Below are 70,893 nucleotides of genomic sequence, written 5' to 3'. Positions count from 1 at the left end.
AGCTGTCAGGACAGAGCCCGACGCGGGGCTAGAACTCACGGACCACGAGATCGTGACCTGAGGCGAAGTCGGCCACTTAACCGACTGAGCCACCCAGGCGCCCCTGAGAATTCTTTATATATTCTAGCTACTAATTCTGAGTCTGATATAAGTTTACAAATATTTCCTCTCAGTGTTTAGCTTGATTTTTTAGTTCTCTTCACCTACACAGAATGTAATTTTACATTTTGATAAAGTCCAGTGTATCAGTCTTTCCTTCGATGGCTCGCGCTTTAGTGTCAAATCCAAGAGCTCTTTGCTTGGCCCTAGAGCTGAGATTGTCTCCTAGGTTCTGGCATATTGTTAAATAACAAAGCGAGGCTAAATCAAAGTTACCAGAAGTTTAATGTTGACATTAAATACAACGTTAATACCAAAATACCCTCCAAATTAACAAAACTCCAATGTGATTGTGCGGACTGTAGGGATAGACCTCCAGGGCTCCAGGAGAGTGACTTTCTTCCATCCTGTCAGGTGACTGGGGAGTGAGGCACAGTCTCCTTTGGAGATGAGATCAAAAACCAGGGTGAGATCTGCCCCTTGAACACACTGCTGGGCTGGGAACCAGTGGGTGGCCTGGGCCCCCTACCCAGAACCCAGAAGGCTTTGATGAGCTGTGGGGCCCTGGACAGGCCCATCCCCACACATATCTTAAGGGTACTATGACAGGAAGGCTACAAGAAGCCTTTTGAGGACGTGGAAGTGCTCATCCAAGCTCACGTGTAGGAAACCCTTGGTCTGTGCCTAGCGTGGGCGGATCCCAACAGCGGTGCCTCGGTGAATCCTGATATCCCTGTGAGGTGGGACCACCGTGTGCCCATTTATAGATGTAGGAGCTGGGCACAGAGATGGGGAGCGAAGGAGGGCGGCAGCCGAGATTCAAAGCCAGCTCTGCCAGGCCCCTCTCCGCAGCCTGAAGCGTGCACCCAGCAGTCTGCAGCCATCACGTGCAGTCACCTGCACCAGGTTCCTTCTGGGAGCAGGAAGCGGAAACGCAGCTGAGACGTGGGCATGTCCATTGTCGCCCGGCCCTGTGGGGAAGCTGGAGCCCAGAACTCAGGTCGCGGTGAGAGCCGGCCAGGTGGGCAGTGAGCGTCGTGTCCTCTCTGTGCCCCAGGGAAGGCCGGTATCCTCTACCGTTGCTACCCCGAGCCTGCTGACAGCCTGGGTCAGCAATGTGCATTCCGTGGTTTCTGGGGAGATGACCCCTGTCCTCTATGCTCTCCTGGGGTCCCCATGTCCTTCTTGCCCTGTGGGCAGGTGGCACCAGTGTCTCTGCCCCTGGCCACTCGCAGCCTCGGTCCACGGGAGCTCTGTCCATCCAGGACAGGATCCTGAGATCTGCCCATACAGCACCAGCCCTGAGGCCCATGTTGCTAATTCTTTAATAAAAGAGCGTGTTTATGAAACCTGACAACATCAGGGGAGATTTTTAAACGCCGTACATTAGGCCTTTCACGGGGAATCGTTAATGACAGGCGGGCTCAGCGGAACAGAGATTTCATCTAATATCAGTTTCGGGAAAGTCAATTGCAGGGTTATTTCTGCAGATTAAATTAACTCTATTTGGAGGTCACCTCCTGTTGCTAGATTGGGAGAGACAGATACACAATAGCAAATGCTATCAATGCGGTATTAATTCCACTCCACAAACAAGCTTTGATGCCCCCCAATACTTTAAAAAGAAGGTTTTTCTTTTTCAACCCCTTTCCTTCTGTTGAAGGACAAAATGTACTGGCCAATTATCAGGAACGTGCACATCCACTCGAAGAACTTCTCGCTGGGATTGTTCAGAATGTGGCAAGGGAGGCGAGTGTCTCTGCTCGGGCCCCGTTCGCTCGCGGGGCATCGAGGATCGTGTTGGCGGTGAGGAAGCAGGGGGGTGCAGGTCAGGGTGGGGGGCCAGCGGGAGCCTGGGCAGGCGTGGGGGTGGGTGTCCCTCCCAGGGCGATGCCTTCGGGTGAGACCACGGGTTCCCAAGCCTGGCCGGGCTCAGAGTGCCCAGTGGAACTTCTAACGTGGCACCTGCTCGGGCTGCCAGGAGAACCGTGGCTGGGATTGCCCCTCTGCTCTGCCCTCTTGTTTTTGGTTTCATTCATTTTTCTTTCCTTGTTTCTTGTTTTCAGTGAATGGGAACTTGATTGGTTTGAGGAGGCGCGTGTGATGGTTCGGGCGATGCCAGGCTTCCCCGGCGAGAAGAGTGGCCGGGGGCAGCTGGGGAAGGAAGCTGGGGGTGGCCCCAAGCTGGAGGGGCTGCACCGGCCCAGGGCTCAGCCTGAAAGTTGCTTGAACCTCTCGCCCGGTTTCCCATTCATCCTGCAGAGTGGAGTCCCTGCCTCCGCTCCCCTGGGCCCCGACCCCGGGGACACCAGCCCTGCCCGGGCGTCGGGTCTCCATCAGCCAAACGGGGACTTCTCCTGCCGGCCGGGGCTTTGTCCATCTCTGTGCCCCAGCCGCCCTCCCCTGAGACCCGTCATCCACATTGCCACCTCACCCCTTCTTGCCCACGAGCTCCAAACTTCCAGAGCCCAGCTCTCCACTGCCCGAGTCCCTCCTGTGGCCAGAGCGCTGCTCACGTATAACCCTGTGGGAACCTGGGGCGCCTGGGGGGCTCAGTCGGTTAAGCATCGACTTCGGCTCAGGTCGTGATCTCGCGGTCCTTGAGTTCGAGCCCCGCGTCGGGCTCTGTGCTGACAGCTTGGAACCTGGAGCCTGCTTCGGATTCTGCGTCTCCCTCTCTCTCTGCCCCTCCCCCGCTCACACTCTGTGTGTGTCTCTCTCTCAAAAATAAACAGACATTAAAAGAAATGCATGAATAGCCCCGTGGGGACCAGCACATAGCAGCCCAGCCACCGCCCGGCCGTCTGTCTGCACACACCCACTGGTTCAGCTGTGCAGCAGGGCCTTGCTTTACTTAGGACGGCCTGGAAGAAGGGGGACCCTGCCCCAAAGCCTGCAGGGACAGGGCTCCCTGACATCCCCCCCACCCCCGGCCAGGTGATTGTCACAGCACCTTCTCCACTCGCTTCCCCACTGACTTACCCTGCCTTCCTGAGGGTGACCGTCCCTTCCCAGGACCACGCATGGCACGTGGCTGGGGTATGACGCTGGCTGGGTTCGTTGAACTAATAATGAACATCCCCTGTCCTCCCTGGGGCTCAGCCCTGCTGTCCTCTCCTCCTCCCCACACCTCAAGTCCCCCTTGGTTTGATGGCTTTGCCTGGTGGTCCCTCCCCTCACCCCCAGCCCCTGCCACACAGGCGCCCTCTGGCTGACATGAACTGGGCAGCAGCTGGCCCTGGACCCTGCTCAGATGACCTGTGTCAGTCTGGGAGGGCCGGCCCGGCCCAGCGCTGCCCGGCCTGTGGCACACCTGTCTCCTAAGTGCCACCACACACTTGCAGGTGACCAGCCTCAGCCGTGTGACAGACACACCCCTGCCCAGGAGTTCTGAGTTTGGCTCCTGGGGTGTGGCGCTGCCTAAACGGAGGCCCCCCACATTATGTGCACGTCCTGCCTTGAACTTGTGACATGGCCGTATTTGGAAAAAGAGCCTTTTGCAAGTGCAGTGATGTTGAGGGGGTCAAGGTGGGGTCGGCCTGGGTTAGGGTGGGCCCTAAATCCGATGCTGCGTGTCCTTCTGGGAGACAGAAGAAGGACTTGGGAGAAGATGAGGCACGTATAGACGGAGGCAGAGGGCGGGGGGACGGGGCCGCAGGGCAAGCATCATCTGGGGCCATCTGAGACCACGGGAGGCAACAGGGACCCCCAGACCCAGCAAGGAAGCGTGGCCCTGCTGACACTGACCTCTGGCTCCAGACCCTCAGAACTGGGGAGAGTACATGTCTGCTCTCGTAAGGCCCTGGTTTGTGCTCATGTGTTAGGGCAGCCCCAGGGGACACACGCAGGGTCACGCACAATGCAGATTCCTGGGTCCCTAGAGCAGACCCCAGGGTGGAGGCCCAGAAGTAAGACGCAGGGGTGGGGCCCGGGAGTCAGATGCAGGGCTGAGACCCGGGAGTAAGACGCAGGGGTGGGGCCCGGGAGTCAGATGCAGGGGTGAGACCCGGGAGTAAGATGCAGGGGTGGGGCCCGGGAGTCAGATGCAGGGGTGAGACCCGGGAGTAAGACGCAGGGGTGGGGCCTGGGAGTCAGATGCAGGGGTGAGACCCGGGAGTAAGACGCAGGGGTGGGGCCCGGGAGTCAGATGCAGGGATGAGACCCGGGAGTAAGACGCAGAGGTGAGACCCCGGAGTAAGACACAGGGGTGGGGCCCAGGAGTCAGATGCAGGGGTGAGACCCGGGAGTAAGACGCAGGGGTGGGGCCCAGGAGTCAGATGCAGGGATGAGACCCGGGAGTAAGATGCAGGGGTGAGACCCGGGAGTAAGACGCAGGGGTGGGGCCCGGGAGTCAGATGCAGGGATGAGACCCGGGAGTAAGACGCAGGGGTGGGGCCCGGGAGTCAGATGCAGGGGTGAGACCCGGGAGTAAGACGCAGGGGTGGGGCCCGGGAGTCATATGCAGGGGTGAGACCCGGGAGTAAGACGCAGGGGTGGGGCCCGGGAGTCAGATGCAGGGGTGAGACCCGGGAGTAAGACGCAGGGGTGGGGCCCGGGAGTCAGATGCAGGGATGAGACCCGGGAGTAAGACGCAGGGGTGGGGCCCGGGAGTCAGATGCAGGGATGAGACCCGGGAGTAAGATGCAGGGGTGGGGCCCGGGAGTCAGATGCAGGGGTGAGACCCCGGAGTAAGACGCAGGGGTGGGGCCCGGGAGTCAGATGCAGGGGTGAGACCCGGGAGTAAGACGCAGGGGTGGGGCCCGGGAGTCAGATGCAGGGGTGAGACCCGGGAGTAAGATGCAGGGGTGGGGCCCGGGAGTCAGATGCAGGGGTGAGACCCGGGAGTAAGACGCAGGGGTGGGGCCCGGGAGTCAGATGCAGGGATGAGACCTGGGAGTAAGACGCAGGGGTGGGGCCCAGGAGTCAGATGCAGGGATGAGACCCGGGAGTAAGACGCAGAGGTGAGACCCGGGAGTAAGACACAGGGGTGGGGCCCAGGAGTCAGATGCAGGGGTGAGACCCGGGAGTAAGACGCAGGGGTGGGGCCCGGGAGTCAGATGCAGGGGTGAGACCCGGGAGTAAGACGCAGGGGTGGGGCCCGGGAGTCAGATGCAGGGGTGAGACCCGGGAGTAAGACGCAGGGGTGGGGCCCGGGAGCCAGATGCAGGGATGAGACCCGGGAGTAAGACGCAGGGGTGGGGCCCGGAAGTCAGATGCAGGGATGAGACCTGGGAGTAAGACGCAGGGGTGGGGCCCAGGAGTCAGATGCAGAGGTGAGACCCGAGAGTCACGCAGGGGTGAGTCCCGGGAGTCAGATGCAGGGATGAGACCTGGGAGTAAGACGCAGGGGTGGGGCCCAGGAGTCAGATGCAGGGATGAGACCCGGGAGTAAGACGCAGAGGTGAGACCCCGGAGTAAGACACAGGGGTGGGGCCCAGGAGTCAGATGCAGGGGTGAGACCCGGGAGTAAGACACAGGGGTGGGGCCCAGGAGTCAGATGCAGGGATGAGACCCGGGAGTAAGACGCAGGGGTGGGGCCCGGGAGTCAGATGCAGGGGTGAGACCCGGGAGTAAGATGCAGGGGTGGGGCCCGGGAGTCAGATGCAGGGGTGAGGCCCAGGAGTCAGCGTCTTCACTGTGGCGCCCAGAGAGGCCTACTTCCCCCCTCCCTTCTGACCACCTCGTGAAGGCCGTGTGTCCTGCGATGCCGGGGGCCTGTCCCCCCTACAGGAGCCCCCTCACTTCCGCACGCCCGCCTCTTGCTGAGATTCTGTGTCTGCCTCCCAGGGAGTCTGTGTCGGCCCGCTGACCCCTGCCGGCCCACTGGTTGCTACCCCGGGAGGGACGCTCGGTGTCTCTCCCACCCAGCCTGAGGCCAGTGGAGCTGGAGCGCGTGCTCAGACCCTGCGCAGGGTGTGGCGGTGTTGGGGGGTCGTGGGGGGTCAGCATCCGACACCTGCTCCCAGGCTATTTGCTTCCTTCCTCTGCCCCCCACTCCTCCCCCATCCTGGGTGTCCTCCCCCCACTCCCCCCTCCCCCATCCTGCATGTCCTCCCCCACTCCCCCATCCTGGGTGCCCTCCCCTCCCCTGCCCCCTCCCCCAACCTGGGTGTCCTCCCCTCCTCCCCTGTCCTGGGTGTCCTCCCCCCTCCCCCATCCCCCATCCTGGGTGCCTCCCCTCCCCCTCCTCGCTCATTCTGGAAGCATCTCTGGGAGGCGTGCACTGCCCGCTGTAAGCACTGATTAACGGACCCGTCCTCGGCCTGCAGCGCTGCCCCTGCTGGGAAGAGAGATCATTTAGGGCAATTCCGCACTGACTGATGACTCTGGTTACACTTCAATTTAGTTGACACGAGCAGGAAAATAAATGTCGCGAGCAGGGCACGGGGGCCTTGTGTGGGCTCGGGAGCACCACCCCACCCCTGGAGGGCCTTCCCTTTGGGGCACCGGCTGCCCTCACACCGCACCTCTGCTTGACGGGTCGCCACCGCCAGGCCCCGTATCCCTTGTCCGTTAGCTGTCGAGGGGCAGGGTCTGCAGCAGGTGCTCCGGGCTCGAGGGCCGGAGGGCCGGGCGGGGCCTGGGTGGCCCTTCCGGGGACAAGTCAGCCGGCGGCTCAGCAAGACGCTGTCGACTGAGTGGCCTCAGTGGCTCAGACAGAAGCTCCACCCGGCGCCGGGTGCTCAGCTCCCACTATGTGCGTGCTGGGTGAGCAGGGATGCAGAGGGACACATAAGACCAAACACTGCACCATTTCCAGAAAGTTCTTCCCTGCAAAGCACCCGTACCCACAGGGCCGGGCCCTGGAGAGCAGCTGGGGCAGCCGGACTGTCCCTGGCCGCACGGGTTTGACACAGGGCACCTGACTTGGGTGGAACTGGGGGGCGGTGGGTCGTGCTCTACACGTCATTGCAGCGTGAACACAGTCTCGGGAGCTGGGGGACGGCCCCCATCCCTCTGGGGGCCTGAGGCCCGGATGCCGTGGACACGGTTGGCTGAATTGGGCAGGGTCGCCCACGAAAGGACTGAGATGAGGACAGAATTAGCCACTTTGACCGCAGAGGGAATGGGAACAGAGTGAGGGTCCGGCCCTCGGGAAGCCGGCTGTTGATGGCCCCTCCCCGGGCACCGGACAGCTCACAGCCGGCATCAGCAGGGCCATCAGAACGCAGGTGGAAGGCTGGGCCGAGGGGCAGCACCTCGCTGTCAGTGCCTGTGAGTTAACTTCGCAGAGCAAAGATCCCCGATGGCTGTGGCCCCCGGAAGACCCTTATCTGAACCCAGTGGCTCAAGGAAACATTAGGCACCCAGGCTGGGCCCCTCCCGCCCCCAACCCGGAGAGGATGTCACCTCCCACGAGGGGCCTGGGGTCCACCCACCAGAGAGACACACTCTCTCTCTCTCTCTCTGTCAGAGTGGAGAAGGGGCCTCAGAGACCTCTGTCTCTGCCTCTGGTCGTATCCATTAACTGACATCAGTGGGTTTTCTAGACCCGACAGCCAGCCCTCTTGGCTCCCGGATGCGAGGGGTGCTCCCGGGGGGAGGCCCGGCTTCCCGATGACCCTGTGCTCCCAAGACCAAAGGTAACGACGCAAAGTGATGATAGTGTCCTCATCTCGGCCACACAGAAGGGAAAGAGGAGCACTGTGCATCCTGCCGGGAGGGGTCCAGTCAAGGGACCCCCCCACCCCGTCAGTTACTCACGGTTCACGGAAGGCGTCCACACCCGTCAACTCCTTTAACCGCCATCTTGCACCGTCGATCAGACGCGGCCAGGGCGCTCCGCCCATGTTTGGATGAGCCTGCGGATCAGCACCCAGGGAGCCGGGACCCGGGCACACAGGTGGTGACGGGCTGCCCCGCCGCCAGCTCCCAGCCGCCGGATTCCTCGCATTTGCACACCCAGGCGTGCGTGCATTTCCCTCCACGCACGCCTGCACCTGCTGCACACGAGGCATCATCCCCGCTCCTCCCTGCAGACCACGGCACTGTCATAAAGGGCACGGAGCTGAGAAGTCCCTGCAGAAGCTCAGACCCCCATAGGAGCCGCAGGAAGCACGAACTGGTTCCTGCAGGTTTAAGGGGGCAGTTGAGCAAGTCCTATGGAAACAGCCTTGAACGGGGCATAATGTGACCTAGAACTGGTAGGATATTGTCCTGAGGTCTAGTAAAGACAGGCAGGGGGGCGGCGGTGTGTGCATTCACCTGTCTTGTTTGCAACAGTGACACGTTAACACGTCAAGTCACGTGGATCCAGAGGCATCTGTGGAACTAACCCTCTACAGTCGTAAAGGATCACTCTCAAAACTGACCTGGGACGTCAATAAAAATGGACAAATGCATCAGGGTGGTAGGGGTAAGAGTGTAATCACACCTGGAATGGATGAGAGAGAGAGAGAGAGAGAGAGAGAGAGAGAGAGAGAGGTGCTATATCCACACAGTGCAATATTTTCCAGCAAGGACACAACAGAAACATTGACATCTGCTGTGGATGAACCAAAAACATTGTGCAGGTGACCGAAGCCGGTTACCAAAGTTCACCCGTAGTGTTGTCCGGTGTAGATGAAATGCATAAAAACAGAATAATCCGTAGAGACAGATTGCAGGTCCCCGGGGCCCGGGGGTGAGGCAGCGGTCATGGCTATGGGGTTTCCTTTCGGGGTGATGGAGATGTTTCAGGACAGGTGCAGGTGACGGTGGCACAACCTTGTGAACACACGAAAAGCTACAGCTCTGTGCACTTGAAAAAGGTCCTGCTACGAGCAGCTGTGTGTGGCCCGAAGCCCCCGGTCCTCACGCTCCGGAAGTCCCTGCTGGCCTGATGGAGGTCCGACCGAGTGTGAGTGACGCCGTAGAGAATGTGAAGGAGGTGCCCGGACCAGCAGAAGCCCGTCTCCGCAGGCCGGCGGCTGGAGAAGGTGCGAGTGTTCTGATGTCAGCATCCAGAAGGAGTCGCCCCCGCACCTGCTCCTCCGTCTGAGGGGCGGCTGGCAGTTCTTTTCTGCATTCACAGAGCCCACGGGTCACTCTGTCCCCCAGCCATTTGCACTGATTTAGGTTTGGAAAATGGTGATGAAGTTTTGTTGCACGGAAACAGCGACAGGAAAAAGCTCATTGGCCTCTGGGTGCCTTTCCAGGACGGTGTGGGCTGCACTGACCGCCTGCCCAGCCCGGGGCCACCTCCTCCCCGGCGTCTGGACAGCAATCTGGGGGCCGCTGCAACCCGCATGGTGTGGTGCCCCGACCCCTCCAGCAGGTGCCATCCCACGGCTGAGCATCTCGCCACGATGGGGCAAAGACGGGGCTTTCCTGTCCGCACGGCAGGGCTCACGGGCCATCCACGGCCACACTGATGCTTGGGACAGCCGTGCAGCTGGGGAAGGAGAGAAGGGCAGTCATCTGCCGCAGGTCCGGGAGGCAGGGGTGCGACTGGCTGAAAGCCGGCCCTGGAGCTTTTTTCCTGAAGCTTCGTGCCTGGGAGTCTGTGGTGTTAGCCGTCCGCGTGTCTGCCCGGCCAGGCACAGGTACACGCTTGCTGGGGAGATGCGTCCATACCTCAAGTTCGAGGTGGGGGCCTGCCTTGCAGGGGCGAGGCTAGGCCGCATTCGGGGGAGGGCTTTCTGCCCACGGTCTCATTCAGGATCCCCCCCCCACCCCGCCCTTGGTCTGCGCGTCCATGGTGCTCCAGGACCCCAGCGATGGGAACCTTCCATGTCGGCCAGAGCGAGCCACTCCTGCTCTCCGCTTTCCCGGCCACTTCTGTTTTCATTTTTTCCGGGGAGTTTCAGTGGCCTTGACCGTTCCCAGAGAACGCAGCCCATTAGCATTTTCATTCCGATTGTGTTGAACTGACGCATCAACGGAGAATCGACCTCTTGGTGATGCTGACTGTCCCCGACCACGTGATCTTCCATCTACTCAAATTTACTTTTGTTTTTTTAATGAACGCCTTGAAGTCATCCTCCTCCAGGCCTCACGCGTCTCCTGTTCAATTTATTCATGGGTATCTTATCTCCTCTGTTGCTGGGAGCGGGACTTGCCCCGTTGTTCCTCCCGCTGGCCGGTGTGTTTCCTCACATCTTGCCCTGTGGCTGCTTCTTTCTTTATGCTTCATTCTGGCTTCGACATGAGATTTCTTCCAAAGCCTCCTTCCCCTTCAAGTCCGCCTGGTGCCTGGCCGAGAGCCGCGCCCTCAGCAGGAAAATGCTTCTGGACGTGGACGCGGAACTGAGCCGGCGGGCCGTGGACGGCAAGGGTCTGGAACCCGGGCACGTGGCTCGCACTTAGTGCTTACACGCAGGGGCGCACGTGGGGGCGGGGCGTGGGGCTCACAGTGTGCTGGCCCTCGGGCTCAGGGACGGCAGGGACAAGCCGAGAGACACGGTCACCACGGGGGTGAGGGCGTCAGCCGAGGAGGGTCCCGGGCTGGTGCTCTGTGACCAGCATTAGCACGTGCTCACACGCATGCCTGTACGTGTGCGTGCACACGTGTGCATATTCGTGCGTGCACACTCGAGCAGGAGTTATCGTGTGTATTCCTTGTGTGCTCATGTGCAGTGTGTGCATGTGGGCATACTTGTGAGATTCTCGGCTTCCCGGGCCCTATTCTCGCTGAGGGATGGCCCTGCCTTGCTCTCTTTGTTCGCCCCTCCCTTTCACCCGCGTGCCAACCGCTGCAGGCATAGACACAGGACAGGAGGGTCCCCACCGTCCTCCGTGGACCCAGAATCTGGACAGTGTTCTGTGTTGCAGGTGCCCAGGGGCCAGCCAGAAAGGAGGCCTGGTGCCTGTGGGAGGGGGGCGCCCCTCGTGGGGCAGGGGGTCCTTCTAGTCCACGCGGGGGAGACCTCTCCCCTGCTCCCCACGCTGAGGTGACCCCACCTCGCACACGGGCCAGGGTAACGGTCCAAAAGCAGGAGTGATTCATTTCATTTAACCGCGATGAGAGTCACCGCCTCCCCGTCGGTGCATCCCGTCCTGTTCTCAGCAGTTTGCTTCTTTGTCAAAAGTAAACACAACCAGAAAATCCAATTCCGGCCCATTTCCCTCGCAGCCCCCGCTCCCCGGGAGATTGATGGTGCTGTGTGTCCCCATCTATCACCCCCGTCCTGGCCTGGAGGCCACCGCGCTTTTCCATTTATTTTGGGCTTTGGAGAGACCTGAACATTTAGCTTTTTTTCCTGTGGGCTCCTCTGTGCTGCCCTTCCTCCCCTGCCAGCCATGTCCCCTGTCCCCTGTCCCCTTCTCCAGCCACCAAGGTCAGTCTGATGTTCCTGAGGAGCACTGGGAGCAGACGGGGACCTCCCTCCCTGGTGCAGAGGGGCCTGGTCCTTCGGAGGCTGGAACGGAGCCCGCGGGGAGGAGAGAATCCACTCTCCCTGCCTGATGGTTCTGAGCTGGGACGCTGGTCTGCCTCCAACTGGGACCCACAGCCCCGGCCTGGGTCCCCAGCCTGCAGACTACAGATCCCTAATCTTAGGGCTGATTCCTAGAGCACTCCCCACGTCCCACTGGACTGTTTCCCTGGAGAACAGACACACCCCACACCCACCTTCACTGCTGGCCTCCTCTGGCTCATCGAGGCACCAGCCCAAGCGTAACGCTAGCCTCTCAACGACCCGTGAATCCCCTCCCCGCCTCCCCCTGCAGCTGCAGATCGCCAGGATAGTACAGTGGGAGCCTGGCCCGTCCCCGCTCGCTCAGAAGGTTTGCTCCACAGGCTGTTCCGGCAAAGACCCAGGCTCACCCTGGACAGGACTGGGGCCTCAGAATCCCGCCTTCTCCGCTGAGACCCCGGGGCCCGTCCTCACAGCACCCCCAAGGACTGCAGGGCTGTCCCCCACCAGGGGCACAGGACCACCCGCTCGGGCTCCTTGCTCCCTGTCCTCACCCGGCAGGCTGTTCTTGTCTGTCTTTTGGTATCAGGTGAGACGAACCCCAGACCCACTAAAGGAAGGCATTAGGCAGGTGAGTCCAATTTTAAAAAGTCAGAAGTACAAGTCACTTCTGCCGGACACAGAAGGATTTGCTGGGAAAGAGTCTGGGGACAATCACAGTGATTCAGGGCAGCCTGACTCTGAGACTGCTCCTCGGAGGGGCGTGGGCTCCAGGGGGTCCGGGAGCATCTGGGCTCCGGGACTGAGTGGGCACGGCGGCTGCGGACAGCCCAAACTCATTTGAAATGATCTGGAAGCTCGTCCGCGTTCCTCCACCAACGGCCCTGTGTTCTCATGATGCACCCCTGGGATGGGCGGATTTTTACTGAGGACAAGTGGTTTCATAGAGAAGCTGGGCCAGTGTCAACCTCGACACCGTTATATCCTGGGTAAATAGTTTCGGGAGCGAATTGTAAAAAACTGTGATGCTGTTGAAACTTCCACTGTGGCAGCAAATCGTACGTGCTGGACACAGTGCCCTGCCCTTGGGCTCTGGGCGCCTGCCCTGGGCACCTGGGATTCAGCCTAGAGCTGTGTCCCCACCCCGAGCAGGAGCCCGAGTGGCGTCTGCTTGACCCGAGGACCTTGCGGGCCTGTGGGCAGCGCTCTGGGCGGGATGGGCCCTGATGGAGGCAGGTGCTGGCTCGTATCTGCGGGAGGGGGAGGCAGGCCGGCCTGCAGGTGCCGGGCAGGCGGGGCTGGGCTTGTCTGCTGGCATCTGTGCCCAGGCCTGCAGTCACATGGCGGGCAGGACCAGAGGGGAGTCCGCCTGGGGGGCTCGCAACAGCGGCACCCAGCCGCCTGGCCTCTTCGTCTCTGAACGTCCATCCGTCTGTGATTTTCCAAAATGCCGAATGCCCAGAGCCGGCTGCCCCGGTTCCCAGCGCTGGCCCTCCGTGGCTCTTGCTGTCTCGAATCCCTAGAAACACTCAGCCCTGCCAGAGGCCCCAGCTGTCTGCACTGCTCGGTGTCTGAGCACAGGCCCTGGGGCGGCCTCCGGGACAAAGCGAGGGCTGCCCGTGGTGGCCCCGGGCCCTTGGTTGTTTCAGAGAAGAGCAGCCCAGGGACGCCTCCTGCCCTGTGGGCTCCGGGAGGGCCCAGCTACCCGGCGGCTGAGAACGGCTTATGGCATATGGCCGGCACCGTGGCACCCCCACCCCCGTTCTTTGGTGGAAGAGTCTTTTGGCCTGAGGACCCTGGGCCGGCGCCTGTGTGCAGGGCCCAGGATTCTGCATTGAAAGTCGATGTAAATGTGTTTCTACTCCGGCCATCCTGGGCCCTGGCATTGGGCAAATAGCAACCTACAGCCCCGGGAAGGACCTGGCCGCCCAGAGACTTCCACCCCACGCCTGCTTTCTGCAGCCGTGGGGTGGGGTGGGGGCTGAGAGAGGTGAGTGGGGGGCTCTCCTCCCCCCCACCCTGGGGAACAGGACAGCAGGAGTGAGGAGGAAGCCCCCAGGGGACCCGTCAGCACACAAGGGCATCTCAAGGCCATTCTGTCCCGCAGGGTTTTAAAAACCTTGATTATGATTGTTTTTCTAGCTCTATTGAGGGGACATTAACAAACAACACCGTCCCTACTGTATTGGGAGCACAAGGCGGGATATTTTGATATCCGCGTCCATCTGAACGAGTCCCGCGATGCAGGAGGTGAACGCCCCTGTCCGCTTGCCTGGCCCCTTCTGTGCAAGGTGACCAGAATCTCCTCCCTTAGCAGCTTCCAAGGATGCGCTACCCCATCGTTAACTAGGGTTCCCGTGCTGCACGTTGGACCCCGGGACTTACTCACCTTACAGCGGGAGGTCTGTCCCCCCACCCACCCCTCCCTGCCTCCCCCCCGCCCCGCCCCAGCCCGGCTCCTCTCTGCCCCTCTGCACCTGCCGGGCTGGCCATCGGCCCACAGCGTGGACAACAGACTGAGCCACGGAGGCCGGGCGCCTGGCAGAGACCCGCAGACTGGCGGGTCCCTCCGGGACCCGCCTGGGCCGGGCCCAGCCCATGTGCAGGGAAGTTGGGGCGTGTCTCAGAGAGGACACGTTTGTCAACAGGTTTGCGTAAAAGCGACACTCCTAAGGAGAGTGTTTTCACAGATTATTCCTTTCCTGAAAACCGGCAGCCGATAAATACTGGCGTTCTTCACAAATACACCCGTTACATCCCGGAAAGCAGGCATTAGCGGGGCAGAGCCGCGTGTTACTAAATGTCACCAGGCCAATTGAACTTCTGGATTCACTGAAATATGCTCAGTTCTGAAATTCAGTCAGACAACGGCGGCGGGGGGGGGGGGGGGGTTTCCATGACTCCCCCCCTCCCCCCACCACCCAGGCTACAGTGGGAGGGGCTAGGGTCCCGAGGGGGGACGGGGCAGGGGCCGCAAACTCCGGGGACCCCAGCCATTCTGCAGCGGATCCCCCCTTCCGGCCTGCCCCCTTCCTCCCCAGGCCCCCCTGCCTCTCGGCCCCACGTGCCCACCCCCTGGGCCCCACTCTCAGGGAAACTGAGGTCACACACTAGTCTTCATCGCCCCTCCCCATCCGGGGCTCACACGCCCGACTCGCTTGCTGGAATGTACCTGCCAAGGTGGCCACTCACCTCCAGGCCGAGGTCCGTGGCTGGCTGCTCGTCCCTCCCCGTAACTGCTGGGGTGAGGCCCCTCCCTTCCCCAACCCCCAGCCCGGGCCGGGGCCCCACGACAGCTCATGGGAGACCTGGTAGGAGGCGTCAGGAAGACGGGAGGGGGGAGGTGGGTGAGAGCCAGCCCTCCGCGTGCTCACCTCCAGTGGGTGTTTGCCCCGTGAACCTCCCTCGGCCCGGCCCGTCTGGTCCGGTCCCTCTCCAGGGTGAGCCGACAAGGTCACCTGATACGCGGGGTGCAGGGGCAGAGAGAGACGCCCCTCTGCCTCCCGGGGCCACCCCCTGCCCTGGGTGTCCAGCCGAGGGTCCCTCCCCAGCCCCGGATCACCACAGGAGGGGCACTGCCGTCACAGCAGGCTTTTCACGAAGGGCCTGAGAGGCATCGGAGCGGCCGCCACGCTCACGGGGAGAGCAGTTATTAAAGTGTTACGGGGGACGTCTTCTCCACATCCACAGTCCACTTGTCATCGAGAAGTAGCTTTGCAGACGATCCAGCAGCGGAATGCAGCCTGTCTGGGGACGCGCACGCCTCGGGCACGCTGGAACGTTCCGGAGGTGCTGCTGGGTCAACACGTTCCAGAAGGGCGCCCACTCCCACCCGGCCGGGCCCAGGCTGTCTGCCCCGGGGGGGACCCTGCGCCCCGGCTCCCGTGTCCTCTCTGCCAGCCTGTCACCTAGCAGGAACATTAGGAAGTTTGGAGGAAAGGGTGGAGCGTGTGGGGTCCTTGGGGTCCGGAGTCCGTAAGGCCGACCGAAGACGCAACCAGGGGAAGAGAAGTGAGTGACGGAGTATAGACAACGGAGCAGGGGCAAAGGCAGAGAGGCCGCGGGATCCCGGGTCGTGAGGGCTGCTGAGGCCGGAGTGTGGCCTTGGTGGGGCTGGACACAGCGTATCTTGGCTCCCTCCTCAGGCCAGAGGCCAATGTACCCCAGGGGTCAGGGTCCAGCCGACCCTGCGAGTCAGCGGGACCCTCCGGGTCAATAAATCTGAATGTTCTTTCAACAGAAATCGCTGCTTCCCTTACTGCTGTTGTCTTGCCCGGGACGCCCCTTGGCGGTGTCCCCGTATCGTGGGTTTCCCAGCACTTCATCAGGCCCCCCGTCAAGATGACCAAGGACCCCTCAGACGGAAGCGGGGGCTCCCTGGCTTCTCACGGCCACCAAGGCCCACGCCTCGCCCGGCCCCAGCTTCCCCCAGCCCGGCACCAGCTTCCCCTTCGCCGCTGCCCACCCGGGAAGTGGTCCACTCAGACCCTCAGAAGGAAGCATCTCTTCTGGCCTACCGAGGGCAGAGTGTCTGTCCTGCGGACGCTGCTCGCTATAGAGAAGGGCCAGGTCAGCCCCGACGGAGAGCAGCCGGGCAGGAGGTGACACAGGTGGTGTTTGTGGTCCGGTTGCCGGGGCGGTGGGGATGGGGCGTGGCATCTGGTAGAGCACGTGGGAGCCCGCCCCCTCTGCCGCAGACACGCCCCTCGGACGCAGAGGCTTGTGTAGACTCGCACCGCGAGGGGCGGGGATGCAGGCCTCGCCTGGCCGGGTCGGGCTCGGGGGCTGAGGTGCAGCCTGGGGCTCCGCAGGCGTCTGTCCGGTGGCCCTGGGCGCTGGACGGGGCGGCCGTCCTGGCAGTGAGGGGGTGCGGCTCCTAATGGCAGTGACGGTCCCGAGGGCTCAGTGACTAGGACGCCATCCATTTGCGTGGAACCACCGCTGTGCCCGATGACACTGCGGGTTGTGCGCTCGTGATTTATGGAGACAGCAGTGGTCATTTTTGTAATAGGAGTCAAAGGAGTTTTTGGCAATGGGTCAACTTAAAGGAAATCGAAACACAATCTTTAAATGAGTGATTAGGCTGAAGGAAGGAACCAGTTCCATGTGTGTGGGTGTGCGTGTGCACGTGTGTGTGAGCATGCATGTGTACGTGTGTGTATGTGTGTGAGTGTGCACGTATACGTGTGTGAGTCTCCCTGTGCGAGTGTGTATACATGTGTGTGCATGTGTGCATGTATGAATGTGCGTGTAAATGTGTGAGTGTGTAATTTTGGGGGAGCCCGTGTGTGAAGGGGGTCCCCTGCCCGAAGCCTTGACCAAGAAGCAAGGACTGGAAACGGACACAGACTCTGAGCAGCCTGTTGTGTGAACTGACCCCAAGCCCTAAGGAGAACCAACCACTGCGATATTGAGGTCCAGCTATCAGGTCCCCAAATGTCCCCAAGGACTGCAGCATTCAAGAACTGCCAGACAAAGGACAACACAAACACAGGACAAAATTCTGCTCTGTGTGTGTGTGTGGCTGCCCTTCATAGAGGGAGTGCTGTATAGACGGCACAGTTTCCAGAAGGTTCCATCGCACGTGTTGGGAGGTGGCCCGTCGGATGCACGACCGTGTCTGTGGGGACGCGGCGAGGGCTTTGCTGCCTCCTCTCCCTCCAGCTTCGTGCCGTCCGTTTGGCCCTTTCTTGGCCGGGCCTTCCCATCCCTCTCTGCTACTGCATCCTGCTCCCATCCCCCCACCTATGACTCTCTCCAGATGGCCACCTAGGGCTTTGCGCCGTCTCTCTGGCCACACCTCCTCCCCTGGGTGTCCAGCCCGGGGCCGATGGGGCTCTTCAAGGATAACCACACCCTCTTCCTTCCCGTCTTGCCCTGTGCCTTCTCTCTGGGTGATGCCATCGAGAGCTGTAGCATCAGGTGTGGACCACAGACAGATGGCACCCACGTTCCCAATCCAGCTCCCTTCTGGCCCCGAGCTCCAGGGTTCTACCTGCGTCCATCCTCCTCCCCAGCACCTCTCCGTGGACTTCTCACGGCACCCAGATCAACATGCCCCAAACCAGCTCATGACCCTGCTCCCTCTCTCATGGGGTGGGACCAACACCACCCGTACCTGATGCCAGAGACCTGAGGGCCAGCTCTGTCTTCTTCTAACCCTGTCCATGCTCCATCGTCAGGCAAGTGCTCTGCCTGGTCAGTTCTGTGTCCTGAGCATCTCCGAAGCTTGGTCAACCGGCGCCTGGCTCTGTCTGCTCCAGCCGCCCTGGAATTTGGGACATGCCCAAACTAAGCCAGACATCTTTTCAGCTTAAGTCATTTTGTCATGGATGTCTTTTCTGGTCTCACAAACCAGGTCAAATCCCCTGGGACAGTACCTCCTAAAGTTGCACGGCTCTGCTGTTCAGCACATTTCACAGTTGCAAGTTTATATTTGTTTGTGTGGTTATTTGAATAATGCTTATTTATTGCACTATGTTGTAAATTCCATGAGGATGGGGGGTGTAAATATCAGTTTTTACACACCATGTTTTTTCTTATTGCCTGGCATGGAGACTGCCTATGGTAGGTGCCCACCCATCTGTCTCTCTCTCTCACTCTACCACCTCTCCTTTATTCCCCCTTTCCTTCCCTCCATCATCCATCCCTCCATGCATCATCCATCCATCCATTCATCCATCCATCATCATGCATCCCTCATCCATCCATCCATCCATCCATCCATCCATCGTCCATCCCTCCATCCATAATACATCCACCCATGCATCCATGCATCCATCCATCAGTCCACTATCTATCTATCCATCCATCCAACCATACATCCATCATCCATCCATCCATCCATCCATCCCTCCATCCATAATACATCCACCCATGCATCCATGCATCCATCAATCCATCATCTATCCATCCATCCAACCCTACGTCCATCATCCATCATTTATCATCCCTCCATCCATCCATCCATCCCTCCATCCATAATACATCCACCCATGCATCCATGCATCCATCCATCAATCCATCATCTATCCATCCATCCAACCATACGTCCACCATCCATCATTTATCGTCCATCCATCCATCCATCCACGTGACAGCTATTGAGCGCTGTGCACCATTCATAGGTGCCCTACACAGGTTTAAGTCAACTGATACACCCGAAACCTTAAAAGAGAGTGATAACTACTATTATTAAGCTCATATTACAGAAGAAAACACGGGGCTTAAGAAAGTTAAGAACTTGACTAACCAGCCAGTGTCAAAGCCCCCCCGTCAGGATGAACGACCTCCAAAGCCCACATCTTCCCATGAAGCCCTCTTTGGGTTGGTCGCCCACGCTAATTCCTCCTGACATCTCTCCCAGGAGAGGTCTCGCTCCCGAGTGTGACCTTAGAAGAGCTGCGGCAGCCTCACAGACTCCTGACCCCTGCTTCTATTTCTTCGAGCCCACGGAGACAGCTGGCTGTACGGTGGCCGAACTGCTGCGGTCAGGGACGCGTCGGCACCGTGACCTTGTGGTTGTCATCTGTGCGACTTGTGTGCATCACTTAGCCTCTCTGAGTCTCTGCTTGCCCGTGGCGGCGGAAGGATGGAGCCCCGCCAGGTGGGATTGCTGGGTTTTGTAGGTCGTGTATGAGGGGGGCCGGGAAGACGGGCGGTAAGTGGCGCTCCCACATGTTCTTTGTCTCTTGAGGCCCATCAGGTGCTGTGTTCCGGCTGAGACACCGTCCCCTCCTCCAGGGAGTTCCGCCCAATGGGATGAATAGCCTGGGGTGGGGGGTGAAACTGAGCAGCACAAGCGAGGATGGGGGTTGGGGAGACCCTGCAGCTCCAGACATGGGAGACACCTGCTCCTGATCCGGAAGAGGCGGGGAGTCTGCAGAGCGGGTGGGGCTGGCTTGTCTGAAGAGGAAAGGGGCGTGAAGCCTTTTATCACCTGCTGGGTGCCAGGTGTTGAAAGCCTATCATCCCATTTAACCCTCTAGGTGTCCTACCTGGAAGATGTTTTGCAACCTAGCAAATAGACCCAGGACACACAGCTCGTGGTTGCCGGGGCCCCTCCGCCCCTCCGCCAGCCTTCCGCCACATCGCGCTGGGTCATAGCAGGGGGGGAAAACAGTCCCAGGCACGAGAATGGGAACCTTAAAGAGATCGGCCTGAAAGTGAACTTACGCGGGAGGTCGGGTGGGAGAGACGGTTGTTGCTGGAGGAACAGACCTACATGTTGGGCCCGAGAATTTGAACTTCCAACTTCACAGCAGTGGGGAGCAGTGGGGGGGCGGGGCAGGCAGTGAGCGCTTTAGGAGCCTCTGTGGCCGCGTGGGGAGTGGGTTGTAGCAGGTGAGGCTGGAGGGGGAGCGGGGTAACAAAAGCAGTGATGTGTGGAATGTAATTATACACATAAAAATCCAGCACGTGCACCAGGAGGGAAGGGCACGTGACGTCAGCATATGAATTTTGAAAATCACTTCCCTCTCCGAGGAATCAGATCCTTCGAGAGGGCTCACTTAAAGACGTTGGGTAGAGGGACGACACCTGTATGTTTAGAAACTTCTAGAAGGAAGTTAGAGTCTGGGTTCCTCACAGAAGTGCAGGTGTCCACCCGGGGCCACTGTCCACGTGCCCTCGGCCCCGTGTTGGACGAACCTGCCTCAACCACGGGCCGCGGCCAGAGGCAGAGGGAAAGTGAGGAGCTTCGGGTCCCCCAAGGGGCTTGAGGAGTCCGCCCTCCCCCACCACGGAGTTGCCAAGCGGCCGCCAGGGAGCTCTCAAGGGGGTCTGGAGGACAGACAGACAGCGTGGCCACTCTGCAAATGTGTTGGCAAAGTGGAGGAGAGAGGGACGGTCGGTAAGAGGAGAAAGAAGCATCGAAGCATTGAAGGAAGAGGAGAAAGGAGCATCGAAGGAACAACCTGGAAGAAAATCTGGTGCGAATGTGCCAGAGGCTTACAGAGCGTGCGGCTCCAGCAAGACTGCGGAACCCTGAGCAGGGCCAACATCTGGGGCTCCGGGGACGAGCACCATGAAGGAGAGATCTGGGCAAAAATGAGGCTGCTGGCCCAGAAAATGGTGGAGACGTGCTCAGGGCGGGTGCGGAGGTCCAGGCGGGCAGGCAGGGGGCATTTCCGGAACCCAAATACCGGCGTGACAAAGCGGGATGGATGACATCCTGGAAGACGTAGCAGAAGAGAAGCCACCCCTCGAAGGGAGGGAACAGTGCCCACGTCAGAAACCAGCACGCCCGGCGGCCTCCCTGTACCCAGGGCACCCACAGGTGGCTCTCATCCCCGGGCAAGCACCTCCCATTCTCCCCACTGCGTCATTCCACCCAGGCCGACAGGGGACACGCGGCTACAGATTCTGGGGGGCGAGGCAGGGGTGTTAACGGTTTCCTGAGCGACGGTCGTTTCCTGAAAAGCAGCCGCAAACCCCATAAGATTCCCAGTTACCCTGCCCCCTGCATTAGGTTTATGAAGAGGCCCCTCCAAGCGGAGGGTGGCCGCTGAAGATTTGATGACGCACGGATGGGCTCGGCGATCGTGTGGCCAGACGCCGGGGTTGCCCAGACTGTGGGGCTGTGGAGCTGGCCACCGCCTGGGCCTCCTGGGTGGGGGACAGAGCCCAGTGTCATGGCGGGGACAGTGGACAAGCGAATCAGGGGCCCCTCCCGTGTGGATGAGAAGACACGGGTGGAGGAGACACGGGGGCGGTGCACACAGTGACCACGGGAAGGGGGCTCTGTGATCTTAAAACCAGCCAGTTTCTTGCCCCAAATGCACGTGTTCGAGAATAGAATCCTCTCTAAGAAAATTCCGGAAAGGGCAAGGCTCTCCGGGGAAAGCACGTGGCCCATGACGCAGCCCGTGGCCTGTGGTGCAAACAAACACGGGTGCCCGGTGGAGGAAGAGCGTCCGAAACACACGCTGGTTGTGTTGTGTGCGTTCCCGACACAGGCGTAAGTGTGAACGAAGACCCAGGTCCTGGAGGGGAGCACGGCAGAGGTCCCCTGACTAGCGGCCCGGGAGGCGGGGATGGCGGGAACCGCTTCCCTCCTCCAGTCTGGCAGGTGTCTGTGTTGGCCTCACGTGAGGCCAGGCGCCTTCCAGTCGATGGGATTTGGGGGGATATGTTGCTTTCCAGACCAAAGAAGTTCACTTTCCACAAAAGCAAAGTCATCAAAACTGCCAAAGCGAATGAGCAGATGGTCCTTCCCAGCTGCGTGGACCGCCCCCCCTCATCCCACCGACGAGGCTGTCGGGTGGAGCCTGGTTCTGGATGAATCCGGGGCTTCCTGGAAAGATGGAGGCTACAGGTGAGCAAGACGGAGGAGCTTCCAGAAGGAGTTCGGTGGCTGGGCGGGCACTGCCTTCTGTCCCCATCAGTTGCCCCTGCCGCGTCCTTGGCAGGAATCTGGGGGCGGTCCCCCGGGAGCTGAGACCCCATGGAAGGTGCCTGAGCCGTTCCTGGAGAGGACGTCCGGGACATTTCTCTGCCCTGGGGACAGCGGGGCCACTGGAGGTCTCTGGAAGCAGCTGGAGGTGCTCATGGGATGGGTTCAGCCAAGGGTCGTGTGACGGGCTGGTTCTGGTCATCATACAACCCGCAAGGGATGGCCTTGGGGATTAAGGCGGGGACACCACAGGTCAGGCTGGCCACACTGAGGTTTCCGTAACAGCCGGGGTCCGAGGGGCCTGAATCGTGACGTGCCAACAGCCGCCTCATGCTCAGCCCCGGGGACGTCCTGGGAGGCCACCTGCAGGACGGGGGAGCCAGCGGGTCCTGAAGCTCACGACTCCCACCTGGCCGCAGAGGGAAGCTGTCCTCACACCTTCCCCTGCTCTGGGTCACGGACTTAGACCACTTTCCTGAAAACAGCTGTCTGTCCTGTGCGTGCGTTTGCACTTGTACCTGGGTGTGTTTGACACTGGGGCGGTGTGCCTGTGGCTCACTGAAACCATGAACTTCATCGATTCGACACAACCGACCCCCGTCCCTCCGCCTCCACACACACCCACACCTGCCGCCCCAGCCGTAGCTCAGTCTGACTGCCGGGAGCCTGTCTGCTGAAGGATCAGCGACAGAGCGGAGTCGCTGATCAAGGCTGGACCGGCTGTGTCTCTTTCCGAAAGAAGCAGTCGGGGGGGGCGGGGGGTAGAAGTTGCCAGATCCAGCTTTGTTTCCTCTCGCACCGTCTCCTCCCCTCCCAGGGCGGTGCTCAGGGTCTGTGCCGCGGCCCGCTCGGCGTTGGCACGGCAGACTTCTCGCTCACGCACACACGGCTGCACCCGACCCCCCCGGGGCACGGCCCGTATCAGGGCAGGCGGGTGGCCGAGAATCCCAGACGGGACGGGCTGACGATTGCAATGTCGCCAAAGGTAGATAGGGAGACACGCTTTACAAACAGGTCAACAATATTAAGATTAGAATCTCAAGAAAAACCAGGTTATAAATCACCAAACGAGATAATGGAATACAATCAATTTGAAATAGTGGCAGCAAACGGGCCCTTCTGATGCAGTCTGTGTTTTCAGATACGGGGGGGGGGAAATGCCTTCGAAAAAACTCCCATAAATCACGCTGGTTTAATCGCCAGAATAAAAATGGAATTTATGGTGTCATCGGAGGGGCATTCTTTAAAATAATACATTAGCTCCTCATCGATGACAGTTCGGGAAAAAAGATGGCATCGTTTTGAGCTTCTTTACTTAATTTGTTTTAAAATTAATAGTTTGTTAGTTTTCTATCTGTAAATACTCCCTTAAAGCATGAATCCGCTTTTCCCTGTTTTTCCCTAATTTCGGAGGCGACTTCACAGACCCAGCATGGCCGGGGATATCCTGAGAGGGTCTCCAAACGACGCCTCCCTTGCCCGTGGTCGTCGTGGGATCGAGACGGGACCGCTTGGGCCCTGGGGACTCCATTTCCGAATCACTCATGGCCAAAAGACTCAGTCTCTGTCTCCATCTCTCTGTCCCTGTTTCCCCTTCCAGGGGCCCCTCTCGGAGCCAGAGCAGGGCTCACGTCCACCTGCCCCCTCCCGAGCTGCCCCAGTGGGGCCCGTACTGGTGCTCAGGAACATCAGGACACCCAGCCACACGTGGCCCACGCTCTGAGGCCTGCAGGTGCCCGAGGCTGTGCCCACCCCCCACGGCTGACGCGGGGGTGGCGTGAGGACCCCATTTTACAGACCAGGAAGTGGGGGCCCAGACAGCAGCTGGTAGTTATTGGACCCCAGCCCCAAACCCAACGGGCCCACCTTCAACCCGGAGCCACCAGGACCTCGCGGTCACTGGTCACCAGGAGGCCCCTGCACGGGCACGGGCGCAGGCAGCCGCGTGCGTTAGACGACCGGGCTGCTTCCCGTGGAGACACTGCAGGGACCGCTGTGCGGCAAAGGTCGGCAGAACGTTGACCTGCAACGAACACAAACCCAAACCGGGGGGCCTTGAGGGGCCCTTCCCGCTCCCCGAACCTCGCAGAGCCCGCCCTCCCGCCAGCCCCACCCCTGTGCGGCTCAGCCTTGCCCCCAGTCCTGCCCTGAGTGCCACACGGAAGCCACGCGTGAGCCGTGGGCAAACCAAGAGGAAAGTGGCCCTGCGCGCAAGCCCCTGGTGCTGGTGGAGGCCGCCCATCCCGCCCTGGAGTTCGCTGTGGCCCAGCCTCGAGAGCCGCTCCTCCCCACATGGCGCCGGGCTCCCAGAGACGCAGCGAGGTGCCGTCACAGAGCCCCCGCACGTGACAGCAGGGAGACCCTCCCTGGGCTGGGCCGGGGCCCAGGCGTGCAGGGAAGACATCGGAACGCTGGCACGAACTGCGGTCCAGCGCCCGGAGGGAGCACTGCACGAGCCGCTGAGTGTTCTGTGTCCCCTGGTCACACTCGATGAAGGAAAACAAACAGGTGAAATGTCTGTATTTTAGTCATTTATTGTATTTAATCCAATTACCCAGTTATTATCACCGAAATGTGTAACCAGTTCAAAAAATGATGAATGAGTTTCCCACCTTTATCTCGTAGCAAGTTTTGAAATCGGATGTGCGTCGTTCGCTTCGAGTGCCCGTCTGCATTTGGACCCTCCTGATCCAGGCACCCAGGAGCCAGAAGTGGGGGGGGGGGGCTGGTCAGCGTGCTGGGGGCTCGGATGCTCTCCCGGGTGTCCCCAGAGAGAGCCTGCTAACCACCGGCTCCGGGCTTTGTTCCTGGCACAAGCCGGAGAGCGTCCTCGAGGAGACACCTCCGAGCCGATGGGGCCGGAGCCCCATCAGGAAGCAGGTGGGCTCGTCCTGCCGCCCAGAGACCGGCTGCTCCCCCAGGTGGCCTCAGCCTGCCCAGGTGTGTGAGCTTTGCCCCTCCCCCAGCTCTGGCGATGCCTGAAAAGCCTTCTGGAAAGAAGCCTCCCTATGGGAAGGAGCAGGCATGCTGGGAGAGGCCTGGGGAGGGGGGGTGCACTCTCTGAGAAGCATCCAGGGAACTCAAGTAAAGCTTGGAATGTAGCTTATCCCATCAGAGTAGGCCTCCTGGGCGTCAGGAGGTTTAAACATTAGGAGAGAATTTATTAATTCGACTGACCCCAGACCATACACACTCTGTGCCGAACACGGGGGATTCAGACCCGCATGAGCAGGTCCCCGCCCTTGGACAGGTCACATGCCGGTAAGGGGACAGTGTGGAGAATGTGACGGCACCACCCACGGAGGAGGGAGGGACCAGCCAGGCCCTGGATCATTAAACACCTTCATGTGGTGGGTCTTGAGGGTTGGACGGGAGTTTACAAAACAGATTGGGGGGGCAAGTCCTCCCCGGAAGCAAGACCAAAATGCAAGGTCATTGAAAGGGCAGAGCAAGTTGCACACGTGGATGGGGACCCTGCAGGGGGTGGCGGACAGGAGGGTAGGGGCGGCCCCCCGAGAGAGGCGGGGGGTCGGGGTGCGGGCTCATCAGGGGAGGGCCGGAGGTGGGCGGAGTCGTGCCCCGTGTGTCCGCTCAGGGCCGACTTCCTGGAACCAGCAGGACAGAGCCGTGCACATTGGTGTCGTCAGCTCTAGTCCCCGGGAGCGGCTTCTCCGAGACAACGCGGATTCTCCCCGCGACGTCTTCATCACTTCCAGCCAGGTTGCCGTCACAAGGTCAAACTCGGCCATCCACTGCCACAGGCCCTGCGTGTGTCTGCTTTGTCTGGACCAGCGGGTGAGGGAGCTACCGTTCCCGCCCGGGTCCCCGAGCGCAAGAAAAAGCAGTCCCCGCCCTGCCCTCAGTTGTCAGAGCTGCGTTTCTGCTCAACGGGACGCAAGAGCAGAGGGAACTTTGTCTCGCTCTGGGACGCAGCGCGGGAGGGACGGCCTTGCCCTTGGCAGGCAGGTGGGAGGCTGGAGTGCACCTCCAGTCCCGGAGATCGGGGACCCCAGGCGGTTCTGTCTGTGGTTCTGTCTGGGGAGTTAATCAGCCGCAGAGCCAGAGAGAAGCTGAGCCCGGCCACCTGCCCACTAGCATCAGATGCCACCCCCAGAGGGGTCCCCTCTGGAAGTCTCAGAGATGGATTGACCTCTATGCGGGGCACGTGCCTACCCACCCCCGGTTCACGTGGTTTCCAGCACATTCCTTGGCCATTGGAAGGTACTGGGTCAGCCACCAGTGGGGTTCTCCGGGAAACTGGGCTGCTGTCTTTGCTCCAGACCAGAGATGGCTAAGGAGAGCTCAAATATGGTTTATATGTTTTTTTTTTAATGTGTGTAATGTCCATTTATTTTGAGAGAGAGAGAGAGAGAAAGCTCAAGCAGGGGAGGGGCAGAGAGAGGGAGAGACAGAATCCCAGTCAGGCTCCAGGCTCTGAGCTATCAGTGCAGAACCTGACATGGGGCTCGAACTCACAAACTGTGAGATCGTGACCTGAGCCAAAACCAAGAGTCGGACGCTTAACCGACTGAGCCACCCAGGCGCCCCTGTAGTTTTTAGAAAGACTTTGTGATGGTTAATTTTGTGTCAACAGGACGGTGCCCAGAGAGCTGGTAAAACATAGTTCTGGGAGCGTCTCTGGGGGTGTTTCCGGAAGGGCTGAGCACAGCGGAGGTGTTCCCGGTGTGGGTCGGTCTCTGTGGCACAGAGGGCAGACGGGGGGGGGGGGGCTCGCTGCTGAGCCGGGACGTCCGTCCTCTCTGTCTGTCCTGCTGTCCCGCCCCGGGACTTGGAGGGAGCGACAGCCCGGCCCTCCTGGGCCCCCAGCAGACCGACAGACCGACAGCAGATGGGGACGTCTGAGCCTCCCTAGTCACCGACCCCGCTCCCATAATCCTCAGTCTGTCTGTCTCTCCAGGGTCACACCCTCCAAATCCAGCGTGCTGGGCTTAGTGAATACAGAAGGCCAGTTACAGGCGAATTTCAGACAAACAGGAAATATTTTTCATCATTTGTGATTTACTTATTCGTTTGTTTATTTTAAGTAATCTCTACACCCGGGCCCGATGCGGGGAGGGGTGGGGCGGGGGAGAAATGTCAGGGCCCAAGTGTGCACAGGGGCCGGGTCGCCCGGCGGCCGCGGTGAGGCAGGCGCTGAAGGTCGCCCGTGGCCGAGCAGCCCGGCCACGGGCAGCGCGGCTCCCTGTCAGCCCCGTGTGGCCAGTGCGTTTCGAGTTACCTCCCAAAGTGCACATCCCACATCCGGAAGCCCGTCAGCTCACGTCATGGAAATGCTCTTTTGTCCGAAGTCCTTCTCCCACGCAGGCACGCAGAGCACATCGAAGGTGTGTTTGAGACGGAAAAACAGATCACGTAACCGTTTCTAACACCTGAGAGGGGCCACCTACCGCCACCCGATCCGTAATTTCCGGCAAAATTTCCGCCACAATGCCGTGTCCCGGAGGACGTGGCCGCAGCACATGTACAGGACGTGTGCGCCTCTGGGCACCCCTCGCGCCCACGGCAGGGGGAGCCAGCCTGCCCGGCCTCTTGCTGCTGGCGCCGGAGGGCCCCGCGGGCCGAGTGGTCCGCGTGTGCATTTCCTTTAAACAACATGTCTTGGGCGGAGGGGGGGGGGGGGATCGTGGCGGTGCCCCGGGCCGATCCCTGCCTGGCCTCGGGGGGACTTGGGGTGAGCGCATCCGCTTTCCTGGGCAGAACCTCCGCGTCTCCGTCCTGGGCAGCACAGAGCCGAGCGCCCAGCAGCCGCGGGCACCCAGACGGAGTTTGACCGCTGCCTGGAGCCCGGGGACAGATCCTGTGCCCACCGCGCACCCACCCGCGTGGCACAGGTTCATCAGCCTCTACACCGACGTCGTCTCCCCTCTCCTCCCCCTCCCGGCTGCGCGTCCAACCCCCACCCGCGGAAGATGCTCTGCTCTGGTCCCCCAAGACCTCCCGGCCCCCATCCAGACGCCCGGCTGGCCCACGTCTTTGATTCCTCGTCCTTCTCTGACCTCCAGGAGGCCAGCCCCCTGGCCCCAGGCGACCTCATCTTCCCCACGGCCACACAGGACAGCTGTCCGGCCGGGTGGCCTCAGTCCCCCAGATGGCCCTGTGACCTGTCACTGCCCTGCCTGAAGCTGACCCTCGACCCTGCCTGCCACTCCTGCCCCAGCTCGGCCCTCCAAGGTCCTCCCCACAGAGCACTGCTGTCTATCCGGTCACGCCCGGGACACAGGCTGCCCTCGGTCCCTCTCACCCCCTCCCTGTGTGCGGAAGGCCCCAGAAGGCCACCTGCCTCCAACACCGTCCCCGAAGTCCTGCTCCTTCTGTGGGAGCCACCCCTGGGGTCCTTCCTCGGAGGGAACCCACAGCTGCAATCCGTGGAATGCAGTGTGTGTGTGCGTGTGTCCACGAGTACGTCCACACAGCACAAGTGAGTACATCACACACATGCACATACAAGTGAGTACACGCACCTGCACCCACACACACACACACACACACTCACCAAAGCCACCCTGGCCCTTCTGTGGCCACTTGTGTCTCGCCGACTGGGTCCCGTCAGGTTTCTTTACCCGATAGGAGCAGACGCTCTGGGTTTGCCCAGATCCGTTTCAATCAATCATCGTGGTGTATGTTTCACATCCTTTTAACCGACTTACAGCGTTCTGTTGCAAGCGAGCTTTGCACACAGCATCTTGTTCGTGTTTTCCTTCTATTATTCCTCTTTTTTGGACACAATTCGGCAACGTGGGTCTGTTAGGTGGTGCACGCGGAGTATACGACGTGTGTGATCACATCTGATGCGTTCCTGTCATTTCCCCTTTGCCACCTCCTCGAACAGTCTGTGCCCTACCTCAGTTTACCTCCTGACCCCTAAACGTCAGCCTCTCTGCTGACGTTGCTCCGGACATCACCGTCTACACACTTGCAGTTGGACGACCCACTCGGGGTTCAGGCGCTTCCCTGCCACCTCGGCCCCCGTGAAGCGTCTCCACGCCCGGCCGCCCCCGGAGCCCCCTGCGCTCCCCTCCGCCCCGTCACACTCGGCTCACTCTAGAGGCAGAACAGCCCCAGGGTCCCCGGATGCATCACCACACCGCCCTCCCCCCACGGCTCTGTCGTCACCCCTTGGTCTCCTGTCCCCTCGGGGACCACGCCGGCCACCTGGAGACTCCTTCCACGTGTCTTTCAGACCCCATCTGCCACCAGTGGGTCTCCTGGTTTCCCTTCATTCCTGGGAGACAGAGAGAGGAAGACCACTGGGGACTCACCTGTGCCCTCGGGATCAGAGCCGCCCGGTTGGAAGGAAGCCTCCCTCCCTCAGAGGCTGGGCGTCTTCCCGCCACGGGCATCGAGGGGGCGCGGTGGCTGCGGCCACGGTGCTTGTATTTCAGGCTGCAGAAGGATCTGGAAGGCAGGAAACAGGAATGGAGCCATTTCCTCCTCTTCCTGATCCAGGGGCCCCGTCTTCTGTCCTTGGGCGAGGAGGGGGGCGCCTCTCCAGGGGCTCACTTCTTGTCTGGGGCTGCGTTGAGCCCAGGCTGGACGATACCTCCCCCTGGATGGGTGGCCCTTCACACGCCGGCCTCTGTCCCCAGCGCACCTGCCGTCACGTGCCCTTCCGGGGGCTCCGGGAGCTGCTCCACATGTCTGTCCAGGGTGTGTGGCTGGCGGGAGCCTGCCTCCTCCATATTCCCTGAGGCCAGGGCATTCCCGAACGGCGATGAACTCAAATTCATAACCTCCCCCGCCACCGCCCCGTCTTCTGGCTCGTGCTTCTAAGACCTTTAAATGAAGCACTATTTCCCAACCCTGCCTCACACACGTATCCTTCTGTATTTGCTTCTATCAGCTTCCCTGTCTGTCCTCATATGCTCACACTTTAATCTCCCTGGATTTAACCTGCGTGATGTGCAGAGTGGGAGCGTGGCTTCATTTGTCTCCAGGCAGGGAGCTGGGTCCCCACCCCCACATTCTCTTGTGTGTGAGTGACTCAGCCGCCGTGGCCGGCCCATCCCCCTGGCCACGGGCGATTCCGCCGGGGGGTCGGCACGCGCCGTGCGGACGGTGCTTTTTCCTTCCTTGTCGGCCCCGGGAAGAGTTCCGCGTGGCCGTGGACTGTTTGCTCCCCACCCGAGCTCTGGCAAGATGCCATCCACGTCCGGGTCCGTCTCTGGGCTCTCTCTTCCCTTCGCGGGGGCCACGCTGTGCTTGCCAGGTCTGTTACCTGTGCGACTGTCCCGTCACGACACCTGTTAGGCAAATCGCCCGTGTTGGCAGCTCATTTATTAGAATTGACTCAGCTATTTGTGCAGATTTCATGTACATTTTGGGATGATTTTGAATGATTTCAACAAATTTCCCCAAATAATCTGGATGAAAGTTTGAGCAGGACTGTGTTGAATCTATTTTATTATGCCCTTCAGTAAGATTTAAAAACAATCTTTAGGGGCGCCTGGGAAGCTCAGTCAGTTGAGCGCCCGACTTCGGCTCAGGTCGTGATCTCGCGGTTCGTAGGTTTGAGCCCCGCGTCGGGCTCTGTGCTGATGCCTCGGACCCTGGAGCTGCTTCAGATTCTGTGTCTTCCTCTCTCTCTGTCCTTCCCCCCACTTGTGCCCCGTCTCTGTCTTTTTCAAAAATAAATAAACATTAAAAAAAATTTTTTTAAACAATCTTCATAAAGGTCTTGTGTATTTTTTGTTGGACCAACCGAGTCCTCATTAGACCAGTATATCTAAAATTTTGTTGTTTGGGTAAATTACATTTCTATTTTCCATTAATATTCAGCCGGGTGTAGCTAGTGTAGAAGAGACCGTTGAGTTATGCTACGTTGACCTTGCACTTGATAAACGTGCTGAGTTCCTGTATTGGTGCCATGATTTCACCCACGTTTCTGTTGGCATTTCTGTGTACAGGCTTCTCATCTGTGGACGACGACCATTTTATTTCACACGCGTGTGTGTCCGCGGCCAGAGTCCTTGGTGCCACGTTAAATGGGGGGATGATAGAGGGCGGATGCGTGAACTCATCTTCAGTGTGATTTCGCTGGAAGCGACTTGAAGTTTCTGTGAAGGACGGTATGCGCCGTAGGTTTTTATTATGTAGCCTTAAGAAAACTGTTTAATTGCCAACCTTCTGATAGTCTTATTTTTAATCTGAACAGATTTTTATTTTTACTCTGAACATTTTTTCCTACATCTCTTCAGGGAATCATGTGGCGTTATCTTTTCAGTCCATTGAATCAGGGAATCTCCGGATGGATTTTCTAGTCTTGAGACATGCTCACATGCAAGGAAAAATCATAATCAATCATACTGAATGACCTTCCAATATGTACTTGGGTGAATAACATGTTATTGGAGTATGTACGGTCATAAATAAAATCAGCTGAAAATTGTGTTGCTTCGCCGCCTGGGTGGCTCAGTCAGTTAAGCGCCCGACTCTGCTCAGGTCATGATCTCGTGGCTCGTGGGTTCGAGCCCCGTGTCGGGCTCCATGCTGACAGCTCAGAATCTGTGTCTCCCTCTCTCTGTGCCCCTCCCCCACTCTCATTCTATCTTTCTCTCAAAAATAAACAATAAAAAATAAATAAAAAATAAAATAAAATTGTGTTGCTTCACAAAACAGCTTTCTGGTTGTGGAACCACGTTGTACCAGGCGCATAAGCAAATCCATCAGCTACACGACCGCTGTCAGTGACAGCTTGTGCTGGTGGCACCCCAAGCCTGCAGCTCCCCGGGGCACCTTCACGGACCCCTGTTCTCCTCGGCCCAAGTCTGCATTTTCAGGTTTTCAAAAGATGCATTTCTTCTCGTTTTTCCAATTCATTAGCACTGCACTGCCTGGGGAAATAGAATTTTATTTCTTTTGTGCCGGTTTTTATCACCCTCTTTTATTCCCAACTGTATTGTCATCATCTCTCCTTGTTTTTCTTCCCCGGTCTTGACCCAAGTTTACTGTCTCATGAATATTCTCCGGTCTTTGTTTTTTCACAATTATCCTCAACATTGTTGTTTCCTGAACTTTATGATTTCCTTTCTTCTTTGCAGGACGCTGAGTGGGAGAGGATTTGCCTCCTTTCTTTTCTAACTTGAAGACGTGACTCTGGTTTTCTGCTGATAAATGTATTTTGAATCATAAATGCCTCATAGCATGTCAGCTGTGCCCCATGAATAAATGCAATATTTTCCTTTTCATTTTAAGCACTTTGTAATTTTATGTGATTTTATTTTTATCCCCAATTATACAGACTTGCATGTTGTTTAGGTTAATGAGATTTTTAATGATACTTTTAAATTGATAGCTCCCGGGGCGCCTGGGTGGCTCAGTGGGTTAAGTGTCCGACTTCGGCTCAGGTCATGATCTCGCGGGCTCTGTGCTGACCGCTCAGAGCCTGGAGTCTCTTTCGGAGTCTGTGTCTCCCTCTCTCTCTGACCCTCCCCCATTCATGCTCTGTCTCTCTCTGTCTCAAAAATAAATAAACGTAAAAAAAAAAATTAAAAAAAAAATTTTTAATTGATAGCTCCTAATTCAACTCCACTTTGGCCAGAAGGAGAGTCCACGTGGTGTCAGTGCTCTGGAGACTGGGGGTTTCTTCTGCAGACACTCTGGTTCCTGGTTAGTTTCTGGGCATACGCCGCTCCCTCTGTGTCCAGATGGATGTGTGTTCTGTACCTCGTGGTGTAAAATCACCTGTATGTCTTCTACTGTGAGCTCCGTAACTGGATGATTTATGTGCTCGGGATTTTGTCCTACTAGTTCTATGGATCCCCGAGCAAGACCAATCTGCACCATTGATTGTCCATCTCCCATCCCGGGAGCCAAGCCCTTGTCATTATAGATTCTGGGGCAGCATGGGTCTGCTCTTGTGTTCGGGTCATTGAGCCCCATACCTGCACCCCCCCCCCCACTGTGTGCCCTGCCCACATGCACCCTGCCCGCGTGCGGCTTGAATGTGTGCGCCCTGCCCACGCGTGCGGCTTGTGTGGCGGCGAACATGCTCCCCAGCTCTCCCGGGATCCATGTTTCTGGTAAATCAACGCCATCGCTGGAAACAGGCCAAACCCAGCAAGAAGCAGCAAGGACGCACCAGGAGCAGGAGCAGGCCGTGTGCCCGGGGTCAGCAGTGCGGACATTCGCTGCATTGGCTTTACTCCTAGCTGTGACGGCTGTTGTCCCTGTGACTGTTACTGACACGGCGTCACGGGGATGCTGTGCACCTGACACTGATAGGGCCTCGCGGGTCAGCTGGGCTTCGGGCCAATTTCAGAACCGTGACACTTCACCTCAAGGCTTCAGCCACACCTCCTCTGAAGGACGTGTTCTCATGCTACCGCCAGGACCTTCGTCACCGGTCCGGTCCCCTCACGCCACCTGGAGTCGGCACTCCACTTCCGCCGGGCGCGCTGGTGGCCGGGTCCACGCTGCGTTGTAGGACGTCATGCGGTTTGCGCGCCGTTCCCTTGTGCTTCTGAGACAGTGGCCGCCTTTCTGGTGGGAAGCCACGGAACTCGTGGCTCTAAGGTGCGTGAAGCACAGACGAACTCGGGAAGCATCGCGTCCCGGGAGGGAGGCGGCGCGAACTACCCTGGGGCGTGCTTCCAGGGGGAGCCTCCGCGTCACGTGCAGAGCTGGGTCAGGGGGCGGGGCCCCAGTGGGCATGCGCAGTAGCGTCCAGAGGGGAGCAGCTCGACTCGGTGGTGAGTCCCGCTGCCGCCCCCGCCTGGCCCTGCCGTGCCCCAGATCCCCAGGCGTCGGGGAGCCCTTGCCGCCTCCCACATGAGCCCCGCACACACCCCGCCCCTCCCCCCTCTGTGCGGGGACCCTTCAGATCACCTGCTCCGCTCACGCTGCATTTCCCGACATTCGGGAGGCCAGGTGCGCTCGGCTCCCTCGCGTCTGTTTCCGGGCACACTCTGCACACGCCTTTCCGCGGGATCTCTGTATTTATGTTACTGTCACAGATACACGTCTGGGGGCCTCGCCAGGTGGCGACCACCTGGGGTCTGCCTCCCAGAGCCTGGCAGGGTGCGGGCACCTAGCAGGGCCCAGAGGGCTGACTGCTGGACGACTCAGTTGGAAACAGCGGGTCGCCTGGATCTGATGGAGCCACGGGGGCCAGTGCCCTGACCACACAGAGCCGTGCACGCACCTGCACACGCCCACGGGCACCAGCACATTCCCATATGCACACACCTGCAAGTTACACCTGCATACCCCCACACCTGTACACACCTGTGCACACCCCCACGTCTGCATCCGCCCCCACGTACCTGCACTCGCCTACGTTCACCCGCAAGCATGCAGCCCCACACACCTGCGCTAATGCCCTGTGTCGCCGGGAGACACAAGCTGGCCCCGGGCCCCTGTGGCATCCCGCGGGGAGCCCTGACTCAGCCCTGCCCTCCAGCTCTGCCTTGGGGCTGACCGCACCCCTGACTTCCCTCTGAAGGGGTGGAGGGGGCTCATCACTTAGTCCTCCGGTCATGACGCTCTGTCACAGCTGGGCTGTTCTCAGCATCTGGCTGCGACGTGCCACCACAACCTCCCTCCCTCTGAGAACCCTGCCTGCTGGGAGCGGAGCGGGGGGATCCGGCTGCAGCCCCCGCTGCCAGCCTGGCCGCCCCCCCTCCCCCTGCCTGCCCCAGGTGGGGGCCGGGCTCTGGGGTCCTCACCCTCCTGTCCGCACTCCTGTTCCCTGCCTCCGGCCGTGGAGGAGGAAGGTCGGGCGGGGGGAGAAGACGAGCAGGGCAGACCCGCTTGCCGGCTTTCGGCCTTGGGACACTTCCAGCTGCTTTTCTTGCTTTAAACATTTCATTTGCAAATAACTCAGCATTTAATTATGCCAGATCCAAGAGACATGCTTTGCAGATTGATGGAATCATTAGAATGCTGCAGAAACCACACTCAGAATCAGACCACGTTGCCATCCTCCCCATGGAGATTTATGTACAAATAGCTAAGGGCTTATTTAATCAGCTCAGCTTGGGGGTGTAGCTGGTGGTCTTGGGCACCGGGTGGCTCACGGCTGGACGTGGGGGCCAAGAGCCCAGCGCTTGCCCGGTCCCCAGCCTCATGCCCTGGCCTGGGTCCCCGCTGTGGCTTCTCCCCCCGCTCATACGTGCGACGTATCCTCCACTGCCTTCTGGACGCCAGGGTCCGTGCACCCGCCTGGGACTCTCCTCCTGACTTTAGTTTTTAGGTGTTAGGTTTGCAGCAAACTTTGAGCGGGAGGTACAGAGACTTTGTGTACCCTCCCCCGCCCCACGCTGCCTCTCTCATTGCCTACAACCCCGCCAGAGTGGGGCATTCGTTAGGACCAATGAGCACATCATTATCACTCAGAGTGCGTAGCCGACAGCAGGGTCCGGTCTCTGTGCTGGGAATTCTATGGGTTTGGACAAATGTATCGTGAGTTCTATCCACCATTATAGTATCACAGTAGTTTCACTGCCCTAAACTCTCCTTATTCCTCAGAACTGGTCCAAGAACAAGCTTGGGGGCCCCAGGAGGGGAGGGAAAGGTTCTTTGCGACAGGCGGTGGCCCCACCTCCTTCCCCCGGTGCGTGCAGGGCCTGAGGAAGACGCTTGTCCTTTCCCTGTGTCCCCCCTGGTGCCCAGCGGGCCCTGAGTCCCCCTCCTGTGTGTGGAGAGTGCCGGTCCAGTCCTGCCGTCTCCTGGACGCACAGGCTTAGGACAGCAAGTGAGCACCTGTGAGTGCTGGTTCCTCACCTGTAAGTGGGGAGATGTGGGAGCTGTGAACAGGGGTGAGTAGTGGATGGGATGAATCCACTCCTGTGGAAGGTTCCAGGCCCAGGGCCAGGAGCACAGCATGTGCTCAGCCTCAGTTAAGTGTAAGTCACAGGATCTCCATACCTCTCCTCAAACCAGCTACCGAGTCACATGCTGCTTCAGTAAACCACTGTTATTTTATTTTTTTAAGTTTATTTATTTATTTTTGAGAGAGAGAGAGAGAGAGGAAGAGAGAGAGAGAGAGAGAGAGAGGAAGAGAAAGGCAGAGAGAGGGAGAGGGAGACCAAATAGGCTCTGCACCATCAGCATAGAGCCCCACATGGGGCTTGAACTCACAAACTGAAACCAAGAGTCAGATGCTCAACTAACTGAGCCACCCAGGCACCCAAACCTATTGGTTCTTTTAAAGTTCCCACAGACTGAGGGTGCTGTCTTATGCTTCTGTGCAGTCCTCCAACAAAATCTCTGTCTCATTTATTTTCCATCCATCTATCACCCACCCATCCATCCATCCATCCATCCTTCATCCACCAACCCACCCATCCATCCATCCATCCATCTATCCATCCCTCATCCACCCACCCAGCATCTATCCACCCATCATCCATTCATCCATCCATACACCCATCCATCCACACATCCATCCATCCTTCATCCACCAATCTGTCCATTCGTCCAATCATCATCCATCATCCATCCATATACCATCCATCCATCCATCCTTCATCCACCAATCTGTCCATTCATCCAACCATCATCCATAATTCGTCCATCCATCCATCTGTCCATCCATCCTTCATCTACCCACCCATCATCTATCCACCCATCATCCATTCATCCATCCATACACCCATCCATCCATCCATCCACCCATCCTTCATCCACCAATCTGTCCATTCGTCCAACCATCATCCATCATTCATCCGTCCATCCATCCATCCATCCATCCTTCATCCATCCACCCACCCATCACCCACCCATCCATCATCCATCCATCTACTCACCCACCCACTCACCTGTCCATGCATCTATTCATGCTTCTGTCCTTGCACTAACTCACCACTCGCTCCTTAAGTATTTACTGACCTGGAGAGACACCTGCATGCCTGGCTCATCTCTGCACACGCTGCAGAAAGTTGCCCTGCAGGTAAGTCCTTCCTGGCCATCCTCCGGGCTCACGTTCCGATGAGTGAGGGAGACTGTACCCAAACTCTCTGCAAAAGCATTTCCGAGCAAAGCTGCTCCTGCAGAGACCCATGTGGTGTGTGAGGAGCACCGGAGCCAGACTCCTGCCTGGACATTCTGCTGTAGCTGTTCTCGGTGTGGCCGGCCAGGAGGACTGCCACACTCTTCAGGGGATTCTGTCCCGTGGCCGGGGCGGAGGGCCAGGCCCTGGGGACACACAGCGGCAGGAGCTACACACTCCCTCTCGGCGCAGCTGGGGTCACGCAGGAGGCTCAGCCTCTAGTCCCCGGCTGCCTGGCCTTGAGGTCTGGTGTGGGGCGGGGGGGCGAGGGGGAGGGGAGTTCCTATTTGCGGGTGAGGGAGTATCTGGCACGGATGTATTTTCTAGCCCCGCCCGCCCTGCCTGGCCCCGGGGGTGTGCTGCCGATGGTCGTGGAGCCCGCACAAGCGAGCCCGTCGGTCCCGTGGGGGGCTGCGGCGGCCCGGGAAGGTGACCTGAGCCCTCCGCCAGATCGCCGGCCCCGAGGCCTCATTTCCATGCAGTGATCCCATAAGCAAATAGTTTGATTGTATTAGTTGAGGGTAATTTTCACACTTCACAGTGGCTGCTCGGTTTACCTCCGGATTCTGCTGACGCTCCTAGGAATTTGCACAATAAAATAATGGGAAAACTGCAGTAACCACTGAAGCTCAACCCGAAATCCCATTCAATCAAACCCTCAGAGCAGAGAGCGCCGGGGCCCTGGTCAGCTTGTCCCCTCCAGCGCGCCCGTCTGGGGGCCGTCCCCCGTCCGGGCCTGCACGGCCCGCGTCCCAGCTTCCTGGTCCAGACCCCGTGCGCCGTGTGGGGGCGACGCGGCTTTCCTTTAGCGCGGCCGGGGTTTGATTCCACACGTAATTCCGAAGATCGGAGCCAGGCTCCCTTGTGGCAGGGGCTCTGACGCAGGTGGGGGCGGTGGGGGCCTGGAGGGAGGCCGAGGGGTGACAGCACGGGGCCCGGGGCCACCGGGGCCGCACATCTGTCGTGGGCATGGCCCTCTGGGAGTCTGGACAAAGGGGAAAAGGCTTCTGGGGTGAGGGGCGCGGGAGGGAGAGCGGGGACAGGTCTCCTACACACAGAAGCGGACGCTGGGAACGGGGCCTGCTGGGAAGTGAGCCAGGCTGGGCGGGAGCCCCCGCAAGGGGCACCCACCCTCATCGTTGGGAACGGCGTGATGCCATCTGGAGAAGGGTGTTTGGGCTGTGATGAAGGGTTTCAGGATGCCGTCCTCTGGCATTATCTGGGCAGGCTCCAGATGCATAAGGGGAGTGCCTGCCAGCGTGGGAGGGGGCGATTTTGAGACCCCGACACACAGAGGGGAGAAGCCACACGAAGAGGGCCACGGAGACGTGGCCGCGAGCCACCGAACCCTGGAGCCGTCGGGGGCTGGAAGAGGCAGGAAGCATCTGATCCAAGAGCCTCGGCGGGGAGGCGGGGGCGGGGAGGGGGGGAGACGGCCCTGCTGACACCTGGGTTTCAGACGTGTGGCTCCAGGCACAGGGAGAAGGTGCTCCTGAAAGGCCCCCGGTTCATGCTGTTTCTGCGGCGGCCCCAGCAAGCTCTCTTGACAGGTGCCGGGACTCCCGTGCCTCCCCCACGCCCAGCCTCCTGAGTGGCCTGTGAGCTGGGCACCGTCCCCCTGTCCCCGAGCCAAGCGGGGACGTGGAAGGAGCAAAGCCCAAGGCTGCGTAGTTAGGAGGGAGGGAGCTGTGTGGAATCGTGCGTGGCCGTGGCAGAGTGCAGACAACCTGCCCAAGGACACAGGGCACCTGGCAGGGGTGGGCCCGGCTCTCACCAGCGTGAGCGGGGCCAGGCTCCCACGAACACGGGGGCTGCGGTGATCCCCGGCAGGAGAAAAGTAACGGCACAGAAGCAAAGTGGGCCCAGGGGACAGGCGGCTGTAGGAGGCGGCTTTGGGGGTCCCGTGAGGGCTCGCTCTGCGCAGGGAGGTGTTTCAGTGCACAGACCTGTCCTTGGGGATCGGGGGTCGGACAGGAGGCGGGGGCTGTGGGCGCCTCTCTCAGGACTCAGGTGCATTCCAGGCCACGGCCGGACTGAGCGGTGACGTGGGGGTCCTTCAGACAGCCTTTTAAATACGTGTTCAACACTTCCTAATTGGGTGGAGGAACAGCCATTAATCTAATACCGTATAATTTTCCCCTTTGTTCAAAGTCGAGGAGTTTTAAAAAGCTCCATGGCTGAACGTGCCCACGTTTCTGGCACCGGGTGGTTCGGTCAGATTTCCACCTGCTTCCTCTGCGCCCCGCGTGCCCTCCGTCGTCCGCCGCGGGACGAGAGGCTTTTCACGGCACGGAAGCTTTTGTGGCTTTGGGGGCAGCTTGGGGACCTTCCTCCGTTTTCTGTTAGCACGCTCTCGGTAGAGAAGCTTCCTGGGAGGCACGGTAACGGTTTTCATATTTAAGCAGGGCAGATGGCCTTCCGGCGAAACGCGAAGCCGTGACAGGGCCCTCAGGTATCCTCACGTTCCCCAGCACCACGCCTCCCGGGCTTGGGGCCAGTGGCCGGTTCGTCCGATGAAAGGTAACCGGAAGGACGCAGCCCGTCGGCCGAGCCCTCTGAGATCTGGTGTCCCGCTCCGCCCTGCCTTTTTTTGGTCACCCACGAGCAGGGCTGGAGGCCAAGGGCTCTGTGATAAGCTGGAGGTACCGCGCCTGAGGGGCAGGTAACTTTCCTGGGGCTGGAGGGTCGGTGGTGAGGCCACTCACGGACTTCCTCGATGGAGAAAGGGGGGGTTAGCGGCCCAAATGGTTTCCGCTTCCAGCTCAGGGTGCTGTCTGCACCTTGTCCCCTGTAAGGGTCCGAGCGGGAACCCGGGTGGCTGCCATGCTCACCGGACCTCACGGCCTCACGGCCTCACGGCCATGTCATCTGAGCCTCACTCAGCAGCTCAGAGGTGGGCAGTGCCCGCCGGGTGGGGTGACTCCGCCACCTCAGCTCATGGCTGCCAGCCCAGGGCTCAGGGTGGCTGCTCCAGCTCCTGCCATCACATCCGCATCTCAGCCGAAAGGAAACCGGGCAAAGGAAGGGCACGCCCATTCCTCCGAAGACCACTGCCCGAGAGGGGTGCGCGTTCCTTCCGCTCGTGTCCATTGGTCACAACTCGGTCACGTGCCGCACGTGCTCACACCTGCCCCCGGGCACACGCCCGCGTGACCTCACACCGGCCCCTCAACACGCCCGCGTGGGCTCACACCGGTCTCGGGTGAACCCCCCCGGCGCTGCGGTTCGTTCGAGGGCATGAGCAGTTCACACCTCCCGATGGGTCTCCTGGAAGCTGGTGTCAGTTTACCCGACATGCACAGCACAGGAGGGTGGGCGGCGCCGTGTGCAAGGACGTGGACGCCTAGCTCCCCTCTGCAGGGGTGCGGGGAGAGAGAGGCTGGGGAGAGAGGACCTCGCAGGGTCGGGGGCCACGGGAGGGACCCTCCCAGAGAAACCCGAGGAGGAGCTCCCTGGAGTGACAGCGGCGCTGAGGTCTGCTTCAGGCGCCGCGGGAGGAAGAGTCTGCAGTCTTTGCTCCTTGATTACGGGGAGCGGAGCGCCCCCTTCTCGCTGCCCTCTGCCCCAGGCCGTCTGACGGCCCCACGCTGCACCTGCTCAAGTCTGTTTCTCTGGGGGGCACCCTCTCATTCACCAGGAGGGACCTTTCAGGAGGGTGGCCTCAAAGGGACCGCCCGGAGCCCACTGCTCCTGGGTGGCTTGGGGAGAGGGACACAGATGTGGGCACACCAGGGGCACTGACCCCACGCACGCTCTGCCGCGGGCACTGAGGTGGCTACGAGACCATGCGCACAGGGACGCGAGCCTTTGGGGGCTCTGCCTCCTGTAGGACGCAGGGCCAGGTGGCGGGACTCGGGCTCCCCGGGCCCTCGGAGCACCTGCGGGGACAACGGAGCTGGTGGTTGCTTCCCTCTTCTAAACGCCTTTCGAGTCGCAACCTGTAAGTGCAACAGCTTTTGGTGCCGACTAATCCTGTTTGTATTGCATTTGCTAAGATAGGGAATCCCCTGGGACCAGGTACAGGGACAGCAGTCCTGAGTGACATGAATCAAAGCCACAGAAGCAAGGAGCCAGCACAACACGCCCCCGAGGCCAATTTCCCTTCCACTCCGGCAGCCCACGGACGTGTGGGGTCCCCTCTCGGCCTCCAGGGACCCTAGACTGCTTCTCTGAATTCGCAGGATGGGTACTCCTGCCACCCCGATATTTACAGATACGGGGACGGAAGCCCAGAGAGATGCCTGAAGCCACAGCCGGCCACGCTGGAGGGCTCGAACCGGGTCCTCTGCTTTCAGAACCTGGGGTGGGTCGGGCCGTTGAAGTCTATCACAGCCTCAAAGACGGACACACGGCTCAGAAGCCTGGGCTTTCGGGAGAGCCCTCCCCGCCACACCTCGCGGAGGCCCAGGACAGGGCTCAGGGTGGGCAGGTGCAGAGCAGGGCTTCTAGACGTTTCCAGACTGGAAGGGTGTGGAAGGCAGATGATTCGGGAGATGCTGGCGGCTGTGTTGGACACCACGACCACCCTCGGTGGCTCAGACAGACATTCCTCCCGTGGCCCGTGTCATGGAACTCGCCGACAGGATGGTCTTTCTAGAAATCAGCTTTAGAATCTAACTCCTAGGCTCCCTCTGTGCCAACTGGTGAGCGAGGTCGGAGAGGACACACGGACGCGCAATCCTGGCCTGAGACTCACAGACGGCGGGCGTGCCCGCGGGCGCCACAGTCCAAAACCAGGGCCGTTGGTTACCTCCAGGCTAACTCCATGACTCGGGAAGGATCCGTGCAACCCCAGCCCCCGGGGTGCAGGTCAGCTGTGCTCTTGGGCCTCCGTCTGCAGGGGTGTCTTCACGTGGGGCGGGGCAGAGGGTGAGTGGAAGGGGTCTCGGGAAGAAGGCAGGATACGAGGTGGGCAGGGAGGGGTGAGGCAGAGGCTGGCGGGTGGGGGCCAGGTCGCAGTGCAGGTACTGGGGGCCATTTGCATGGGGAGAGAGGAGCATTCGGGGCGCAGCGGGGGCACCCGGTCGTTAGCACGGACAAGGGCACAGCAGGGAAGGTGGACGGAGGACCCGGCCGGCAGCGGGGGAAGGAGGCCGAGCAGGGGAGTGGCGGGGCACTGGAAGGGACGCCCAGGATCATGTGCAAGTGACCAACCGTGAGCCAGAGCTGAAATCACAGGGGTTGGGCACAGTGAGAACCGAATAGTTAAGTAAAGTACGTGTTCTGGTGTCCCCGAAGGAGGTCGCAGCACTTAATTCCGGTCCGTACCCTATCGGAACGCAGCCCGGGAGCCTCAGCCATGCCCTTGTCTGATGGAGAGGCGGGGTGTGCGTGGGCGCCTGGCAGGGGGAGACAGGTGTTTTGGGGGGGCAGGGGGACGGGCACCTTATTCTGTTCCCCTCTGCGGCAGGTGTAAGATGGGAAAGCGTCCCGATTCTACTCTTTCCAGGGGGAATGTCCCCAGCTAGGACAGCGCTGGGGCAGGGCCAAGGGTGGCCGTCCCCCGAGGGCCTTGTAACGGTGACATTGGCCCCGCGGCTCGGGGGGCCCGGCGTCCAGGACGGCGGTGTTCAGACCACCGAGGCCTCTGCACCACGTCGGGGCCAGTCCCCTGTTCAGGGAGGAAAAGCACGGCTGCGGGCGTCGCAGGGGGGCAGGGGTCCTGGGCCTCACGTGCTAAGTCCCCGTCCTGACCTCACGGCCCGGCCACTTCCTGATGGCGCCTAAGAAGCAGCCCTGCTCACGTGTCCCCTTGCTTCAAGCCAGACGGCAAATGGCGTTTGAGAAACTTAGCACCGCGGGGGGAGCCGCAGCGTCCTTCCGAGGCCATCACCTCACACACACCTGCGGCTCTCAGTGTCCTCCTGAGCCGTGGCGTCCCCGACCCACGGAGGCTCCGCGGCTACAGCCGTCCCGCAGGGCGAGGCGCAGGAGGGCAGAGCCATGGTGGCCTCTCGGGGGGTCCGGGCGAGGCTCGGGGCTGCCGTCTGGTCTGATTTCATGCAGGCACTCGAGCTGGTCCGGGAGGGGCAGGGAGGGAGGAGAGGTCTCGGGCCCTGGTCTCCAGCTCCACCAGGCACCCAGTAGGGCAGCGGCACCGTCTGGACCCAGAATGTGCCGGGCGGCGGTGCCGAGGGGGTCCCGTGTCCGCCCACCTGCGGGGCCCTTCTGGAGCAAACCTGGGCCAAGCTCCTGGAGGCGGCGGCCTGGGAACCGCTCAGCCCTCCAGGCCCATCCATCTGGCGCTGGTGTGGGGCGGACGGGCGAGGCCCCAGCCCCAGACAGGCGCCTCTGTGCCGGGGTGGCAGCCGGGTCCCATGCAGGGACACCGTCCTCACCCACGAGGGTTGTAGGGCAGCGACCAGCTCAGTGCCCCCCTCCAGGCCAGGAGAGCAGGCGGTGGCCGATCCTGGGGTCACGGTTTTATTCTGAAACCCCTGTGGACCCTCCCCTGGCGCCCGGGCCCCGTGGGGCTTCCTTCTTGCAGAAACCCTGCAGCCAGGCCCACGATGCCGCCAGCCTGGTGAGCAGGGGACAGGGCTGCGGCCAGAGCTCAGAGGAGCAAGTGTTGGTCGGAAAAGCCGTGGAAAGAAACTTCTGGAAGGAGCCCCCCCCCGCCCCCTTCTTTTTCATGAAGTGGCCAGGAAAAAGTTGATCTGTCCCTTGTGGGCTAATTCAGGTCTCGATTATTCACGCCCTGTACTTTTCCCCCCCGGAGGAGGGGGCCACGGCTGTTCTGGTTGGTCCCAAAGCCTCTCCTCCCCGGGCTTCCTCCGCCTTCCTCCGGCAGCTAGGCGGGGCGGGGGGCTGCGGGGACTGCCTGTGGGGCCGGGAGAGCGCCCTTTGTCTGTGTCTCCCCCACCCCGATGGCGAGGGGCGGCCCAGAACTCCTGCGTGACCTCCCTGAGGCCTCGGCACCAGGCCCGCCTTGGGCGTCTCATCCCTGCAGCGCCCAGTGTGGGCAAGAACCCGCCCAAGTCCGTTTACCCAGCACCCTCCGTAACTGCTCAGGGTCCTGGGCCCCCAGCGCCCCCGCCGAGGTCTGACCGCCTGGCCGGCCGTCAGCAGAGACTTACTTCCCCTGCTCTCCCGGGAACCTCCCCTGCCCGGGCCGTGGGAACGGGGGGCTGGGGCCTGTTTGGGCCTCGCAGCAGAGGATGGTCAAGACCCTGGAGGAGACGCTACAGACAGGAGACCCAGCCCCCGGGATGTGGCCGCCGTCTGACAACTGGGCCCTGAGTGCCGGGCGCAGCAGGTGGTCAGCTGGGCCCGGGGGTCAGGGAGGCCTGTCGGGGACGCCCTCCTCAGGGCACCCCGCCGACGGGGCCTCCTCTTGCGTCACGGCTTTGAATGTGGTGGCGGTGATGTCCTGGACCTTCGAGGCCCCCGCGGCCCACTCCGGCCTGGGGCGCCTCCCGGGCTCCTCGGGTGCTGGGCAGGTGGGTGGGCGGGAGACCCGTCTTCCCTGGGGCAGTGGGGGGGCGGTGACAGACCCCGTGCGGCTCCCTCCGCCCGGGACCCCCGCCCACCCCGGCCATCCCCAGACCCGCAGCAACACCTTTCCCTCGGGAAAACCAGAGCTTGCGTCCCGGGGACACAGTGGTGTCATCCCAAGGAGGACACTGAATGCATTTGCATATTTTTCCATTAATGTTGCAGCGTCGGGCTGTGATGGACCCTGGGCTGCGGGCACGTGCTCGTGTTGCCCAGGCAACGTCAGAACGTCAGTCCCTCCTCGTCTGAGAACACTAAGGAGTCACACAGTCAGCCTGCAGGAGAGCACAGTCTTGGCTCGGGTGAGTCCTGTGCGCTTTGGGGAGGTTCCTGCCTACAGTGATGAGGGGCTACACTCCTGGGGGGCGCAGTGCCCCCCACCCCCAGCCACCAGTCCAGGGTCTGTGTCTGCACCTGAAGGGGATCAGTGCATGTGGGGACCCAGCTCCGGGAATAAAGAGCCGTGATGAGCCCCCTCCCCGGGTGTGAGGGGTCCCTTCTCTGCTCAGCCCCCAGGGCCAGGCACACGCCCGGCGCACGCCCCAGTGATGTCCGCCGCTCTGGGGCCCCCCCGACTCCGGCACGAGCTGCCTGGGGACGGGCCATGAAGGGCCGTGGGACTTCTCGCCCCAGCGTTTGCGTGTGGGCTCTGTCCCGCGAGGCGCAGGGGGCAGTGTCCCTCGTGGGAACCTGAGACGGAAACTGAGGCTCAACCCACCTTGCTGGTGGCCACAGATCCCGAGGCACAGCTGGGGCCTCTTCTGGCCAAGGTGTCCCTGGTCTACGGACTCCTCGTCAGGCATAAGAAGCGTGGAAGTTTCCAGAAGGACATCCGTCACTCAGGACCCCCTCCTTGCCTGCTCCCCCACGGACCGGTGGGCCGCACCATGCAGCGGGTCCCGCCTGGCCGCGTGCCTGTCCGTGGTCACCCGAGTGACAGTGAGCCTGGAGGCCTTCCAAAAGCAGACCCCCGACCGCAAGCGCCCGCGGAGCATGGAAACGCATCGACCCGTTAATGATGTCATTCGTACTGTGTCCGGCCCTGAGCGGCCGTGGGGACGGCCGGTTCCGCTGTGGCCGTTTTTCATGCTGCGATCCCACGGTCCTGGGTGAGCAGGGGCTCTCTCCCCGCCCCCTCCCCCCTCCTCCACCGCCATCCTTTCTGGGACAATGAGCTTGTCCCGAGGAACCGGCTGTGTCTGCACAGTCGCTCCGGGCTTAGCCGGGTCCAGCGTGATTAACGTCTGCTGCCTGGAGCCACCCCCCTCCCAGGCGCACAAGGCGGTCGCTTTCTCGCCCTGCACACCTGCCTGTGGCCGTCTTGAACACGGGGAGGATGTTCAGAGAGCTGAGAGGGCAGGGCGCCGGGGTCAGGGTCTCCAGCGGACGAGCGATCGGAGCCTCGTGTCACGGGGTCCTCGCCAGTGGCCGGAGCAGGGCTGGCACCATCGTCCGTGACTGCTGTCGGGGAGGCAGCCACGACCTGTGCATGGTCTCCGGGCCGGTGGGGGCCTGGGGGCGGAGGTGGAGACTGGATGATGTGGCCACAGCACGGGGCACCTTGGGCCACCGGGCCCTGGAAGAAGCTGGAAGTGTCCCCCCGGGAGACTTCCAGAGAGCGGAGCCCTGCTGACGTCTTGATTTTGGACTTTTGGCCTCCAGGACTGGAGAGAGTAAGTTCCTGTTGCGTGAGGCCAGTCGGCTACTTGGCTGGTGGCTGATCGTTACCAAGTCCCCGGGGACACTTGACAACTCGCGGCAGCCCCACCCCCCCGCCCCAGCCGCGCCCCGTGGTCCCCGGGCTTGTGTCACCCTGATGGGGTTTCTGTCGCCTGCAACCACGAGTGGCCCAAGAGCTCTCGCTGGAGACGCGCAGCAACCTGGGCGCGTGGCAGGCTTGTGAAGAGAGGCCAGGGGCCGGGCCGCCTGCCAGGGAGGGAGGTCCGGGACCCCCGCCAAGCTCTGTCTTCAAGGTCTGCGAAGTGTGCCCGGCCCCGGGGGAGGCCACCGCCCTTCGGTCACCCCACACTCCCGGGGCGCGGGGTGAGGGCTCCAGAAAGGCCCCAGCCAGCAACATTGCCCCTCGTGAGCAGCTGTCATCTTCAGGCCACCAAGAGAGTCCCCTCTCCGCCTGAGGACTGACCCAGGCCTCGGCCCCAGGGGGAAGCTCACAGCTTCAGGAGGAAGGATGAACTGGGTCCGAGTCTCCGGGCCCAGGGGCCTGCGGGGAGCCGGCTGAGTCCCCTCCCACCTTGCGCCCGGGGTGTGGGGGTGTGGGGGGGCGCACCTGGCCGACTGGCAACCAAAACTGTGTCCAGGGCACGAAGGCAGAGGGGCTGGGCCTGCAGCAGGTGACAGTCCTCCCCGGGCACAGCGGCCTCTGGGTACCTGGGGCTCCCCGGCGGGAGAAGGGATGAAGCCTGAGTGTGGACACCATCTTCCTCGGGGACTGGAGGCAGGAGCTTTGTGTCAGCTGCAGAGGTGAAGCCAGAGGTCCCAGCACGAGGCCCCCCGAACCCCTGGCCCTGCTGTCGGGTCCTGCTCTCAGCAGGGAGGACCGGGGCCACTGTGGGCATGGGAAGATGGCTTCGGCCCCTTGTGCAGGGCGGGGAGCAGAGGGGGGAGCAGGGCACCAGGGGGATGCAGGGGGTCGTACAGAAGACGCCCAGTGAGCCCGGTGTTGCAGTGGGAGGGGCCCCGGCTGCACCCAGGAGGCAGGGGCACGAAGCCAGCGACAGAGGCGGCGGCGGGGGGCGGGGGGGGGGGGGGTGCGTGACACAGCGGCTGGAGCCAGGCCTGGGCCAGACCCCGGAGGGTGAGTGTAGGGACCCCCGGGGAGGACAAGCTTAGGGACAGAGGCAGAGTGCTATCCGGGCTCAGGTGGAGCCTCTCGGGGCGTTGAGAGGGACCGGCTGTGTGGATGGGGGGGCAGCTTCCTCTGGTCGTGTTTCAGCAGGGGGAGAGGAGGGAGAGGACAGAAGAGGAGAGGAGGGGAAGGGAGGGCCAGGAGGGGCAAGAGGGGACAGGAGGGGACAGGAGTCCCAGGAAAGGGCAGTCCTTGGACACAGGAAACCGGAGGGACGCAGCCTAGATCAGGGGCGGCCGCCTCACCCGTGTGTCAGACTTTCCCCCCAGGCGTTTAAAGAGCTGGTTGGGACTGACTTTCCCCCGAGACCACCGGGGCAGACTGACCAGGCAGAAAGGGCTCCTGTCCCCCGGCGGGGGCTCCCCGGGCCCGCTCACCCTCCCTTACCCACAGGTCTCATCCTGGTGATGGGGACCCCCTCCCTGCCCCCCTGCAGCCCGGTGCACGTTACAGTTACCACGTCCGCATGTCCCTGCCCACATCAGGCTTCTCCTGGATACTGGGGAGCCCGGGGCTGCTCCAACAGGGGACCCTCCGCAGGCATATCAGGGACTGTAGTTAAGGGGTCCTTTTGGGGTTTCCCACGCGCGATCATCTGTGGACCCCAGATGCACACACGGGCGCGTCTGTGGGGGCCGACAGAGGTGGGTCTCCGATGTCGCTCACGGTCCAGTCCCGGCGGCGGGAGATCTCGGCCCGGCCTCCAGTCGGAACGTGCTTTCCGGAGAGGGGTCTCGGGCCTCCGCCACCCGAAGGCGTTCCTACGGGCACGTGACCAGCAACGTCATAAAGGGCCAGCCCTGGGGCGCGGGACCCGGGTCCCTAAGACCCTAGACGGCAAGGTGGGGACCCGGGGGAAGTTACGGCTCGAGTGCACGTCAACACATCTGCCTTCACGGTTGAGCAGCGTGTTGGAAAACACCGTGCGGGTCTGAGAAATGGCCCAGGGACAAATGTCCCCTGTGACCGCGGCCCTCCTTCCACCACTAACGAGATGGAACCACCCTGGTCACCTCCACACGCGGCAGAAGCAAGACTGGGGCTACAGCGTCCCCCCTGGGGAAACGAGGCCCACCGTGCTTTGCACAGTCGCCGATCTGGAGGTTTCCACCACGGAAGCCGCTCCCCCAGATTCGCGTGGAGACCAGGAAGGGGTTTGTGTTTCTGCTCCCTCCCGATGGGTGTCTTACTTTTGTCCCCCAAGACTGCCTTGGAAGGCGGACACCCCCACAGCCCCCCGCGCCCCTCAGCCCCGGGGCCCTGGGCCCCACGTGCAGCCGAGCCCCAAGGACCGTCTTACTCACCGACTCGCCTCCTTCATGCTGCGCGTCCGTCCACGTCCCCGCTGCTGCCGGCCCCGGGGGTCCCGGAAGGACCGCTGGCCTCTGCTGCCTCAGCGAAGCTGGTGAACCCTTCCCCTGCCTCGGCGCCCTGCTTTCCGTGCTCGCTTCTGTCACAGAGTCCAGCTGCCACTGGACGTGGGGGCTCTGAACCCGCCTCCTCTGTGAGCGGCGATCGTCGTGGGGCTCGTGGGAAGCGAGCACGTCTGTCGGTGGTGACGGCTCAGCCTCACCCCGGAGCGTCCCGCGTGCGCAGGGAAGGCGGTCCACGCCTCGAGCGCTGCCCCGGCCGGCCCACATGGTGCCTCCCGCGGAGGTGCATCTCCGGGCTCCGCCTCCTCCCCCCCAACCTGCTGTGGCTCCCGGGTCTCAACTCAGGAAGTGGTGCCCACCCCTCCCCGCGCACAAACCTCTCTGCCTACGTGCCCTCCGAGCCCGCGGCGCCCTGACCCCTCTGCGTGACCCTCTCGCCAGGTGTCAGAGCCACGGGGTAAGATTTGGCCTTATGAATTTTCACGGTTTCGTTGTTACCCCAAACCTGTGCCGCGCCAGCCCCAGGCCGGGAAACATAAACGCGTCCCTGATGCCGCGTCTACGAATTCTCGGCATTTTGGTCTCCTCTTGTCTTTTCCTGGGTCGGTTACCAAGGACTCAGCTTCGTCTGCGGTTTCCGTCTCTGGAATCTCCGCCTGAGTGTGTGCAGAGTCCGTGAGCTTCCCGCTAGCCCCGCGAGCGGTCTCTGGAGGTCCCACTGTGCGCCTTCTCGGGAGCGGGCAGGCACTGTTCTCTCTCAGCCCCCCCCTCGTCCGTAGTCAGGACCCTTCGCTCAAACTGCTTTTGTTTCCCGCTTCCTGTCCTCACGTCTCATGATCCCCCTTGTGATGCGGGCCCCCCGCCCTCCGACCCAGGCTCAAGTCGCCCCGCTGTGCGCTGTGCGCAAGGACGAGGACGTGTCCATTTGGACCCTTCGGGGCTCCCCGCCGGCCGCCTGATGAATGTCCGCTCCGCCAGCGCGGCCCGCGGCCTCTCGGATCGGGCTCTCCGCGCCTCCCGGGCTCGGCAGGAGCCGTTCAGCCTGCGCGGGCCGCCCTCCGCTCTCCACACCCCCAGCGCTGCTCCGGATCTCCGCCTCACCCTGCGACACTCAGCTGGGGACAGCCCACGGCGGCGGCCTGAGCTCAGAGCCGTCGGGCATCCATCCGAGCCTGCTTCCACCTGCCCCTGCGGCAGCGTCCGAGGGCCTCTCTTCCCACGTGTGCGACCCGGCCGCCTCCCCGAGCTCCTCCGGTCAGCAGTGCTTGCCCCGGACCCCTCACCCAGGCAAAGGCAGAGCCGTCTTCCTCGGCCTCGGTCTCGGCGGTGACTTCTCGACCCTGACACCAAAGGAGAAAACGACAAAAGCAAACAAACGACCCACATGGAGCTAAACAGCTGCTGCACAGAAGGGAAACCAGCACCAAAGCGAGAGAGAGCCCGGAAGGGGAGGACGTGCCTGTGCCTCGTGTGTCTGATGAGGAGCTGATGCCCTCGGTAGATAAAAGCCTCGCCCGAGTCACGTAGCCCCAACACAGCAACGCGACTCAAACACGGGCGGAGGTCTGAACAGACGCCGTCCCCCAAACCTGCAGACGCCAGCAGGAACGCGCAATTACGCTCCACGTGGCTGGTCGTCCCGGAAATGCAAATCAAAGGCACGAGGCGCCACCCCACCCCCGCCAGAATGGCTAAAAGCAGCAACTCGGGCAACAACCGAGGCTGGTGACGCCGCGGAGAAAGGGGACCCCTCCTGACCTGTGGGCGGGAACGCAGACGGGGGCAGCCGCCCTGGAGCACAGCGTGGAGGGTCCTCCAAGAGTTGACCGCAGAGCGACCCCACGACCCGGCCTTCGCACTTCTGGGAATTTACAGGAAGGAAGCAATACGCGCTCCGAAAGCTCTCTGCACCCCCCCCGCCCCCCCCCCCCGCCCCCCCTGCCCCAGGCTGGCTGCAGCACCGTCTGCGGTGGCCACGGCGTGGAAGCGACCCCAGTGTCTGCTGACGGATGAGCGGATGGGGAAGGGGTGGTGCGTCCGCGATGAGATATTGCTCCGCCGTAGGAAAGAAGGAAACCCTGCCTGGCAGCAGCAGGGACGGACCTCGAGGGCGCCGTGCTGAGTGAAAGACGACAGACGGTCCCTCCTGTGTGTGGATCTTCAAACCTCCCGCTCAGAGACGCAGACAACAGAGGGTCGGGTGCCAGAGGCAAGGGATGGGGGGCTGCAAGGAGCCGCGAACTATTTTTCTCTTTCGTTGTTTGTTTCCATCAGTTGAGTTTTTGAAAACGAAGGGCAGCCCAGCCGTCTGCAGCAAGATCCCGCCGTCCTCGCTGCCCTTCTGGGGACGGTCTGGTGGCGCCTTTGCCCCCGTGGGTCTCTGTTCCCAGCCACCCCGCAGGCTGCCGTCAGGCGGCTCCCGGGGCTCCGGGATCCATGCGCCTCTTCTCTGGACCGCCTGGGGTGGGGGGGCGCCCGAAGGCACGTGCATCGGAACGCCGTCGGGGGGTTTCCAAAACGCCGACCACCGCGCGCTCGGGTCACTGCGTGAGCCGCGCGGTGCCCGTCCTGGTCTCCGTTGAACGAAGGCATTTTCTCGGGACCTCGGGCGTGTTTGCGCCCTGAGTCCGCACGCCAACCCCGCGAGGGGACGTCTTTCTCCCCATTTTACAGAGGCGGAAACTGAGGCTCGGAGAGAGGACGTGGCGCGCCACGGCCACAGTGGGAAAGTGACAGGGCCGGGCTGCAGATTCTGGGATTTGAAATGAAATCTGGGAAGTAGGGGAAGACGCCCAGGCGGCTGGCTGTTCCTCCCTGCAGAGCGAGCGCGAAGACAAGGGTCTGCATCAGGCGGGACGATTGGAGGGGAGCCCCGGGGAAGGGATCCATCACGACCGTTATGACCTTCTTCTGAAGGAGCCTCTACCGCCCCGGTTGTCTGTGGCTCACCCGCGTGGAGTGGATTGCCCTATTTGTCTTTCTACAGAAAGTGAAAAATCTAGAAGGCAGATTAAAAAAAAAAAAAAAAAAAGCCGCCGTCCATCCCGGGAGTGGACGCTGACTTGGAACCTGCATTAATTCTCCCACTAACTGCCTCTCCCGGACGGGCCGTGTGGCGGGCCTGTCCTTGGCTGTGCCTGGCAATTAACACTTTGTTTTCTGAAACTCTGCCAAGAGCCAGGCTCTGGGAAGGCCAGACGCCAGAGCTCTTGGATGCAAACCCTCGAAGCCACTGGACTGGTTTTGCAGGGGTCAGGCTCCAGGTCAGCATGACAGGTGTCGGGGGGGGGGGGGGGGAACGTGTGGCATTTACTCAAGTCCACAGAGGGCTGGTAATCGATCCTGCCAGTTCCCAAGCTGCTGGCGATCCCTCGCACGGAAGCAACCCTTGTGGGCTGCCTGGAGGAGGAGGCGGGGTGGTCAAGGTCATGAGTCAGCCGCCCTTCTGATGGCCTAGGGCGAGCCCTGGGGCTTCGTGGATGCTGATCCCTCAAGGGAATCTCGGATCTCCTTGCATTTCCAGTGTCTGCCGTTCTGGGCCCACTCGTCTGTCCCGGGAGCCCCTTCTTGCCTCTGGCGGCCCCAGGTCTGGATCTGCCTCGGGTCCCCGTGGCCGCCCCTGTGCCCGGTACCCAGTCTCGCTCCTGACCTCAGAAGCATCCAGAGGCTTTGCAGGACAGAACTGGGGGCATGTCCCCCGCAGACCAGGTACCACGGGGTGAGGAGACCAGCAGGAAGGTTCAGGACGGAACCACATGGGGCTCTGGCTGTGGGGCTTGTGAGGAGATTCTCGCTTTACCAGTGGGGAAACTGAGGCTCTGAAGGTTCGTCTGGAGTCACAGGGCTCAAGGGGGACAGCAGGGTCCTGCTTCACAGACCCAGCCTCATGAGCCTCCCAGAGCGGCCAAGCAGGGGTGCTGTGCCCTCTGTGCTGAGGGGTAAACTGAGGCACAGAGGACTTGCTTGAAATCCCTCCTGGGAAAGGCCAGGGAGAACTCGTGTCTACAGATGCTCCGTCCGCCCTCTGCGGTGCTGGGCTCCCCGAGACACGGGGCCCGAGGGTCTCCCCCCAGCCCCAGGGGACAAGGTCCTCCTGCCCCTGGCAGCACGGGCACAGCAGAGACCGACAAAGGCCTCCTCGGAGCCCCCCTCCCATGCAGGTGACGTGGCAGAGACTGTGTGACCCGGTGGCTGCTTCGTGGGGAGGGACGGACAGTAGGAGGGTGGCTGAGAGGCTCTCACGTGGGGTATGAAGCCCCAACCCAGCTTCCGGCCCTTAACTCCTCAAGATAGAATCACTCACAATTGAATTCATACATTTCTTTCTTTTGCCTCAAAAGTTTAAGTCTGGGAGTTTTCCTTAAGCACTGATTTGCTTACATCCCAACGTGTTTTTAAAAATTTTTTTTAAATGTTTTTATTTATCTTTGAGACAGAGAGAGACAGAGCATGAGCAGAGGAGGGGCAGAGACGGGGGAAGACAGAATCCCACGGGGCTCCAGGCTCCGAGCCGTCAGCACAAAGCAGGGCTTGAACTCACGAGCTGTGAGATCGTGACCTGAGCCGAAGTCAGAGGCTGAACCCACTGAGCCTCCCAGCCGCCCCCGTCCCAACGTTTTGATAGTGTTGTCACTATTGTTCAGGTTAATGTTTCCCAAAACTCCCCGCGAATTCCCTCTCCGACCAACGGATTGTCGAGAAGTGGGCCGTCCGTTTGCAAACAGTGACCATCTCGTCCTTCGTTTCTGTTTTAGCTCGCTCACGATCGGGAAATCCAGTGGTGCGGTTTCAGTCCCTCGGCGCGGGGCCTTTCCGTGGGCGCTGGGGAAGGACGGGGGTCCTGCTCGGTCGCTGGCGCTCTAGGAGTGGATCCGCGTGAGTGGCTCCGTGGTGTGGACGCGCCTTCTGAACGCCACCGACTTCGCCATCACGGTTTCTGCGCACGGGGTGGCTGCTTGAAGTGTGAGAGAAGACCTCCCCCGGCAACCGTGGCTCCCTTTCCTCCGTCGGTTCCTCAGACTTGCGCTGAGAGCATCTGAAGCTCGGCTTCTGCGTGCACACACGTGAGCGATGCCCTTTCGGAGCCAATGCGTCTGCCCTGCGTTACCCAGCGGCGCCTTCTGGCCGATCCCACTTCGGGTCTTGTGTCCACCGTCAGCGTGGCCACGGCTGGTTCCATGCGTGCCTCCCGCTTGGCGTCACCGTCACCTTGCCTGGTTCTTCGTGTTTCGTCGTGTCTTCAGAAGCAGCACCTACGAGCCCTGCTGTCCGTCCACTCTAACTTGCCGCTGGAGCCTTTCGTCCGTTTATACGAGACGGCCTCTTGACCCAACCCTGTCTCCTTCCGTCTTCCATTTACCCCGTCCACCCTTGGCTCCTCCTGCCCGCCTTATCTGATCATATTTGACTAGCTTTTCCCTCTGCTCGGGTCTTGCTTGCTTTACCCGATGGGAGTATGTTTCCTATCCGGTAAGATCGCCATTTCAAGCGAATAATTCCATGAATTTTGTTACCACGACCGCCACCACAACAGAGGCAGGCAACTCTTCCATCAGCCCCCAAACCTGCCGGGCCCCGTGGCGGGCAATCCACGCGCCCACGCCAGCCCCCGTCGATGCGGCCCTCCTCTCCGTTGCCCTAGCTCTGAAGTTTTTTTTTCTTCCTTTTTTGAGTTTCACGTTAATTCTTTTGTTTCATTTCATTTTTAGTTTTAGTATATTTTCTTATTTATTTATTGCTTTGTTTATTTATTTATTTATTTATCTTTATTTAAATTCACGTTAGTCAACGTCCAGCGTAGTCTTGGCTTCAGGAGTAGAAACCCGTGACTCATGACTTATGTACGACACCCAGAGCTCGTCCCAACAGGTGCCCCCCCTTAATCCCCATCCCCCATGTTCCCTATCCCCCCACCTGTCTCCCCTCCAGCAGCCCTCAGTTTGCTCCCTCTATTTAAGACTCTCTTATGGTTTGCCTCCCTGTCCGTTTTCATCTTATTTTTCCCGAAGGTTCTAGAACGTTCAGTAAATTGAATCATATGGTATCTGTGTCGTGTGTGGCTTCCTTCACTTAACGATGTGGAGACTCACCCAGGTCGGGGTGTGGCACGGGTGAAAGTCTCCTGTTTTGTCCTGCTTCGCCGCTGACCAGTATTCGTAGCACAGACGTGCCCCCAGGTACACACGTGTGCACCAGGCAATGAGCATCTGGGTTCTCAGCACTTTCTAGGCATTCCAGAGGGAGCTGAGCTGCGTGCACCTTGACCCTCAAGCCTGCGTGGGCACACGTTTTCTCTTTTCTCAGGAAAATACGCACCTTGGATCAGAATTACGGGGTCACGGAGTACGTGTGCATCGAACTGCACTTCATACACAGCCGCTGGGCAGTTTCCTCTTTCCACTCCCACCAGTGGCCGCGAGAACGCCACACTCCACATCCACAGCATCTGCAAACTCAGTGTTTCCGGTCTTCCAAATGTTCGCCGTGGCAGCGTGGGTGGAGTGGTACGTACTGGTGGGAACTTCAGTTCTCACAGGGGCCAAGGCGAGGCTGGGCATCCACCCACACACACACTAGACACGTGTCCATCTTCGTAGGTAAAGCAACCGTTCAAATATCTGCCCATTTCTTAAATGTTTGGTCGGCCATCTTACATGGAGTTGTGAGGGGCCGGCGGACGCTCCAGATGGAGGTCTGGTATGTGCGTTTCACAACTTTCTGTTTTCTCCCAGTCTGGGCTTTGCCTTTTCATTTTTGTGTGTGTTTCCAAGAGGAAACATTCCCATTTTCATGAAGTCTCACTTACAATCTTTAACCTTTCTGTAGTGCAAGTTTTTACTACCTTATTAAGAAATCTTTACTTAACAGAAGGCCACTGATTGTTTCCACGGCATGTTTTTCCTGAAGATCCGTGGTTTTATCACTTCAGTTTAGTTCAATTACTTACTTAAGTTAATTTTTCTATACGCTGTGCGTGGCGGCCATGGTTGATTGCTTCTGCATATGGGTTTGCATTCTTAGCAAGCACTTGTTGAAATATTGTCCTTTCCTCGTTTTTTAAATTTATTTATTTATTTTTGAGAGAGAGAGAGAGAGAGAGAGAGAGAGAGAGAGAGAATCAGTGGGGTAGGGACAGAGAGAGAGGGAGACACAGAGTCCAAAGCAGGCTCCAGGCTCCGAGCTGTCAGCACAGAGCCCGTCACGGGGCTCAAACCCATGAACGATGAGATCATGACCTGAGCCGAAGTCGGACGCTCAACCGACTGAGCCACCCAGGCACCCCGAAAATAGTGTCCTTTCCTAGTGAATTATCCTGGCACCTTTGTCAAAAAATCAATTAACCTTATGTCCGTGGGTCAACTTCTGGATTTCAGTTCTGTTCGCTTATTATATATAATCCTTCTGTCCTGATTCTGTTCCTGATGTTTTTGTGCTACGTCTTGAGAGCTGACATGTATGTCTTGCAGCTTTGTTCTTTCTCAAAACTACCATGACTCGTACGGCCCCTTTGCATGTCCGAATAAACTTGTTCATTTCTCCAGAAAACAAAAACAAAAACAAAAACATCAGGATGTTAGTTGAGATCACATTCATGAACTTACTGAGGACTCGTAAGTTGACAGTAATCTTTAATCCAACCACGGGTATGGTTTATCTCTCCATTTGCAGAGTTATTTGTGGGAGGCAGAGTAGCGCCCCGCCCGGATATCTGAGCCCCAGTCGCTGAACGCTGTGACCTCTCTAGCTTCTGTCAAAGGGACTTTGCAGGCATGATGAACGTGGAGTCCCAGAGAAGAGGGGGTTATCCTGGATTATCCGGGGGGGGGGCCCTGTAACCAAATAAACTTTACATTTGGAGTCTTTCCCCGCTGTGGTCAGAGGGAGGTGTGACTGGGGGGGAAGAGGAAGCGAGAAGCGGTTCTGCGGGCTCTGCAGATTGAGGCGGGGCCACGGCCAAGGAAAGCAGGTGGCCTCCGGGAGCGGAAGAGGAGGAACAGGTATTCTCCCAGTGTCTCCAGAAAGGAGCACAGCACTCCCGACCCCTCGACCTTAAACAACGTAAAGCACCTCTGCGATGCTGTCAATAGCTATGGTGAACAGATTTTTAAGGGACTTTTCGATGCTCAGTTGTTTGTCACTAGCATTCAGAAAGACACTAGTTTTGGTGAACTGACCTGAAATCCAGCCACTATGTTCGCTCAATAGTTAGAATGGCTGTTTTGGTAGATTCCTTGGAATTTTCTACATAGATTATCATGTCACCTGCACACGAAGACCCTTTTTCTTCTCTTTCTCCAACCCGAGAGACTTTTGGATCTTTTCTCGCCCACTGAATTGGCCGGGGGTCTCCAGGACGGGGTGCCGAGACTGGGCATTCCCGCCTCCCTCCGGCCTCAGGGAGACGTCGCGACCCCACCGCACTGTGTCTGTCGTAGGGGTTTTGGTTCTGTCCTCTGTGAGCCCCCGCGGCTGTCTGCAGCTTGGCGAGCTGCTGTCTGTTCGCGTCAGGCGCACACATGAAATGGGCAAACGCGTTTTCTGTATCTTCTGTATCTTTTCTTTGCTTGTTCTCTGTTGATACGGTAAATTACGTTAACTGGGTTTCAGTATTAAGCCAGCCTTGCATTCCAGGCGTTACTGTCATCCGTAATGATCTGTTATCCTGTTACTACGTTGATGGAGTTGTTCTCCTAAACATTCGAAACGATTTTGACATCTGCGTGATGGATGTTGGTCTGTGGGTTTTCTTCTCGCGGTGTCTTTGTCTGATCTGCTATCTGGGTGATGTGTTTTCATGTACTTGTCGTCAGATTTCTTAGCCTGAGGTTCGCTGGACTTTTGAGCCTTATGAGTTTACAGTTTTCATCAATTTGGAATATTTTTGAGCATGATTACTTAAAATACATGTTTTGCCTCCTGTCCTGGGTCCCAGACTCCAATTACACGTGTGTTCGGCTCCTCGGTATTATCCTGAAGGTTACTGTTTCGGCTTTCTTTCTCTTTGTGCTTCATTTGGGACTGTTTTCAGAGGATCAATAATACTGTCTTTGCACAGGGTCGAATCTGCTCTTAACCTCGTTTAGTGAATTGTTCTTTTGAGGCATTGTTTTTCATTTGCAGAAGTTTTGTTAGTAGTGTATACATATAATATAATGAATGTAATATGGCATAATATAGTGTAATAAAACATAACACAGCATAATACAGCATAATATAACATAATAGAATGTAGCATAAACCTTCCATTTCTTAATCCTTGTTGGAACGGATCCTGAGATGCGGTGAACTCACTGGTTCCGTTGCACCTCTTCTAGACTTGTTTTTCACTGTTGTAGGGGTGCGTCCGGAGCAGTCCGCTGTCGGGCTGGCTTGGCGGCCAAGGGAGGCAGCTGCCCCGGGGGGGAGGGCGGGGGGGGGGGTCCCTGGGCGGTGCCCTCTGTGTCGTTAGGTGGGCCTATCCCACCACCGGGAGCGTAGACCCTGCCCAGCCTCAGGGAGCCCCAGGGTCCACCTGCCCTTCCTGCGATGCTGTTCCTTGTGCTGTTCCTGTGATGCTGTTCCTCATGCTGTTCCTTGTGCTCCTAAGCAGGCCACCGTTCTGCCAAAGAGTCGATGGGACCCCTCTGTAGACCCTCAAATCCTTTCTGTACATGCCTCCTTCTCCGGTGTTTTGACCGCAAATGCCACACTCTGTGCCAGACGGAGCCCAGCAGCCTCTACTTGGAAGCCCCTCCAGGCGGCAGGTGAGCGGGGCTCAATGGGGCTGTTTATTTTTCCTCCCCAGGATCGCCATTGGGTGTGGCCACTTTCCAGTGTCTGAAAAATCTGTGTTTCGGATGCTCTGTGTGCTTTTGTGGTTGTTTTAAGACAGGAGGTGACATCACGACGGGAAGAATATAAACCTCTTGGCATTTCAGTGATGTCTTTTTTATTTTCTTTTAAAGTGATACATGCTCCAGGGACGCCCTCGTGAATTTAGCGTACTTTCCCTAGAACGTTCCTGAAGCGCTTCCTGTCCGTGCCAGCCTCTCCCAGGAGCATGTTTCCACGTGTGCGGTGGGTGCCGCGTGTTTTCGCGACATTTGCTTCAGCAGAAGGAAGGTGGCCTTTGGTGACTTCCCGGTTTCCCTCCTGCTCCCCCCCACCCCCACCCCCGCTCCCACAGACGGATTTCCACCGCAAAGTCCCTCTGCACCACGGTTCTCCTGGGAACAAACTCGGCCCGGTTTTTCCCCGAAAACACCTTGACTGCACCTGTGCTCTGAAGGACCTTTCCCTGGACAGAGACTTCTAGGTTGGCATATATATTTTGCTTCCTTTAAATCGCTCGTTCCTTGTCCTCTGATATGCACTGTTTTCGATGATACTTCAGCATCGACTGTGTGTGTCCTGTGTCTCCATTCTTCGTGTCATTTTCTTTTTACTTTTGGTTTTCAACAATTTCTCTCTGATTTGCCCAAGTGTCATTCTCTTTATATTAATTCCATTCCGAATTCTTCGAGCTTTTGAACGTATGTGCTGATGTTTTCAAGTGTATAGGAATGTTTTTACCGTTATTTCGTCAACAACCATTCATGCCTCTGTGGCATCGAGGGTCCACACACGCGGATCCACCAACACCCGCCTGCAGATCACGGCCGCTGGGTTTTTTTGGTCTCTTTGGTTTGAGTCATTTCTTTCTTTTGTTTTTTTTTAATGTTTATTTATTTTTGAGTGAGAGAGAGAGACAGACAGAGCATGAGAGGAAGAGGGGTAGAGACAGGGAGACACAGAATCCGAAGCAGGCTCCAGGCTCCAAGCCATCAGCATAGAGCCTGACGTGGGGCTCGAACTTGAAGACCGCGAGATCGTGACCTGAGCCGAAGTCGGACGCTTAGCCGACTGAGCCACCCAGGTGCCCTGAGTCATTTCTGTTAACCTTCTGACTCTTCCTTTCTTTTGCAGAAAGAATAACAGTGGTTCAGTTCCTACGACCTTCCTGCTGTCCCCCTTCTCTTACCTGTTACGATGTTACAATCCTCATGGCTTCATATTCTAGAACATTCTGTGACATTTTGTGACAATTTTTACCTTTTGTAACATTTTTGTGCGTTTCTGCTAACTTGCAATCTCTCAGATCTGTTTCTCTTTATGAGGCACCGTATGTTCAGTCTTCGATTTCTGGTTTTGTACAGTATTACAGTTGTTTTGTGTAAAAGAACCGTGGAAACATGGTAAAAAAAAAACAAACCATGTTTTTGTTTTTGCTGTTGCTGTATTTTCTGGAGAACGCGAGCATACACGACCTGTCCTTTCTCAGGCGGTCAAGGAAGGTGCCCGTTTTAGGGGTTTCCTTGTGCTTCCGAGACAGATCGCCACAAGCTTAGAGGCTTAAGACAGCACAGACTTTCTTTGCCGTTGTTCTGGAATTCAGAAATTTGCAGGGGACCTCGCCTGGCGAGGGTGCCCAGACACCTGCAGGGGGTAGTTTCCGCCTCCCTCACGATTACGCGGGCAGCCTGGGTCCGGCGGGGCTGGGGCTGAATGTTCAGTCAGACGAGCACAGCTCTGCCTTCGCCGGCGTGGCCTGTCTGTGGGATGCTGTGGGGTCCGGGCTGCGGCCAGGCATTCTCGGGTCATCTGCGGGTTCCACGCTGGCAGGTGCCATGGGGACGAGCTTCCGCCCGGTGCTCCTCCGTGGACTCGGGAGTGGCGGGGCAGCAACTCTCAGGTCAGAACGCTTGCTCGTGGACCTTGTTTCCAGCAGGGATCGCTTTCCCCTCTCCCGGCAGACTCTCTCCGTCTATGCAGGACCGACCCTCCGTGGGGACAAACCCAGGCCAGGCCCCTGCTCCAGGGACGGTTGCTGCCTCCGGCCTCTCCTCATCCGTGAAGACGACTCATTTTCCTCCCGATCTTGGTTTTCAGCTCCTGTGTCCACTCCTTCCTGTTACCATCAGGTCACTGTTCTCACGGCGTCCCCTTCTCCGTCCTGTCGCCGTGCGTGCAGAGGCCGGGCCAGGTGGCTGCTGTGCTCGGCACAGGGGTCCAGCCGGAAGGAGCGCGGCCACCGGAGGCAGTGTTCCGGGGACCCCGGTGCCCCCGGCGCCCCGCACTCCTCAGCCCTGCTCACTCCCTCACTCTCCCCTTCCCCCCCGTTGCCACAGAACTGACGCCTCCATGAGCTCCTGCTGCAAAGTGCAGACAGATCACCCGGTTCCACGGGCCCCGGGTGCCGCAGGGGCTCGGGTGGTGTCCCCTCATCTGTCCCTCAGGGTGCAGGCAACAAGCCGCTGAGGCCCCAGGGCACGTGGGACAGAGGTGACGCGGGGCCTCCCGCCTGGAGAAGCTTGTGCACGCAGAAGGTGCATAGTAAGGCCATGCGGAATCCAGGTGACATAACAGAAATGAGTCTGTTCTCACCTGCAGAGGAGGGTTTGCAGTTTCCTCTTCCGTCCACCCTTGACCTCTGGGGGGCGTCTGTTGGCGACCTCTGGAGTGGGGGCACAGGATTAACAGCTTTTTAAAATACTGGGGTTTTCTTGTTGCATTTTGTCTTCGATTATTTTTATCTGATGTGCTCATTTTTATTAAGTTCTTAAAATTTATTTATTTGAGAGAGGCAGAGACAGCGCGAGTGGGAGAGGGGTAGAGTGAGAGAGAACCCCAAGCAGAATCTCGGGGACTTAAACCCATGAGATCGGGACCTGAGCCAAAACCGAGGGTCGGACGCTCAGCCGACTGAGCCCCCAGGCGCCCCTGAGGAGCTCGTCTTGAACAAATTACAGCGACGAGGTCACACCTTCCCAGTCAACTTGGCAAATGATCATCTGCTCACGTGGTTGCTGTTTGCAGCCCCCGGCCCTGGTGCATGACCTCTGTGTCCACAGAAGAGGGTGGCGGCCTCGCCTGGACACGGTCTTGGGGGGAAGGGCTGCAGTCCTGCGGCTGGTGTGCAGTGCGCCCCCGAGATGCGCGTCCCCAGCCGCGTCCGGCCGCACCCTTGGGGGACACCGCTGCCTGTCGTGCCACGGTTTCCTCCTTTCTGAGATGTGTCGATGGTGACACGTCTCCTCCGGCCCCAGCAGAGGCGAAGCGAGAGGGCGCGCGGGTCGTGATGGCACAAATCCACACAAGAAGCTGGCTCGTTCCCCCGCGGGTGTGCTGAGCGCCCGGACGCGCCGGGCACTGGGAGCACGCGGGGCACACGGGGCGGGACTGCACCGTTAGTCACAGGGCGCTGTCCTCCCGGGAGGGAAGCCCAGGGACAGGCAACGGTTTCCTCCTTGTGGCCCAGTGACGTCAGGAACAGACATCCTCGGATCTGGGGAGTTTCTGCGTTTCTCCCAAGTGCCCAGAAACCCGTGACCCGGAGCGGAATCAGGAGCGTGTGGGAAACACGGGGGAAAGTGCTCCTGGCAGGGTGGCTGGGGAGACCTGAGATCCTCCTCGCTCGCAGGGTTGAGGGGCCCCGGCCCAGGAGCTCCGGACGGACGGAGGCCACCGCGGGCCAGGTCTGTGCCCTGACACGGAGGGGAGCCACCGTCCCTCGATGCCCCGCTTGTGTGGTCGTGTCCCTCAGACGGTGGGATTAAACGGCAACTCAGCGGGCACTGAGTGGGTGGCAGAGGAAAAGCCGTCTCCTCAAAATTAGGCGGATCAGGCGAGGGTCAGCGCTGACCGCCGAGAGTGGACCCCGTGCAAGCCCAGCGCACAACCCCCAGCCGTGGGAGGAGGCCTGTGCTCGTGACACGTGTCCGGCTAATAAAGGAGAATGAGGTGATGGGGTGTGGGTTCCCCACGCTCCAATGACCGGAGCACAGAGCCTCGGCGACTGCTAACGTCAGAGTGAGACCAGATTTCCTGTGCTTCCTGGCAGGAGCACCGAGTATGATCTTGCCCGAGGGACGCCCCAAGTCTGAGGACGTCTCGGGGTCCGGCTGCTGACCCTCCGAAATGCAAAGGGCAGAGGAGCATGCTCCTGTGCCCCGAGGGCGTCCCAGGCTGCCAGCTCCCCACGGGGGGCGGAGGGGGCCCTGGGGGGGCAGCTCTCAGGCTGTGGACGTGGCAGGGGGGAGGGGCTGCGGCTTGGAGGCAGGTGAGGGGTGCGGGGGCGGGGGGCGCGGATTCCACTCCCCTGCATCCGGGCTGCCCTCTGGCCGTGTGGTCTGCGTGCACGATGACAGGTCGGCCCGAAGGAGACGTTTACGAATCCACCCGGCCCTTCTGCATTTCACCGCGGATTGGCTGGATGTGTAGCCGTCTGGCCAGCGAGCGGACGGGGGCTTGGACGTGGGTCCTGCTCCGTCCTGGAGAGTGCTTTGCACTCAGTCCCTCCCCACGCTGTGCTCCCACCGGGAGGCCCACGCCGCACCGGCTTCGGGCAGGTGGGCATTTCCTGCAGGGGCGACCGTCCTTTCAGAGCGGGACCGAGGACGGATCCGGCAGGGGTCAGAGTCTCCTGGGGCACAGCAGGGACGCCCCTGCAGGCTCCCCCTGTGCTGACCGAGCGGTTTTATTTCGCGGTGGCCCCGCTCTCCCGAGGCTCCGGATCATCCAGAAAAAGAGGAAGAAGAAGAAAAGTCTGTTTATAACAGCCCGTGATTCGGAAAACGGAACACATTCACTGCTTCCCAGTCCTCTGTCCCCAGGTCAGGTCCCACAAAGGAGTTGTTGATGAGTTCCGTGAATGGGGGGCTGCTGTGCTGGCCGCGCTCCCCATGTGATAAATATTCATGCCAAGACGACTCACAAAGAAAGCGAGGTTCAAACACAGGGCACGCTTGTACGCAGCCCGAACACCCTGGAATCTGGGGAAGTGCCTCGGGAGGAACCAGACTCCAAGCACCTTCCGTGGGCCAGCTGGGGGGCGGGGGCGGGACGTGGGTGCCAGCTTTGCGGTGAGCAGTGGCCTTGAACTCGAGATGTCGGGAAGAGAAGGACTGTGGGCTGATGCGTCTCGTTCACACGGCTGTTGGGCAGGGACCCCAGTGCAGGTGGCAGAGTGTCGGGCCGGAGTGTGACCTGGGTGCGTGACAGGGGACCGGAAGGAACTGAGGCCACAGGCTCCCCGCGCCCCGTGAAAACAGAGCAGACAAGACCCCCGGTTTACCTGCACCCGGAACGCGGAAGACCTCACGCCCGTGCTTACAGAATGAGGAGGCTGAACAAACTGAACCCCGGTGACGTTTCTCGCACCTCCTGAGAACCGAGGTGGCGCGTGAAGCACCCCGTGCAACTGGGAGACACAGGCGAGTCCGAAATCACAGGTAAGATCTGCTCTGCTCACCTGGACAGCAGGTGCCGGGGCCAGGCCCTGGCGGGAGCACTTGTGGATTCCGGGAGTCAGCCGTCCATGCAGCCTGAGTCATCGTCCCCGCCAAAGCATTGGAGCAACCAAGCTGCCCTGCGGTAGGTGATGAACCAAGCGGAGGCCCATCCAGGCACCGGAGTGTTATTCACTGGAAAAAAATAAAAGAAAAAAGGAGCTACCAGGTTGGGAGAAGGCAGGGGGCGAACAGGGAGCAAACGTCATCAAGTGAAGGAAGTCAGGCCGACCGGCCTCACCCTGGATGATTCCCACCCTACACAGAAAAGGCAACACTATAGAGACAGTAAGAACAGGGGTCGTTGGGGTGAGGGGGCAGGGAGGGATGAACACGGGGCGACAGGGGATCTGTGGGGCAGTGGAGATGCTGCGCACCAGCCGTCAGGGGTGGCTACCCGCCATCGTACCTGCGTCAAAACCCTATGACTGGACGACAGAGAGCCGATCACGGATACAAAGTACGTTTCCCGCAGCCCAGGAAGTCTGCCCTGAGGTGAAGTTTGTGTCTCTACGTTTCTCCAGAGAAACTTTCCTGTATTTTCTGCCCGTGTCTGTAGCCACAAACAATGTAACACGCAGATGTCATGTTTTTAATCTTTACAGAAAGGTAACACGCGACGTAGGTACGATTGGGCCGTTTGCTGGTGTTCACTCTGTATGGGGAGCTCTCTCGGGCCCAGGCTCAGACGCAGGGATCACTGGCGCGGACAACGACCGACGCCCCCGCCTAAGAGCGCCCCCGGTGCACCTGTCCCTCTGCCAGCTGGCCGGCACGTTGATGGTGTCCACGCATTTGCTGTCCCCAGCCCTGCTGTGGGTGCGTCCCCGCACACCTGCACAGGTACGGCAGCAAGAGCCACCGTGGAGCGCCGGCACTCCCGGGGGTGGGGGGCCATCAGCCTCAGGGGTGCACAGACACCCCGCCTCACCCCTGCCCCTCGCGCAGCCCCGAGGCTGCACCCCCAGACCCTCCCCGCACTTCTGTCCCATTTGTGCCGATCAGTTACGCTACTTGTGACCTGTCTAGGGTTATCCCATTATTTTCGTACGAACGACACCCAACGGTTCTCATGTGTTTTGGGGACCCTTGAGTTTCCTCTTTTTGGACTTGCATATTTGTATCGTTTGCACCCTTTATTACTTTTTTTTCCTTTTTCTTTGATTTGCAGGCGTTGTCTGCATACTCTTGATAAAAATCTTTGTTGATTTTATTGGATAGAAAATCTTCTCCTGCTTTATTATTTATGTGGTTTTGCTGAATAAAGTTTTAAATTTTGATGCAATAAAATACATTATTTATTTCCTTTAGATTTTGTGCTTTTGTGTCTCATTTAAGAAATTGGAATATGAAGAAGAATAAGAAAGCGCATTTTCTTCTAAGATTTTGAAGTTTTGGTTTTAACATTTAGATGTGTCTTCCATCTGGAATTCACTTTTGTGCGTGGCTTGCAAGAGCATAAAATTTCATCTCCCCGTATGGCTAGCCAGTTGTCCTGTGTCGTTTACTGGATAGCCCTCCCCTCTCTCACTTACGGCAGAGTGACGTCTTCGTCATAAGCCGAGCAGGGGCACAAGTTTGCAGATTTTCACGGACCCCCTCTCCCACCCCATGGTCGTAGTTATTCACGCCTGCACCCCGGGCTTGAAGGTCGTTAACCCTTTATGGAATATTTACATCTTTGAAATGGGCAGGTATAATCTGGCCACGAGTGTCTTCATTCTGTTTCTTTGTTTGACTTTCTCTTTCCATAAACAAAAGGCTTTCCTAACCCCTCGAGGTCACATGCTCCCGTGGCACCCGCCGGTCTGTCCGCAAAACGGCTTCACAGAACGATCTCCCGTCCGCGTCCTGGGGGGTGCACATTTGGGGGGGGGCACTGAGTCCTTGAGTTGCTGACCCTCATGTTTTGGGAGCCCGGCAAGAGGCTCAGCGCGTGTGACCTGTGCGACAGCAAAGCAGAGGGACCGACAGGCTGGCGCGTCCACTCCCGCCGTGTGCCATCGGGTCTGCCAAGGAGTGGAGCTAAGAGAGGGACCCTCACGCACAACAACGCTAATACCAACAACGAAACAACGCCAAGAGCCGCTGCCCCCAAAACATGCACCTTCAAGCCTGACAAGGTCCGAATGCTCAAACTGTGTGAACTCAGTCCTCACGGCCACCCTCCGAGGCAGCTGCTGGGTCCCCCTGCTGAGAGGAGGAAATGGCTCGCCCGGTGGCACCTGGGCCAGAGCAGCCACTGAACCGGCTGCCTCGTCAAAACCCTCGTGTATTTGGCGCCTGTGCACACGCGTGTGTATCCATGAATATCTGTAAATGTGAACACGTATGTTTGCCTCGTGCACATGTATTTGCACACATATTTATTAGAAAAGTAACACTTGAGCATGGTTGATACATCAAATAATTCCAAAGGTCATGCACGGAAAGCCCAGCTGGTTTCCACCTGACTTGCCCTCGCCCCTGCGTAGACATTGTAGCTGCTCTGGGCCGTGTGGGTCTCTCTGTGTAGACATTGTAGCTGCTCTGGGCCGTGTGGGTCTCTCTGTGTAGACATTGTAGCTGCTCTGGGCCCTGTGGGTCTCTCTGTACTTGTACAAGTTCGTTCGTAGGTACGACACCCGTTTTAAAAACACTGATAAGAGCCTTATGTATACCCCGTGTGTTGCGTCTTGCTTTTCTCATTTAGCTACATGTTTGGGAGTTATTCTAATACATTCTGTTTTAAACAGCTCCACGGTAGTCCGTAAATTATTAACTCATTCCCATAATGAGAAGTCCTCAGATTGGTTCCAAGCATTCATGATTATTAGTAACAAATGGAAATGTTCATAATATGTCTTTGCTCTCGTGTGTGTTTATGCAGGGTGGTGTTTTAAATGAGGTGACAAATACGCATTCTCAGATCTGAGAGTCACTCTACAATAGGCTCCTGAGGGATGAGGGACGGCGAAAGTCGCACGGCTGTGCCACTAGGAGGGCGTTGGGAAGGCTTGTCCCGCGCGCCCCCGTCATCCAGTCAACCCCTGGCGATTCCAAGGCTCGTACGGGCCACCCTCTCGGGAGAATGCTGTGTCATTGACCTGGAAGTGAGCTTTTCTTAACTTCCAGCACTTTGAACACTTTGTCGTTTGTTTATTGGCTACTTGTGTATCTGTTGTGCAAATGACCTTCTTGTGTCTGTCACTCATTTGGGGGTGGGGAGTTATTTTTAAAATTTAAAGAAATGTTTAATTATGTTTATTTATTCATTTTTGAGAGAGAGAGAGAGAGAGAGAGAGAGAGAATCCCAAGCAGGCTCCGTGCTGTCAGCACAGGGCACAACGTGAGGCTTGAACTCAGGAATCCGTGAGATCATGACCTGACCCTAAACCAAGAGTCAGATGCTTAACTGAGCCACCCAGGCATCCCCAAAATATTTTATACAGTTTTATCAACTAAATATTTTGAATCCTTAACAATCTCTATTTTATCATTTTCTGACTTAGTATGTAACTAATTTTCAAATATTTCATCATTTCTGGTTCCTGGAAAGAATCACACAGCGTATTTTGCTTTTTTATGAACTGTTTGTTGTACTTGTTAATTAATATATGATGTAGCGTTTTTGCATCTTTATTCACAAACTAGATACATTTCGAGGTCTGTGCGAACACACACTTGTACTTGGTTACAAACCCAAAAGAGAAGAAACGTTTCCAGAATTTTAAATAACTTCTACAGTATTTATTCTCTGAAGGTTTGATGAATTCAGTAAAGACCTTTCGTGGCAAGAGTGATTTAAAGGGAAATAGCTACTGGGCAACTTTCTCAGCTTTGTATACAGCAACTGGTTGGTTTAGATTTGTAATCTTCTCTACAGGTGATTTGTGGACTCTCAAAAGATAGACGATGGATGGGTAGATAGATGAGAGACATAGATAGATAGATAATAGATGATAGATGGATAGATAGATGATAGATAAATGATAGGCAGATTACAGTAATTGATGAATAGATAGCCGGATGGATAGATAGATAGATAGATGATAGATAAATGATAGGCAGATTACAGATAATTGATGAATAGATAGCCGGATGGATAGATAGATAGATAGATAGATGATAGATAAATGATAGGCAGATTACAGATAATTGATGAATAGATAGCCGGATGGATAGATAGATAGATAGATGATAGATAAATGATAGGCAGATTACAGTAATTGATGAATAGATAGCCGGATGGATAGATAGATAGATAGATAGATAGATAGATGATAGATAAATGATAGGCAGATTACAGTAATTGATGAATAGATAGCCGGATGGATAGATAGATAGATAGATAGATGATAGATAAATGATAGGCAGATTACAGTAATTGATGAATAGATAGCCGGATGGATAGATAGATAGATAGATAGATGATAGATAAATGATAGGCAGATTACAGATAATTGATGAATAGATAGCCGGATGGATAGATAGATAGATAGATAGATGATAGATAAATGATAGGCAGATTACAGTAATTGATGAATAGATAGCCGGATGGATAGATAGATAGATAGATAGATGATAGATAAATGATAGGCAGATTACAGTAATTGATGAATAGATAGCCGGATGGATAGATAGATAGATAGATAGATGATAGATAAATGATAGGCAGATTACAGTAATTGATGAATAGATAGCCGGATGGATAGATAGATAGATAGATAGATGATAGATAAATGATAGGCAGATTACAGTAATTGATGAATAGATAGCCGGATGGATAGATAGATAGATAGATAGATGATAGATAAATGATAGGCAGATTACAGTAATTGATGAATAGATAGCCGGATGGATAGATAGATAGATAGATAGATGATAGATAAATGATAGGCAGATTACAGTAATTGATGAATAGATAGCCGGATGGATAGATAGATAGATAGATAGATGATAGATAAATGATAGGCAGATTACAGTAATTGATGAATAGATAGCCGGATGGATAGATAGATAGATAGATAGATGATAGATAAATGATAGGCAGATTACAGTAATTGATGAATAGATAGCCGGATGGATAGATAGATAGATAGATAGATGATAGATAAATGATAGGCAGATTACAGATAATTGATGAATAGATAGCCGGATGGATAGATAGATAGATAGATGATAGATAAATGATAGGCAGATTACAGTAATTGATGAATAGATAGCCGGATGGATAGATAGATAGATAGATAGATGATAGATAAATGATAGGCAGATTACAGTAATTGATGAATAGATAGCCGGATGGATAGATAGATAGATAGATAGATGATAGATAAATGATAGGCAGATTACAGTAATTGATGAATAGATAGCCGGATGGATAGATAGATAGATAGATAGATGATAGATAAATGATAGGCAGATTACAGTAATTGATGAATAGATAGCCGGATGGATAGATAGATAGATAGATGATAGATAAATGATAGGCAGATTACAGTAATTGATGAATAGATAGCCGGATGGATAGATAGATAGATAGATAGATGATAGATAAATGATAGGCAGATTACAGTAATTGATGAATAGATAGCCGGATGGATAGATAGATAGATAGATGATAGATAAATGATAGGCAGATTACAGTAATTGATGAATAGATAGCCGGATGGATAGATAGATAGATAGATGATAGATAAATGATAGGCAGATTACAGATAATTGATGAATAGATAGCCGGATGGATAGATAGATAGATAGATGATAGATAAATGATAGGCAGATTACAGTAATTGATGAATAGATAGCCGGATGGATAGATAGATAGATAGATAGATGATAGATAAATGATAGGCAGATTACAGTAATTGATGAATAGATAGCCGGATGGATAGATAGATGGATAGATAGATGATAGATAAATGATAGGCAGATTACAGTAATTGATGAATAGATAGCCGGATGGATAGATAGAGCTATAGACAGGTCTAGATCCATAGATAGTTTCTTGAGTAACCACGTTAATTCTAGCTTTTCAAATTATTTGTATAAAGAAAATATGCATGTAATCTGCCTCCATTTTTGGTTATCTCCCACGTGAATTTCTCATTTTGTGTGTTGTGTTTGTTTTTATATTTAAGTTTGGTATTTTATGTTTTACAAGGTTTTGGTAAAGAAGCTTCTGTGGTCATCATTTACCGTTTATATATTCTTTTCTTTAATGCATCATCAGTTTCTATGTTACCTTTATAAAATCCTTCTGCTTTTCATACATTTATTTTCCTATTTTTAGTTGAGTGGTTAATTTATTTAATCATTTTTTTTAATTCGGAATTGTAAATATTCACGATGGATGATTTTGCCCTGGGTGTGGTGTTAATCCTGATCGTACGGTTTGAGTTGCATGCATTTCATTTTTATTTTCCTCCAGGTTTTCTGCAGGTTTGGGGGCCGTCCTGAGAACACCGGGAGCTTTGCCTTGCGTCCAAGTACATGGTCACGTTCTGTAAATAACTCATGGGGTCGGTAAGAGGCTCTGTCCTCCGTTTCCAGAGCAGAGATGGTGCAGACTTGTGCGTCCTCCTCGTCGGGTACCACACTCCCCGAAGTCCCACACTGGGTCCACCTGACCTCATGGGACGACAAAGATCCTCAGTGGCGCAGACACCCTCCCTCCACGCACTCTGGAGCCACTCCGTGACCACAGGGTCACGAGGCTGCTGTGTGGAGAACCACAGGAAGCCCGGCGGGGTGCAGCCGCCCACATGGGGGCCACGCAGGGGCTCGCCTGTAACTGCCTGTGTCCCCCGCATCCCCACTTCCTGGACTCGCCTCCCACACTCGCCTCACGCAAAACCCTGTTCCTGGCCCTGCGTCCAGGGACCCAAATCAGGACACTTCAACCTCTAGGTTTTGCCTTCTGTTGGTTGCAAACACCGATGTTCGTGGGGCTGGAGTGTTCCTGGGACTGTATTCCTGACCGCGGTCACATGGCGCTCCCTGCCCTCGCCGCGGCTCCTGGCGTTGACCACAGCCCTG

This window comes from Neofelis nebulosa, chromosome 8, assembly GCF_028018385.1.
Source record: "Neofelis nebulosa isolate mNeoNeb1 chromosome 8, mNeoNeb1.pri, whole genome shotgun sequence".
Taxonomy (NCBI): Eukaryota; Metazoa; Chordata; class Mammalia; order Carnivora; family Felidae; genus Neofelis; species Neofelis nebulosa.
The sequence above is the reverse complement of the archived record's forward strand: the minus strand, read 5'-3'. Positions refer to the sequence as shown.